Source organism: Peromyscus eremicus, chromosome 4, assembly GCF_949786415.1.
Source record: "Peromyscus eremicus chromosome 4, PerEre_H2_v1, whole genome shotgun sequence".
Lineage (NCBI taxonomy): Eukaryota > Metazoa > Chordata > Mammalia > Rodentia > Cricetidae > Peromyscus > Peromyscus eremicus.
The window spans coordinates 141134925-141205283 of record NC_081419.1 but is presented as its reverse complement, the minus strand read 5'-3'; the positions used below and the strand labels follow the sequence as shown (position 1 = coordinate 141205283).

At 51.5% G+C, this 70359-nt stretch overlaps 2 protein-coding genes and 1 non-coding gene across 4 annotated transcripts; 1 reads left to right on the top strand and 2 right to left on the bottom strand.

Moving 5' to 3' along the window:
• Positions 1 to 8791: 8791 nt before the first annotated feature.
• Positions 8792 to 9759, bottom strand: Cebpb (CCAAT enhancer binding protein beta). Its single transcript, XM_059259777.1, has one exon. The coding sequence runs from the start codon at positions 9720 to 9722 to the stop codon at positions 8826 to 8828; it is 897 nt and encodes a 298-aa protein (XP_059115760.1). The 5' UTR covers positions 9723 to 9759; the 3' UTR covers positions 8792 to 8825.
• Positions 9760 to 39041: 29282 nt separating this feature from the next.
• On the top strand, positions 39042 to 60599 carry Peds1 (plasmanylethanolamine desaturase 1). 2 transcript variants are annotated; one of them, XM_059261950.1, is made up of 6 exons: positions 39042 to 39203; positions 46625 to 46744; positions 57712 to 57803; positions 58391 to 58535; positions 59619 to 59831; positions 60334 to 60599. In XM_059261950.1, the coding sequence occupies exons 1-6, from the start codon at positions 39080 to 39082 to the stop codon at positions 60453 to 60455; spliced, it is 816 nt and encodes a 271-aa protein (XP_059117933.1). In that variant the 5' UTR covers positions 39042 to 39079; the 3' UTR covers positions 60456 to 60599. The 2 variants fall into 2 exon arrangements, with proteins under 2 accessions (XP_059117933.1, XP_059117934.1); XM_059261951.1 differs by lacking the exon at positions 39042 to 39203 and adding an exon at positions 42360 to 42539.
• LOC131910185 (small nucleolar RNA U109) lies at positions 44975 to 45105 on the bottom strand. Its single transcript, XR_009379042.1, has one exon. It is a non-coding gene; the product is annotated as a small nucleolar RNA U109 (small nucleolar RNA).
• Positions 60600 to 70359: the final 9760 nt, after the last annotated feature.

Sequence of the window (70359 nt, the reverse complement as noted above, 5' to 3'; positions counted from 1 at the left end):
ACCTTAAGGGCCTGTGTTCAGACCCCCAGCACTCACATAAAGCCATGTGTGACAGTGTGAGCTTATACTCCCAGTGTTGGGGAGATGGGGACAAGCAGACCCTAAGCCCAACGGCCAGTCTAACACAGTCCATGAGCTCCAGGTTCAGTGAAAAAGCCTGTCTTTTAAAATAAGGTAGAGAGTGACTGTCACCCGCAGCCTCCACAGATGCGCATGCACACTCACCTCAGATGAACACCACAGGAATACACACTCACACGTACATGCACAACAGTCAAATCAATCAATAGATAAGTAAGTACAGGCCACCAACATGACTCAGTGTGTAAATCTGCTTGCTGTCAAGCCTGATGACCTGAGCTAATCCTCTGGACACACACGGAGGGGAGAATCAACTCCAAAAGTTGGCCTCTGACTTCCACACACAGATAGATAGATAATAGACAGAGTGATTGATAGATAGATAGATAGATAGATAGATAGATAGATAGATAGATAGATAGATGATAGATGATAGACAGAGTGGTTGATAGATAGATGATAGATAGATAGATAGATAGATAGATAGATAGATAGATTGATAGATATGTAATAAAAAGGTTATTTAATAAGCAAATAAATGAATTGAAAGCCAGAGGCCATCTAAGATAGTTACATTGTTTCAAATTCCCTCCCCTCAAATATCTATTAAGTACAAAGAGGCAGAAGCTACCTTACAAATCTGAGCCCCTGACCTCCTGTGGTGGCTGCTGGTGAGCAGAGCTCAGAAGGTGGGGACTGACTGAGTCTGAGTCCCGCCAGGGCTGTTTGTCAGGCCAGATGGGTCTCAGAAACCCTAAACCAAAACCGAAAGTAAAGCCCTGCAGGACTTGCTCTGATCAGGTGACCAGAATGTGACTGTCTGCACTGGGACAGAGTCAAGCTCAGCCCTCGGGTCCTACAGAAACTCGGAGCCTGAGTCACATGCAAGGAAATGACCTGTGGAGCTGCTGAGAGGACCCCGTGTGACAATGTGTGCCACGAAACAGCCTTCCGGAGTCCTACGGCCTGCCAGTTACAAAGGCATGCTGAGGCACAGGACAGTGAGGAGATGAGACGACCAAGTCTAGCCTGGTCTACATAGTGAGTTCCAGACCAGCCAGAGCTACATAGTGAGACTGTCTTGAAAACAAATAAAGAAACAAAAGTTTAAAAATAAACAAATCATAAAGGATTAATGATAACTCAGTGATTTATTCTCAGTTCAGACGAAGTACGGTGTTCAGAGCTTGTCATTTTCCTATAAATCTTAGATCTTTTTCAAAAGGAAAAGTGGTTTTTTTTTTAAATGCACACACACATGCACGCACCCACACACATGCACGCACCCACACACACACACACACACACACACACACACACACACACTCACTGAGGGTGTCATTACCACGAGCAGGAATTCAGACAAAGCCATCATTTCCCATGTTTCCCATGGATGTGACCCTGAAGTCCACACTCTGGACCACTTAAAGACCTGCCTGCTTAGTGTCCGCCTCAGCTACCCCTAAAGAGCACAGACAGGAACCCATGTGTCCTGAGCTATTAAATTAGGGAGCAACCATATGTTTGCACCATCAGCAATAGAAAGCACTAGCGAGCCTCACACCTCCACTTGGAGAGATGTCAGGTTGGACGTGGGGCCCCTGTGTGGGGATCCTTTAACACAATTCACAGAAACGGGTGTGCCAGTTCTTGCTATCCGATATCAAGGTACTGGGGCTAGGGATGTGGTTCAGTGGGTACAGTGGGCTCATATAACATGCACCAGGTCTGGAGTTCAATCCCCGGCATCTCGAAATCTGGCATAGTGCAGGCCTGTAGTTCCAGTAGAGGCAAGGGAATCAGAATTTCAAGGCCAGCCTGGGCTACATGAGACAACAAAATCAGGGTGCTGATAACCTAGATGTGGGGAGGGTCTCTTGGGCGTTGTCATGGCCCTTAGGGGTCCCAGACTGGGAAAGCTATGTGCCTTTGAAGCTGTGGAGAGGACGTTAGGGAAGAGAGACCCACAGCAGGAGATGGCCATGCAGGCCAGACCGGATGAGGCTATAAAACAAGGAAGAAATGGCCTTGGAGTAGACATAAGGGGACTCAGAGCAGACTCAGTGTAGTCCTTGAAACGGCCTAGGACAATCTCTCGCATGGACCTGGGCTCAGAGATGAAAGCAAGGAATGCCGCTTCTGTCTATCAGTCCGCCATCCCACGGAGCAGGAGACCTGGGGCCCAGCAGGCCCTGACCCGCCCCAGTGCTCTCTCCTCCACAGCCCCTCCCCTGGCTACCAGGCCTCTGAGGAGTCTTCCTCCTCCCTGGCTGCCTCCGTCCCTGCCAGGGCTGCAGGGCTGGCCCAGGGATCTGGTGACGGCTATAAAAATAATAACCGACCCGGCCAGCTCCCTGGCCTCCTCACTGGCCTCGCAGCGATCTCAGTGGGGCTGGCCCTGGCGGCAGGCGAAGGTGCCTTCCAGCCCTGGCAGGCTGTCATCTCCAGGGAGCAGGTGCTGATGGCTGGGGCTTGGGGCAGAGAGGTCATTCCGGGTGACATCTGGGCCCTACACAGTTGACAACATGCTCTATGCATCACCACAGAGCCTGGGCCTCTCACACTAAGCGGGAGATGGGGGAGGGGGCGCACCTCTGGACTCAGGTGAGAAAGCAGGGTCTGAAGCCTGCTGAAGCCAGCTTGGAAGTTTCTACCCAGTCCAAGGACCTGAGTCAAGCCTTACCTGAAGCATGCTGGACTCCAGAGTCATCTGGAGACACCAGACGCCTTCACACATGACTTCCCTAATTCAAAGGAATTAAATCAACCCTTTCACCCGATCTAACAGAGACCTTTTCTCCTCTCGGGGCAATGGTGGCATCAGATCAGCCCAGACAAGGAAGCGTTAGGCCACCACTAAGATGCACAGGTGACAAAGAGACCTAGTCAGCTCTGTGCCATTTGGGCAAATGTATCAGAAACGAATTCAGCTGCCAGGAACAGGAAACCAAATGACAAAGGTCTCAATGAACAGTTCTTTTCTCCACGTAAACAAGCACAGAGCAAGGCTGGTGAAGACCGGTGCGCTTTCTCTGCCACCAACAGGACTCAAATGCCTTTTGTCTTTTGGGTTTCCCACCATGCATGAAGGGTCACCCATGGGTTCCAGAGGGCCTCTGCTGTCACCTCTGAATTTCAGGCAGAGGATAGAAAGAAGTGAGGGATTTGGTGCAGCAGGAAAGGAAGTCAAGGGCACGTGCCTCACTGCTGAGTCTTGCGGAGACGTTCCCGGCAGCCCCTCCTATAGTTCTGTTCACAGCTCATGGGTCATTCCTAGCTGCAAGAGAAGCTGGGGAAATGTGGTCTCTCCATAAGGCGGCTCTTCCCAGAAACAGGGCAGTCCACTGCTAAGGGAGACGGGGAGGTGCGTGCACGGGACTGGCAACATTAGCTACGATGAAAGGGGATGGAATGAAAGTCTGTGGAAGAAAATTCTAGAAGTTAACAAATGCCATCTCCAGAGGTCTCTACATGAACTAACCTGTCAAATCTTTTCAAAACACTCTGAGGAATGTTGCTATCTTCTTGTCACAGCCAGGGAAGAGGACTGTGTGTCCTGCCCAATTCATGTCCAGGACACAGTGGATTCAGCTGCATTATACAAGGCTAACCCCCACCCTGTACCAGGATGGGATCATTTTCAATATAGCATGTGAACCAACTCAGTCCTCACTACATCCTTATCCTTATGAAGCCAGCTCATTATTACCCACTTAATAAGCAAAGAATGGGAGGCACAGAGAGGCAAAGCAACATACTTAAGGCCACACAGCAATAGTTAACAGGTTTATTTCTGGGTCTTAAAATCATGGGTGCTTTTGACTTCCTTCTTTTATTAGTACTCCACATTAGTAATTCTCTGAAAATTAAATAAAAACAAAATGCCTCTTGGAAGTCCAGCCTCCTGCCTGTCCCCCAGTCCTGAGGCCACAGGAGGCCTGACTTCCCTCTGCAGTCTTGCCCATCTCTGCCCTCTGTCCCGCTGTCACTGCCCCCCCCTCCCTCTTGGCTCTCAGCCTTCGTTCCTCCAGTCCCTCCTGGCCAGCCTGGCCCCTCTTCCTGCCTGGCACAAGGCTCAGCTCGAATGGCTCCAGGCCCTGGGTCACAGGCTCGAATCCCTCAGGTCTCCTGGGCCAGGCAGGAGCTCTGCCCCTTCACCCACTGCTCTTTACCTAGCCCCCAGGGCCAAGGGGCCTGTTTCATTCGTCAACAGACTTATCAAGGACTATGTGGGTGCCAGGCTCTGGCAGGGACACCCAGTCATCCTCAAACAGCCTCTGCTGGCCTCAGAGGCCCTGCAGAAAGAACCCACCACCCTCCTCTACCAGTTCCAGCCCTCGCTGCCACCCCTCAGGGTCTTTGCACCTGCTGACTACCCCCCTCAGGTCCCTCCTCGATTACCTTCTACCACTCACTCCCCAGGCTTATTTTCTCAAGGCTGTTATCACTGCTTGAATGAATGTACCAATTTGTTACTGCTTCCTTTTGAGGGTTCAGGAGTTTGAGACAGGGTCTTATGTAGCCCAGGCTAGCCTCAAACTTACGTAGCCGAGGATAATCTTGAACTCCTGACCTTCTTGACTCCACCTCCCACGTGTTGGGGTAACAGGCACGTGCCACCCCACCAGGGATCACTCAACGTTCTGTTTCTATTAGCATGTAGCTCCCCTCACTGGGGCCCTGCAGCAGCATTTGTTTGACCCTGGTTGACCAGATGGACTCTTTGTCCGTGGAGAAAAAGGCCAAGCACAGAGAGGCCAAAGTCTTCCTTGATGTCTCCAGCCATCAGGAGACAAGCTCAGAGCCATGGATCCTGGCACACACCTCACCCCTCAGAGGTTGTACACACCTGTGGTCAGCCCCATGGCAGGGCCAGGCCAGTTGACCTACCTACCAATTGACCTGGGTTCAAATGCAGCTCCAATCAGCTCTGGTCCTCCGGCAAGGAACTTTGCAGGTGTTTTCCAACACGTACTCACTGCCCACCTTTTTATCGACAGCAAAGGCACCCTCCACCTACCACAGCTCCCAGCTTGGTTTAAATCCCATTCAAATCCTGCACCTCTAAATTACCCCATAATCTTGGATTAAAAAAAAAAAAAAAAAAAAGCCAAACTGCTCCTTGAGAAAAGAATGTTCCTGTGAAAGGCCTTGGGTCCCCACACATCACAAAATGGGGCTCCTGGCTACTGCCTCAGAGGACGCAAGAAGGGCTTGGTCACCAGCTCTTGGCCCACCCTGGCCTCCCCTGCTTTGCCCAGCCCCAAGCAAGCCACATCTGAAACCCCACAGCAGGAGTGGCTGGTGGGACACCACCGGGGTCTCTATGAGGGAGGGAGGGGACAGTTAGAGGTCACAGCAGGGCAGGTGGTGAGCTTTGGGGGTGAAATCTCACTTTATCGGCTCAGCAGCTCTGGGGACAGTGACTCTGCCTGTGCCCGGCTTTCCCCGTGATGGGAAAGGAGGTGGGAACCAGGGCTGGTCTCATGGGGGATTGTTGATAAACGAAGCACACAGTATCCTGGGCTCCCCACTTAGCTGAGGCTAGCCCAGGAGAGACACCTCCTCTCGGAAGCCCTCAGGAACCTCCCGCTCCTCCCTGCCCTTTCCTCCTTTCCTGCCCCACTTTTCTTCCTTCGGAGTCTTCACCCCGACCTGTCATTATCTTGTTCCAGTGGCTGAGTATTTAAGTGTCCTTCTCTCCTTGTTAATGGTCACTCTGTGTCACCACCCAACTCCAGCACCAGCAATGGGAGCTGGCATACAGCTGGTGCTCAATAAATGCTTGTCACATAAATGAAAAAGAACCGGGCAAACAAATATCTAAGAGGAGAAGAGCAAACAAGTCTGAACCGGATGTGGGGGAGGGGAACATTCCTCAGATGGCTGGAAGAGGCGATCCCCCCAACGCCAGCTCCCATGCCAGCTTTTACCCTTCCCAGCTGTGCCAACTTAGACAAAGTCACTTCTCCTGTCGGAGCTTCTCTGCCAGGCAGAAGAATCCTGCAGCCAAAGCCACGACCAAGGCTGAGCCGATCACAGCAGCGAGTGGGGTCTCCACGCAGGGCCGGCACCCACGCCTCCAGCTTCCCTTTCTGACACCCACTTTCCTCCTGGGTAAAGTCACCGGGTTGTGGGTTGGCTGCATTAGACAATGAGCTGAGAGTACATTTTGTGAACGCCCCCATCCCGAGCAGGCGTGAGGAGGGCTCTGGTCGCCCCCACCTGCAGGCAAGCCTCAGCAGTGACGACCACTCCATGGGGCTGTGGGCAACATGGCCGACGAGCCCTGGCAGCGGGAGGACCCAGCAGCCCACCCGTGACAAGGGCCTGGAGAGACACTTCAGCTCTGTGAGCCGCCCTTCCCCCCCACACCGTAATTATCCTTCAAGCCCCTGCTCTCTCCCCATCTTGCGCTTCTGCCCCCAGGCTTTTGGTCCAGCTGGTCCCTCTTCTGGGCAATCCCTGACCCCTGGCGGCCTGGTGACCTGATCTGTGGGGTGTGTCACCTCATCAGTGACATCTACTATCCACAGGGCTCCTTCACTGGGCCACATGGATGGCAGGCAAAGCCTTTGACCCACTTACTGTTTTTCCCAATCCCAGAGGTATCAGATGAGCCTTGGGTCACACCCCCTTCCCGCTCTGTTCCAGTCTGTTCCAAGCTACAACTTGGGGCTGGGTACCTGATCTTGGGGCCAGGAAATGAAACTTCCATAAAGGGCATGGGGGTTGGGGTAGGGACGGGACTACAAACCAACCCCAAACTCCACGGAGACCGCCCTTCTACCTGAGTGGGATTCCACTTCTGTGACTTATGCTGAGAAATGGATGCAAAGCCAGCCTGGCCGCATAGGTACATTAAAGTTTTCCATTCCTGGAAAGATGGAGCCCTTCCCCCTGCCCCACCTCTTAGGTCTGGTCCAGGCTCTGAGTCTAAGAGGTTAAATCCTGGAGCAATGGAGCTGACCGACAGCCACTGGCGTGGAGAAAAGTCATCAAGACACTGGGCCATGGGGCTGCACTCACCTTGGCTCCAGGGCCCACCAGGTCAAGTGTCTATCTAGGCCTAGAAGGGAGCGGACTGGAAGCCAAGTGTCTGAGGGTCTGTACAGGCCTCCAGCTACTTTAGCATTAGGGGGCGGGGAAAGCGTCACCCTCAGCCCTGTAACAGTGGAAGACCACGGGTCACCAGTCCCAACACTCCAGGTTCCCATGGAGAAAGGGAAGAAAAAGGCTTCCCTATTCCCAAGCCACAGTGTCACTGGTCATTCCCAAGACCCCAGGCTCCTCTAGGCCTCTGGCAAACTGTTACCCGCTACCCAGAATTCCTCAGGGCAGGGTGCTCACAGGGACCTGACAACCACAAGCCATTCACATCCATAAAGCAAAGGACACAGGAGTGCCCACCTTCCACGAGGCTTGAAGGAGATAGGGACAGGCCCAGGGCTTGCAGGACGCCGGCCCTGGGCTTGCAGGACGCCGGCCCTGGGCAGGCGCTCCACACTCACACAGCCAAATGCCAGGAGCCTCCCATCAAAAATAATAACAAGAACAAATGCTTATGTAACAGTTCTGGCGTGCCGGGCACGGCAGGACACGGCAGGACACGGCATATCCACTACTCCTTGGACACTCTCAGCTCTCACTAATGCAGCCCGGCTGTGGCAATCAGCGCTGCCCCAGCGCATCTGAGCGGTGGACCTGAGTTCAAGTCCTGGCTCAGCCACCATGTCCCATCTGGGTCGGAAGGGAAAGCAGAGTAGGCACGGTCCCCCTCACCCTCCACTCAGACCCGCCTCTCTTCCAAATCAGACAGACATGCAAGCTCCCTTCTGCAGCACCAAACACACAGTACTTTGTACATGGTACTTACCAAAACACCTGCCTGACCGGGGCTGTCTGGACCAGCCCTTCCTACAGTCACTCCCTGCCCGGTCCCCAACACAAGCCTGGCACCCAGAGGCAACCCGGCCCAAGCAGGGTTTCTAGCAAGGTCCCCAGCACCCATGGGTGCTGAGTCACCCTGATTTCCTGACCCAGCACTCTGCTCCTTCTCCTGGGGGGAGGGGCTGGCACTCCATCTGCCAGGGGAAGAGAAAAACCCAGATGCGACACCCCCACCCACCACCACACACAACCCAAAAATAACCGCAGCCCCCTACACACCAGAAACACAAAAACAAAATCTCGCATAAATCCAAAGTCAGAAGGGAAGAAAAAAAATTTTTTCAAAAGCCAACTACTGCCCCCAAAAGGCTTTTAAACATTCTCCAAAAAAGTTTATTAAAATGTCTTCACTTTAATGCTCGAAACGGAAAAGGTTCTCAAAATATACATACGCCTCTTTTCTCATAGAAATAGAACTTTTTTATAATACAAAAAAATAATAAGACCAAAAAGAAAAAAACAAGAACAAAACAAAAAACCAAAAACGTCAACAGCAACAACCCCGCAGGAACATCTTTAAGTGATTACTCAGGGCCCGGCTGACAGTTACACGTGTGTTGCGTCAGTCCCGTGTCCACACGCGCTCAGCCACGTTTGATCCGGATTGCATCAAGTCCTGAAACCGGGTGCGCGGTGCAGGTGCGTGCGCGCGGTGCCCACGGTGCCCCCTCGGTGCAGGTGCAGGTGCGCGCGGGGCACGCACGGTGGCCTCGGTGCGCGCGGAGCAGGTGCGCGCGGGGCAGGGCGCACGGTGCCCACGGTGGCCGCGGCGCCCCCACGGCACCCCCGGCGCGCTAGCAGTGACCCGCCGAGGCCAGCAGCGGCTCGGGCAGCTGCTTGAACAAGTTCCGCAGGGTGCTGAGCTCTCGCGACAGCTGCTCCACCTTCTTCTGCAGCCGCTCGTTCTCGGCCGTCAGCTCCAGCACCTTGTGCTGCGTCTCCAGGTTGCGCATCTTGGCCTTGTCGCGGCTCTTGCGCACCGCGATGTTGTTGCGCTCGCGCCGCATCTTGTACTCGTCGCTCAGCTTGTCCACCGCCTTCTTGGCCTTGGCCTTGGCGGGCGCGGCCGGCGGCCCCGCGAAGCAGGCGGCGGGCGCGGCCTTGGCGTCGGCGGGGCTCGGCGTGCCGGGCGGGCTGGACGACGACGACGTGGACAGGCTGCCGCTGCTGCCGCTCGGCGTCGCCTGGTAGCCCAGGTAAGCGCGCAGGGCGAACGGGAAACCGGCCGCCATGGCGGGCGCGTCGTCCGCGCGCTTGCAGTCCGCGGGTTCGAAGCCCGGCTCCGCCTTGAGCGCGGCGGGCGGCGGCGGCGGGAAGCAGGCGGGCGGCACGGCCTTGGCGCCCGCGCGGCCGAGGCTCACGTAACCGTAGTCGGCCGGCTTCTTGGCCGGCTTGGCGCCGTAGTCGTCGGCGAAGAGGTCGGAAAGGAAGTCGTGGTGCGCGGGCGCGGGCGCGGGCGCGGCGAAGTCCGCGGCGGGCGCGAGCGGCTCCAGGTAGGGGCTGAAGTCGATGGCGCGCTCGTGCTCGCCGATGGCCGGCTCGGCGGCGGGGGCGCGCGGCGCGGCGCGGGCCGCCTTGGCCCCGTAGGCCAGGCAGTCGGGCTCGTAGTAGAAGTTGGCCACTTCCATGGATCTAAAGGCGGCGGGCGGCGGCGGGAGGCATGCTGCGTCCCAGGCCAGCAGGCGGTGCATGAACGCGGGGCCCGCGGGCTCCGCTGCGTCCCGGTCCCGTGCGCGGCTCGGACTCGGCGCGGCGGCGGCCGAGAGGGAGGTTTATAAGGCGGCGCTTGGCAACGGGGCTGCGTCACGCCGGGGCCGCCCCGGCCCCTCCCGCCGCCCGGCCGGTGCGCGTCATTGCCTGGCCGCGGGAGCGCGAGAGGGCGCGGCGGGGAGTGGGGCGCGGCGGGGTTCCGCGCGCGGAGTACCGAGCGGTGTCCCGGGCGCCCCGCCAGCCCCGCGATCGCCACGGACGCGGGAGTCGCCGGCCCGCCCCCTTCCCGCCCCCTCGGGAACTCGGAGGAGAGCGGCTGCTGCCCGCCCTCTGCTGGAGGACGCGGTGGCCAGTCCCCGCTCCGGTCCGCTGTCCCGGGACCCCGACTCCTGGGAAGCAGAGCGTTCCACCCGGTGCACGACCCCAACCCCCTCCCCGATCCTGCCCGCTGTCCCTGGCGCCCAACTCCCTGGAAGCAGTCTTCCGCCCGGTGCATGTCGTCCCCCCCCGACCACCCAGGTGCTGCCCACCTCTCGGCCCCCGACTCCTGGGAAGTATAGCCCTCCACCCGGTGCACGCCCACCCCCAGGATGCCTGCTGCCCCCGGATCCCAACCCTCCATCCTATGCATGGCCCGCCCTCCGCACCTGCCTACGCCACTCCCCGCGCTTCTACGCGAAGGTGGCAGGGGTGGGGGTTCTGCCACACTGTGTGTCTGTGGGTGAGTCACTTCGCCTCTCTGAGCTTCCTCCGTGGAGGCTGTTGGTGTTGTTAAAAGCAGCGGTGTCCCAGTGTCAGAGAGAAATGGACCCCCCAGTAGCGTACCAGGGACAGGGGTGCCTTCCTAAGACCTGTGCGCACAGCCCTGCACAGAGGCTGCAGGCTTCTCAGGGGTTGGGGTCGGAGCTAGACCCCACTCCAGCCCTAAGAACCCCGCGCTCACCCTGCAGGCTGGGGGAGCAGCCCTCCACGCACATGAACAGGCCCCAGGCGTGGACCACCAGCCTCCTCCTTGGCGGGACCCTTTCAAAGAAGCCCAGCTCTTGGGGCCCCCTCTTGTGCCACCCCCAGCCGGCCCATCAGGCAGAGGCTGCCAGCCTGCCTGGGGCTGACCCCCGACCCATTGACCCCAGCCCTGGCCTCAGCAGGCTGGCGGGGCGTTGCTCAACCTTCGGTGTTATCTGCTGAGCTGGGGTGACCTCCGCCCCCAAGAGCTGGAGAAATGACATCTCCCTGTGCCCTTGGGGGTGGGGGGCAGGGAGAGGAGGGATAAGACACTTGCCGTGCCTGCGGCTTTCTGGCCTTCCCAGCAGCCTCTGGGCCAGGAAGGGATCAGGGCCCAGAGAGGCGTGGTGACATCCCTGGGGCCACCCAGCCGGGCCTGGCTGTAAAGTGGGACACTGGGGCTCCGCTAAGGGCCCTCCCTTATCCACCACTGGTGACTTTTTCCCCAGCCTCTCAGCCACTGTCCGCCTACTTGTCTTCCTTCCCTCAGTCTCCCCCAGCCTGGCCTTCAGGAGGGCTGGCCTCAGCAGCGTGGAAGTCCTGAGCCCACCTCGCTGGCCACTGGCTAGCAGATGAGCACACTTCCTGTTCCCTCTGGACCCTGAAGGCTGTCCCTCAGCCCTGCCACTGACACCCCTGACCTAAAAGCCCATCTCACCTGCCCCCTCCCCATGCCAGCCCCTCCAGGGGGGACTTCTTTTATTATTTCATTTGATTGGCTTGCTGTGTGGATGTGTGCCGAGACATGCACGTGAGGCCAGAGAACTTAGGGCAGTCAGTTCTCTCCTTCCATCATGTGGGTCCTGGGGACTGAACTCGGGTCTTCAAGCAGTAAGTACCTCAAACCACTGAGCCATCCCGCTGGCCCAACTTCTCTTTGCTCACTGTTTCAGCTGGGTGTGGCCTCGGGCAAACTGGCTCCCCGATCCGAGCCTTAGCTTCCTGCCCAGCATTTCTGGGTTCTGGGAAGACGCAGCCAGAACCTGGGGAGGGTTATCCAGTAGTTCAGGCATCTGCTGTGTGTGTGAGCCAGTCCTGCACCCTCTCTGAGCCACATTTCATCCTCCTGGTCATTTGTAGGTGGGTCCTACTGTCTGTGCTTTACAGGGAAGGAAACTGGGGTCGTCACAGGAAAGCAATGGCAATAGACAAAGTCTTCTCTTGGGGTAAAGTCCTGACGGCAAACTGAGGTCTAGACCGAGGTGACTCGGGACCCAGAGAACACACGCCACCTCATCAGAGCTTGGCTCTCTGGCCTCCAGATCGGGTTAGCTGACCTCTTCACAGCCTCGTGTGTCACAGGGAGGCCAGAGGAGTGTGCCCTTCTTTCCCCAGGCTCCCTGCTCAGCTGGCCCAGCCTCTGCCATCACAACCACTGCCAGCCCTTCCCCAGGGCCCCGAGACCCCACCAGGCCTGAGCAGCTGGCACACAGCTGGCCTTCCCCACCCATGGCCAGCTCCTTCCCTCTCCCTGGCCCACCTGCATGTTCGGAGGAACCCAGGCTGTAAAGGTCGCCAATGTGGCCAAATCAGCCCAGAAATGCGTTAGCCCGACACCATCGCGGTGTGCTTGGGATCTCAGTTCTTTCATGTTATTGTCACAGTGCTGGAGTTGGAAACTTAGGTCTTGCACATGTCCTGCCAGTGAGCTACACTCCTTTTCCTTTTGAGACAGGGCCTTGATAAGTTGCCCAGGCTGGCCTTGAACTTGGGATCCTTCTACTTCACCCTCCAGAGTAGCTGGGATGACAGGCCTTCGCTCTCAGGCCCAGCGGTCGCTCTAAGTGAATTCATTCCTAACACGTAAAAGCGAGAGACTCCACACCACAGCTGCGACATCCAGGTCTTTGAAACCTGGAGCCCTGAGCTGGTCTCTCTGGTGTGGTGGCCGTGGCCATGGTGGTGGCTAAGGCAATGGGCATTTCCAGCATGGGATGCACACCCTCTGCTCTCCCCAGACTCTCAGCCATCTGCAGGAGGAGAGACTGACCCCCCCTCTCCGCAGCCTGCAGGCAGCAGCCGTGACTCAGTACAGGTGCGACATCAGGTGGGTCTCTAGTGGGGGGGTCAGGGAACCCCTTTTGTTCCCATGGGGGCCCTCCTTGCAATGGGTCCCTGGCATATAGCATGGGGATGTGAGATGTCCTATCTCTGGGCCCCTTTGGCCTTCTCCTGACAGGTGGGGGTGACGCACACCTCCCCACAGCCCCATACAGACCTTGATGGTGGCAAGCCATGAAAACACCACACAGCAGGCCGATGAGGAAACAGGCCTCAGGACCTCATGACTTCTCCCACGTAACAGGAGATGGCCAGAGCCTGCCCCACATCGGAGCTTGGCTGGGGTAGAGCACTCTCCCCACATGTACCAGGGCCTGGGTTTCATTCCCAACCAAGAAAAGTAAGCAGAGGAGGAAACACCAGGTCTCCTCTCCTGAGGCCTCAGTTTCCCCACTGTGCTCCGCAATCAGTCCCAGGTTGACATCCTCAGCATAACCGCCCTCTGTGAAACTTGCCTGTGTGTATGCTGCCACCATGTGGCAGGCCTTGGAACTGCAGGAGTGACTTGGTATCTTCTGGGTGAGAATCCAGCTGGGTTCAGTGATTTGCTAGGGGGTGCTGGTGCTGTGGGTGTGGGTTTCACACCCACAGGACATGAGCGCACCACTAAGAGAAATACAAATGTCCAAGAGTTGGGCAAAAGGCGTTCAACCTTCGTGTAGTTACTCATCAAACTTTTTAAACTATAGGTCAAATCCTAGAGACACACAAAGCATCCCGTCAGGCTCTGGGAAGACACTGAGGGAATGGGGGTCAATGCCAGGGGATCTGAATGTCACAGGGTACAGTGGGGGGGTGACATGAGTACAGAAGCCTATAGGTCTGTGCCAGGCAGAGAAACGGCCAGGCAAAGTCCACCTCTGCAGCGCTGTACACATTACAAACAGCCTTGCTGGCCGGCGTCCTCGAGACTGGATGTTGTGGGAGCTAGGAGATGGAACAGAACCTGTAACAGACCCCTTGGCTCCCACACGGTCTGTGGTACAAACCGGTGAGGGAAAGACATCCACCAGGCAGGAAGTGGGGGTGGAGCTGGTGGGCCCGGGTCACCTTCAGGACCTCCACTGCGGATGCAACCACTGAGATGTGCTGATGAAGTGGGCACGGGGGCACTGTGCCTCCGGGGTCTGAACCACAGCCAGACAGGGTTTGACTACACAAAGGTCGAACTGCTTTGTCTGTCTCTTGACTATTCTTGTTCCTCTCTGTGCCTGACTTATAACCACAGCCCTTGAGCTGAAGGCTGAGCAGGAGGGGCTGCTTTGGGTTTTCCAGGCCAGTCTTGGCTACATATGAGACTCTGGTCAAAAGACAAAGAGAGAGACTACGCATCCTTCTGTTGAACTCAGTAGTCAGCCATGGCAGTGAGGAAGCCATCTTGAGCGCATGGCCCAGACTGTCTCTCACGTCCTTGGGTCTCTGAGACCTGGGGTCCACCTCCCCTGTGCAGAGCCCACAGCCACACCTTCGAACGTCACCATCCCTATAATGGCGAGTATCTTTTCTAAAGCACTGCCACTGGAGGATGACTAAATCCGGATGTCTACGTCATAGCAGGCTTGTGGCCTTTACAAGGGAACCACGAACCGTGAGAGAAAAAGGATTTCATTAAGTAACTCCGCAAGTACCAGGCATGGTGACGCAGGCCTGTGACCCTGCACCCAGGAGGTGGAGGCAGAAGGAGCAAGGGTTCACGGTTCATGGTGGCACACACCTTTAATACCAGCACCACCACCACCCCCCTCCAAAGCAGCAGCAGGTGGATCTCTCTGAGTTCAAGGTCAACCTGAGCTACATAGTGGGACCCTGACTTTAAAAAAAATTTTTTTGATATTTCTGACCTAGAAATACCAGTTAATTTACAAGACTCAGACAGGTGGACATACACCAGTGCTTGTGACGTCACACGGGTGTTGTCCCTCCAGAGAATGTAAAGGGATGAGGTGGCTTTGTGAGGGAAGAACGGGATAGTGCCGTCCAACAGAACTCTCTGGTATTTCCAGGAACGGCCTCTCCCATGTCGTTTCAGCCACATGTGGCTCCCAAGCACCTGGAGCCTGGGTGATGCCCTTGAAGAGAAGTTTTTTTACTGCATTTTTTGTATAGTTGTTTGACTTTGAAACAGTCCCAAGTAGCCCAGGCCAAGCTGATCCCCTTTGCCTGCACTGCGAGTAAAAGTGTGAGCCCCCACACTGGCCTTGAACTTTAATAGTTAAGTTCTCTCCTGTGGCTGGTGACCATTGTCCTGAGTGGTAATCCTCTCTACAGTCTATTGTTTTGAAATCTATTGTTTTGATTTTGTTTGTTTGTTTTTAACGTATGTGGGTGTTTTGCCTGTGTGTGTGTGTGTGTGTGTGTGTGTGTGTGTGTGCGCGCGCGCGCCTGGTGTCTGTAGAGGCCAGAAGAAGGTGTCGAATCCCCTGGAGCCCGAGTTATGGATGGTTGTGAACCACCATATGGGTGCTGGGAATAGAAGCTGGATCTTCTGGAAAAGCAGTCAGTGCTCTTAACCACTGAGCCGTCTGTCCGGCCCCCTCTACGGGGTTTTGTTAAATGGGTAAACCACTGTGGAGTGGGACTCTGCTGTGTTGGAGAGGGTGAAAGCTCCTGCTTGAAGTGAGACGTGAGAAAGCGGAAGCATTCAGACTGGGGCCAGGCAGTGCACCCCAAAACCCACTGGCTTAACCTTTATTTTAGCTTGGCTCATCGGCTATAAACCTAGCACTCATTAGACTGAGTTGAAGAGAGTGCCAGCCTCTGCTACATGAGGTTGGGACCAGCCTGAGCTACATAGTGAGGCCTTGTGAGGGAAGGAGCATAATAAAAACCCTCATCACTTACCGTTCTAGGTTCCCAGGAGTTTAAGAACACGGGCATGGCAGGCCAGCTGTCCACTGGACATCTACCAGTGGCTTCCTCATCCCTGAGTGTGGCCCTCAGCTAGGGTGGCGCGCATGGCTGATGGATGGCTGTGGTGTGTCTGTGACAGCAGCCTTCTGGTCCTCAGTTGTCCTCCAGGGAGCTGTTGCAACAGCTCCCCATGTGGTCTCCCACATGGTTTTCATGTCACCTTAGTACATGGTCCACGTGGGCTCTCCAGTGTCCTCCTCATGTGGCCCGTTCTCCGTGCCTCCCAGGACAGAGGTCACAGCCTTCGTCCACCCTGCACACCAGGATGAGGATGAAGTGGAAGACCTCCACCCTTCCTGCCAGGTTTTCATCACTGACAGAATGCCTGAGAGAAAAGACCTAAAGGAAGAAGGGTAGTGATCACGTGACCCAGCTGGTCACCAATACTGAGCCTGAGGGCCACAGTTCAATCCCTGAAACTCATGTGGAAGGAGAGACGACTTCCAAGGTAATCGAAGCACTCAGGAGGCGAAGGTAGAAAGACCAGGAGTTCAGGGCCAGCCTGTGCTATGTAGAGACTTTGAGGCCAACCTGTGCTACATGAGACTCAACAATAAAGAGAGCTCCAGAGAGGCTGGAGAGACACTCTCAGTGGTCAAGAGCACTAGCCGCCCTTTACAGGACCTGGCTCAGTTCCCAGCACCCAATGGTGGCTCACAACCATCTGTAACTCCAGTTCCAGGTCATCCAATGCCCTCTTCTGGCCCTGCAAGTACTGCATGCATGTGGTATACCGATATACACATAAAAAAAAAATCAAATTTTAAAAAATGAATCTTTAGCCAGGCAGTGGTGGTGCACGCCTTTAATCCCAGCACTCAGGAGGCAGAGGCAGGCTGATCTCTATGAGTTCGAGGCCAGCCTGGTCTACAAAGAGAGTTTCAGCACAGCCTGGGCTGTTACACAGAAACCCTATATCAAAAAAATTTAAATAAAAATAAATCTTAAAATATATATAGAGAGAAAGAGACAGACAGACAGACATAAATGAATTTAAGAGGATAAAGAACCTCTATGTTGGCTCGCAGTCCAGAGGTCTTGTTCCCAGTCAGCAGTGCCACTGCTGTGGGCCTGAGGCCAGACTGAAGCATTATGGCAGAAAGACCTGAGGAGGAGAGAGGTAAACAAGGCTGTAGGCATGCAGAGGCACAGAAGGCATGCCCTCGGTGCCCACTTCCCCTAACAGCCTAAGAGGCCACTCAGCCTGAACTCCATGAGTTAGCCCTAGTGATGTCCAGCCCCCCAATAATGCTGCCCCCTACCCCCGCCCCCACCCCAGACCAAGCCTTCATGACCACCATCTGGAAGACACTTCAAATACAGACCACAACAGGAGTAAGAAAGCCTGCCACCAATCTTTGCCTGTTCTCTTCCCCCCGTCACCCTTTCCTGTCCTTGGCTAGCCAAGGCAAACTACCCCACACCCCTTCTCTGTGGTCCCTCAAGGTCAGCCCAACCACTGTCCCCACCTGTGGGGTCAGCGACAGTGGTGGGCCACCACCCTGGGTGCACCTGCAGGTGCCGTGCAAACAGCTGCCACTAGGGGGAGCTTCCGCCCGCTGCCGCCTGACATCAGATCACACCCAGTTGACGGCCCTGAGGATGCTCACCAGGTCCGAATACTCCGCCCCGCCCCAGGAGCCAGCGCCCACCCAGCTGGGCGTCTCTGTGCACACCATCTGCATGGGCAAGCATCCTGCAAGGGGGTGGCTTTCCATGCACTAACCCTCTGCCCTCCACCGCCCACCCGGATGATATCTTGGTTTTGGAGATGGAACCTAGGACCCACTCCAACCCACTTTTTTGAACTTTCTAAAAGTTGCATTTATTTATTTGTGTAGGGGACAGGTGAAGGTCAGAGTACAACTTGTGAGAATCAGCTCTCTCCATCATATGGGTCTTGGGGATTCAATTCAGGTCCTCAAGTTTAGCAACAAATAAGTGTACCCACTGAGCAATGTTCTCAGCCCCAACGTTTTTTTGTTTTGTTTTGTTTTGTTTTTTTAAACAAAGTTTGTTGTTGTTTAATTTATTATGTATACAGTGTTCTATCTGCAGGCCAGAAGAAGGCACCAGATCTCATTACAGATGGTTGTGAGCCACCATGTGGTTGCTGGGAATTGAACTCAGGACCTCAGGAAGAGCAGCCAGTGCTCTTGTGTTTTTTTTTTTGTTTGTTTGTTTGTTTGTTTTTCTTTCTTTTTTCCCCTTTTCTATTTTAATAAAAAGAAAAAAAGGAAAAAAGTTATAATATAAGAAAAACTATATACAAAAGTACAACTATATACCACATATACAAGCAATAAATACCTAAACAATGTCTAGTCCATTTGTATTTGAAAAATTCAGAGAAAATAATTCCATTATCTATCCTATTTTGGTGAGTCCAAAATGTACCTGATTCACTTTCTATCCTAACTTATATTACTAACAGAACTATCTTATAACGTCTTTCAAATTTATACACTTACACCTCTTTAGTGAGTTTCTTTTCTGAAATTCCTTTTTTGTTGTTGTTGTTGTTTTGTTTTTTCAAGACAGGGTTTCTCTGTAGCTTTGGAGCCTGTTCTGGACTAGCTCTGTAGACCAGGCTGGCCTCGAACTCACAGAGATCCACCTGGCTCTGCCTTCTGAGTGCTGGGATTACAGGTGTGCGCCACCACCGCCCGGCTCTTTTCTGAAATTCTTAACAAAGAAAACTATAACTATCTAATCTTCAACTATAACTAACTAATCTTCAACTCCCTCAAAGACTCAAGAAGGAAATAATATTACCTAATAAACAATAAAAACAGGAAGTGCATGCAAACAGCTTCCAGAAACAATGTGAGTTGACAGAAACAGCCAGCTGCCTGGACAGTCACCTGAGGTTTCTCCGCAGTGTTGGGGCATTATCTTCAGCCTATAGGCTTAGCGTATATGACAGACTCATTTATGAAGTAGGATGTACACAAGGTCAACAGTTCAACCTCACATCTGGTGAGAGCAGGCAACCAGTGCTCTTAACCACTGAGCCATCTCTCCAGCCCCAATCCTAACGTTTTTTAAATATTTATTTTTAGGTTTATTTATTGTATGTGTGTGGGTGTTTTGTCTGCATGTGTGTATACCATGTGGCATGTCTGGTACCTGAAAAGTTCAGAAAGGGCGTTGTGTACTCTAGAACTGGAGTTATGGATGGTTGTGAGCCAACTTGTAAGCACTGGGAATCGAACCAGGATCCTCTGCAAAAACAGCAAGCTCTCTTTAACTGCTGAGCCTCCTCTCCAGCCCTCTAACTGTCCAGGCTGTCTCTGAACTCCATTCTTCCTACCTCAGCTTACCCTATAGCTGGGATTACAGGCCTGGCCACAAGGTCTGGTGTAGCCCAGGCTGGCCTCAAACTCACTATATAGCTGAAGATGACCCTGAACTTCTGATCCTCCTGCCTCCACCTCCACAGTGCTGGGATCACAGGTCTGCCTCAGCACACCCAGTTTATGTGGTGCTGGGGATGGACCCATCCACCTTTTAAATGTTTTAATTAGGAAACAATTAGAGGCTTAGAGAAGAGTTTCTGTGTCATTACCTGCCGTGTTTAATTTCACACCATTCTTTATTCTTTTTTCTGAGCCTCGGGGCTGGGTCAGCACCTCTGAATGCCTCGGTAGGTTTGCTGAGAACAGAGCTAACACAGACCAAGGCTTCCCAGTGCCTTCCGCTCCCTCGGACGGCACCGCTGCCCCAGCAATGTCCTCTAAGGTGTGGTGTGGCCTGCCTGTCCCCATTGCCTCTTTGCTGTCCTATGTCTGAAACAGTTGCTCCCTCTTTTTCTTTTTTGACAGGTCTTGCTGTCCTCCTGGCTCACCCTCCTGGCTCACCCTCCCAAGAGCCTGGCCTCTGCCATATTTTGGAAACCCATGCTTTTTGTCTCAAGTCAGGAAGTTGAGGAAGAGGCCAGCCATCTTGGAAATCCACCACCTTCATTACCTAGCCGTGGCGCCTCTCCCTGTCTGGAGGCCTACCATGGAGTCTAACTCCTCAGTACCCTGACAAAGGCCGCTCACAATCCCAGGTTACAGTCCATCGTTTGGGGAAGTCACAGGGGGACAGGAGCTTGAAGCAGCTGAACATCACATCCACAGTCAGCAGAGCAGTGAATGCTTGCCTGTGTGCACTGACTGGGCCCTCTCCACATTCACACAGTGCAGGACCCCCATGTCCAGGGAATGGTGCCGCCCACAGTGGGTAGGTCTTTAACATCAATCATTCGATCAAGACATCCCTCACAAACATTCTCGGATGATTCTAGATCAGCATTTCTCAACCTATGGGTTGTGACCCCTGTGGAGGTCACCTAAGACCGTGGGAAGACACAGATTTACATTCACAGTAGCAACATTAGTTATGAAGTAGCAACAAAATAATTGTATGATGGGGGGGGGCGGTCACCACAACATGTGGAACTGTATTAAAGGGTCACAGCATTAAGAAGGTTGACAATTTGTCACCCACCTCCAGTGTCCCACTAGGCACATTCATCGGTTTGTTCTCTAGGGGCAGGACCCAGGCCTGCATCCTTAGCACCTTGGTAAGACCCTCCAGTCCCGAGTGCTCGTTATTACCCCAGTAAAGTATCAATGAATGAATACTTTCTTGCAGCCCAGAGCAGAGGCATGTCTCAGAAACCCCGGTTCCTGTTAAGAAGTAGGCTAAGCTTGGTTCGCTCACGCGCGCCCAGTGTGGAGGCTAGAATTCTATCTCAGATCCCTGGTTTTAATCTCGACTCCCCGGCTCCTTCCTCAGTTGCCCCTAAGGAACCAAAGCTGGGTCTGAAAACCCCTTACAACCACGCAGATGGCAGTACCCAAATCTGCCAGCAGGTGTCGCCAGAATTCCCTGACCACAGTCAGACAAGAGTGCCTGGACGCAAATACTCGGGTGTTTGTAGTGTGTGTGTTTGGGGAGGGGGGATTTTACCTCCCAGGCAGTTTGCAAGATGTTGCACCTCAAATGAAGCTGCAGCTGCATCTTTGCACCTTTGTTCACAGGCTAGAAACAGAATCTCAAAGAGTAAAAGCCACCCTTAAGGTTCTTAGATAGGACCCAGAGAGGGCATGAGATTAGCCAAGGACACACAGCAAGGTAATGGGCAGGACGCCCAAGAACTGCCCCTCTAGCTGTGAATTTCTCCTGCATGTGGATTTTGCTCCCCACTAAGTCGCGGTAGTCTGCAGCAGGGAGGGATGGCGCCTCCACTCCTGTCCATTCGTTCAATAGACAAAAGAAAGTGTCCTAGAATGCAATGGTGTATTTCTGCTTTCAGGGACCCCCTCTCTTTCTGTCTGTGCAATTGGAAATTTCCATCTTCTGGTCCAAAGTGGCTGCTCTAGCACCTACCATCATAATTACCTTTGAGGGTATGAGAAGCAAAAGAAATTAGCTTCTTAATAAGCCCATGTGTGCACAAACCATTCCAAAATCAAGACTGGGAATGAGAGCCAGGTGGTGGTGGTGGTGGCGGCGGCGGTGGTGGCACATGCCTTTAATCCCAGCATTCCACAGGTGGATCTCTGTGAGTTCCAGGACAGCCAGGGCAACACAGAGAAACCCTGTCTCCGAAAAAATAAAAGAGAGAGTGGGAATAAGCTAAGCCAGGTATCATAGTCAACTTCCAAAGCAGGGTAGGCTACCATAGAGTGTCCCTTCACCAGAGAAGATGGCTGTAGTATATGGAATTTTCTTCGGGTCACCAACCAGCTCCCAAATAAAGACACAGAGACTTATTATTAATTATGAATGCTCAGCCTTATCTTATGCTTGTCTCACTAGCTCTTTTAACTTAATTTTAACCTGTTTCTCTTCATCTACGTTTTGCCTTGGGGCTTTTTACCTTTCTTTCATTCTGTATGTCCTACTTTCCTGCTTCTTCCGTGTCTGGCTGGCTCCTGGTGTCTCCTTGGCATCTTTTTCTTCCTTCCAGCCAAAATTCCTCCTCCTACTTACTCTCCTGCCTGGAAGTCCCACCTATACCTCCTCCTCACTATTGGCCATTCAGCTTTTTATTAGACCAGTCAGGTGCCTTAGGCAGGCAACGTAAAACAGCAACACATCTTTACATAAAGTTCCGAAACAGATGGCACCCCCTCTCCACCAATCACATGCTGCAGGGAGGGTCTACCATGTGGGTCAGTGCCCTAGGAATAGTGCAGCCAGGAGTTTGGGGTGAGTCCTGATACTACCTTCCCCAGCTGTGTGTCAGGACTCTCTCTGGGCCTCAGTTTCCTTGTTTGTAACATGGAGACAGTGTCTGCATGGGCCCGTGTCTGCACCACACACCCTCAACAGGAAAGGAATGGGAGTGATCAGAAGTAAAAGTATGTCAGACAGGAGTTTTGGGATAGCCTAAGCTACAGAGTGAGACCATGAAAGTGGAGACATTAACTACTGACTCACAGAGACAGAGACAGAGACAGAGACAGAGACAGAGACAGAGAGACCCCAGAAGCACAAGGAGCAGCTGCCTGGACTGACCTGAGACCCTGCTGTTCCACCGAAGTAACTTTCTTTTTCTTCTTTTTTTCAGAAATAGAAAAGCTGTCCTCAAGGTCATATGGAATATCAAGGGATACCATACAGCCTCATCAACCTTGAAAAAGAAGAGAAAAGCTGGGCAGGGGAGTGTTGTCCTTTTTTAAAGTGTTGCTGCCTTTTAAGCCACAGCTGTCCAAATCAGCTACTGCAGTTCTGCAGTTACAAGCCGCGGTTAGGCCGCAAGGGCCATGGGGGGGAGGGGGGATCTGTTCCCTCCGCTCCAACTCTCGCAACGCTACGTAGGGGACTTAACTAAACCTCTCTCCCTCTAAAGAACTCAAGATTCTTGAGTTAAGGTTAAGGTGGAATTCTGCTCTTCAGACGGGCTGAATAGCAAGTAGCTCACCTCTTTATAAACCCTTTCTCACCTGGCTCCTCCCTTCCACTTCCTGTCAGCTAGTTGCTGACAGCCTCCTGACCACAGGTGAATTTTACTTAATCAAATACATCTTTGCATCATTAAATAAACGTTCCAGAGCATAAGCAAAAGTAACACACCTTGAAATAATATTCTACAATATTTCTCCCTTTTGTCTAAACAAAAAAAGAAAGGTTTTAACTTTAACATAACAAGACTGTACACAATAAGAACAATCCTCAAAGTAAAGATTACATTCACAGTGTAATGAATTCAGTTCATCTGAGTCTGGCAACTTAAAATACTCCATTATAGATGCTATCCTAATGAATCTAAAGTTTTATACCTAACTTGTAACTAGGGAAAACTGCAGCTGTAACTATCTAGTCTCCAACTCCATCAAAGACCCAGAAGGATGATATTATTTAAGTAAACAAAAAGTGCATTGCCGGCTGGAGAGATGGCTCAGAGGTTAAGAGCACTGACTGCTCTTCCAGAGGTCCTGAGTTCAACTCCCAGCAACCACATGGTGGCTCACAACCATCTATAATGAGATCTGGTGCCCTCTTCTGGTGTGCAGACATACATACATACAAACAGAACACTGTATACATAATAAATAAATAAATATAAAAAAAATTTTTTGAAAAATAAAAAAAAAAAAAAGTGCATTGCAAACAACTTCCAAAACTCCGGCAATGACAGAGACATCTGACTGCCTGGACAGTCACCCAAAGTTCTTCTGTGACATTGGGGCATCCATCTTCAGCCTACAGGTCCATAGCATCTGGCAGACTTCTCGGTGAAGCAGGAAATTTAAAGGACTGTCCTGCCTTGTTTTGGCAAAGTTCAACGGTCTTTTTCCTGTGGATCCTGCATGTCCAGTCTGCACAGCACATTGTCAGCAGTCAAAGGCAAGAACAGTTTCTTTGCATAGTGGCTAACCTTGCCACAATGAAAGCAAACTCCATGAGGAGTTTCTTTAATGCCCATCATCTTCTCTGAAGTAAATTGGTGCTGCCAGGAGCAAATGTGTCTCACTGTCATGAAAAACCCTAAGTTAACAAAACATTTTAAATGCTATATTCTGTGGGTCTTTGAAAGGTTTGAAGACCATCTGTCTATCTAACATATATCTCCATATGATCTGGAAAGCACACCTAACATATCTACAAATTTAATTGTTATAAATGACTAACCACTGACCTATGTTTATGATTATCCTATATAGTTTATAGTAATAGATTTCAAAAATTAGAATTTTACCTTACATTTTTAAATGAATTACATGGGCACAAACTTTTTTTTTAAAGATGTATTTACTTATTATGTATACAGTGTTCTGTTTGCATGTGTCCCTGCAGGCCAGAAGAGGGAGCCAGATCTCATTACAGATGGTTTTGAGCCACCATGTGGATGCTGGGAATTGAACTCAGGACCTCTGGAAGAACAGTCAGTGTTCTTAACCTCTGAACCATCTCTCCAGCCCCCCATAGGTACAAATTTAAACAAGAGTAGAAACATATATACAATATGTTGTAACAAAAGTAACCTTAATTTTTTGTCAGCATACAAAAATCCTTTTAACAAGAGTAGAAACATATACACAGTGTAACAAAAATAACTTTAAATTTATATCATTATACAAAAATCCTTTAAACAAATGTAGAAATATACATACGGTGTGACAAAAATAACTTGAAATTTGTATCAATATTCTATATTCCCCTAAATGATAACAAACATTCATAACCCACCAAATAACCAATAGCCTCCCACACACCTCTTGGCAATATGAACGTGTTCCCCAAACTTCTTCCTGCTGTCTGTGGACAAAGTATCTTTAGGGTCTCAGAGAGAAAATTTTGAGATAATGACCAAGTCCTGGGAAGACCAGCAGTAACCTTTGCTTATAGCTATCATCTGTCAAGTTTCAGGAGGTCTCGCCTGATCAAACCTGATCCATATTAACCCTGATGGAATCTACAGCCTCTCATCTCCTGTGGGGACAAAACTCCAAAGCATATTTGATTTCCATTTGACAAATATATTTTTTGACTTTTTAAAAGTTAAGGCATTCCTAAGTACATAGGCTGATTTATTTCAACAGTCCCTCTTTCAATTCCAGGTCTCTTTGCAGCTGTCCTTTGCTTTTCAACACAAAATTCAAAGTCAACACAATAACATACAGGATCTAGATGACCTATGTATTTCTCATCTTAAATGGCTTTTTCTTTTCTTTTCTTTTCTTTCTTTCGGGAGCTGAGGACCGAACCCAGGGCCTTACGCTTGCTAGGCAAGTGCTCTACCACTGAGCTAAATCCCCAACCCCATGGCTTCTTCTTTTACTCTCTCTTTAAAGACTTTATAAACTATTCATTTTTTTTCTATGACTATACCCTTTTCCTTTTCTTAAGCCTACACACATTGTTAAACACACTGTAACCTGTTTAGAAGTTTTTCCGTCTGGACCTCTTTTATCAGTATCTTCAGCCTTTTTGACCATATGGGCAAACCTTTAGACTCCAGGATTCTCCGCCCACAGCTCTCACCTGGCTCCTCCCACTTCTCGGGCTAGGAAAGCCAAGCCTAAAGCTCACATCCTGGTCAGAGGTTTGTGACTAAAACAGCATTCGACCTTCCTAGCTGTGGAAGCCCGTACCTGTGCTGCCATGGGCGGTTTTTACTTGGCTTGGTTTTTTATTTATCACTGCCAGCTGAACAGCAACGCCTCTTCTTAAAGGAGCCTTTATCTTTGTTTTTTCCCAAAGCTTTCTCAGGCCCTATGGAAATATGGCCCATGTTAAAACCCCGAAATGTTGTTGGGGAGTTTTACTCTTTTGAGGGGGTCCTCCACCCAACTCCCAAATAAATCACACACACGGAGGCTTATTCTACTTATGAATGCCCGGCCTTGGCTTAGCTTAGTTTCTTGCCAGCTTTCCTTAACTTAAATTATCCCATCTACCTTTTGCCTCTGAGCTTTTCCCATTCTCTCTTTTTTTTTTTTTTTTTTTTTTTTTTTTGGTTTTTTTCAGACAGGGTTTCTCTGTGTAGCTTTGCACCTTTCCTGGATCTCGCTCTGTAGACCAGGCTGGCCTCGAACTCACAGAGATCCACCTGCCTCTGCCTCCCGAGTGCTGGGATTAAAGGCGTGCGCCACCACCGCCCGGCTTTTCCCGTTCTCTCATTTCTGTAAATCTTACTCTTACTCTGTGGCTTGCTGTGTAGCTGGGTGGCCAGCCCCTGGAGTCCTCCTCCTCCTCTGGCTACTTCTCCTTCCTCCCAGATTTCTCCCTCTATATATTCTCTCTGCCTGCCAGCCCCACCTATCCTTTCTTCTGCCTCACTATTGACCATTCAGTTTTTTATTAGACATCAGGTGTTTTAGACAGGCACAGTAACACAGCTTCACAGAGTTAAACAAATGTAACATAAACAAAAGTAACACACTTTAAAAGAATATTCTACAACAGGGAAGTAACACACTGTGGTCCCGTCGCTTGGGAGGCAGGGGCGGGAAGATCACTAGACATTTCAAGTCAGCTAGGTCTACACAGCGATTGGTAGGCCGGCTGGGGCTGGAGTGAGACCCCGCTGAATAAAGGAGGAGGGGGAAGCCAGGCGGTGGTGCACGCCTTTAATCCCAGCACTTGGGAGGCAGAGGCAGGTGTATCTCTGTGAGTTCAAGGCCAGCCTGGGCTACAGGAGTTCTATAGCACAGCCAGGGCTCCACAGAGAGACCCTGCTTCAAAAGGGGGGAGGGGGAGGAGGGAGGGGGAGAAGGAGGGAATGGCTGCAGAATTAAAGCATCCTGAATTCAAAACTCACAACAAGAAAGAGGCAGGTGTAATGTCCCCAGGCTGAAGAAGGCTCGGAGTTCAAGGTCACTCTCTACTACATGGTAAGTGTGAAGACAGCCTGGGTTAAGTGAGATCCTATCTCAAACCAAAACAAGTGTTGATGTGATGTGAGCATTGAGCTGTGAGAGGAAGTGGGAGGGAGGTATGGCTTCCTGAGCAGGAAGCACAGGGTGGGTGTTCCTCAAACACTGAAACCAGGCATCCCCCTAGACTGAGCGTTTCCCCTTCTGGTCCCCCAAAGAGTTGAACACTGGAGTTGAACTTTACACACCCACATTCACGACAGCAAAGCTTGGAAGCTCCCAGCATTCTCTGACAGGTGATCTGAGCAGCCTTCACCTGTGGGAAGAGTGGGACCAAGCTGCAGTGTGTAAGGACCCCAGCGCAGGACCCCAGAGACGCGGGCCAGGCACAGCAGGCCAGGCTGTGACTCCCTCAGAGGCAGGACAGGGTCAGTATCACAGAGGGGCAGGATGGGAAGTTGCTCAATGGGGATCAAGGTGTAAACAGTTGTAGAAACAGGTTTGGTGGTGCCTGGTAACAGAAGGGTCATGAGTTCAAGACCAGCCTTGCTTTTATAACCAGACCCTGTCTCAATAAAAATAAATTTTTGGAAATGGGTGGTGAGGCCCATCCCAGATGTGTTTAATAACTGTATATTCCTAATGGAAAAGGGCTAGGGACTCCACTCAGTTGATAGAGAGCTCACTTAACATGCAGAAGACAGAAGGATCAGAAATTCAAGGTCATCCTCAGATACATAGAATTCAAGGCCAGCCAGGCCTACATGAGATGTCTCTCGTAAAAAAAAAAAAAAAAAAAAAAAAAAAAAAAAATCCATTCCTACATGGTGGTTAGTTCCAGGGGACCCAGCACCCTCTCTGGCCTCCTCAGTCACCAGACCCACCCAAAATGCACTTTAAATACATGCAGACAAGGCTCATTTGTACATAGCATAAAAATAAATCTTTAAAAAAACAAAAATTTTAAAATGCTGAATTTTCCGTGTATTTTATCATAGATTTAGTATTTATTGTTGTTGTGATGGTGGTTGTTGTTGACGGGATCTTATGTAGTCCAGGCTACCCCCCAACCTCATTACTAGCTGAGGATGACCTTGAACTCCTGATCTTCAGGCCTCTCCCTTGCTGGGGTGATAGGTGAGCATTACCACAGTTGTGGGGATGGAACCCAGGACTAAAACTCTACCAACTGAGCCACATCCCCAGCCCCATATCACCACAGTTTTAAAGCCCTAGGGGAAAAGAAATGGGTGTTGTTTTCACGGGAGCCTATTTAACGTGGTGACTCAGCAGAGGCCCTGCCCTCCCCAGACCAGGACCTTCTGGGACAGCTCTGTAGATAAAGCTGGTACCCAGCCTAGTGCCTCCAGCTTGACTCAGGCTAACACAGTCTCTTCTCTCCCGTTCCCTCTCTTTCAGCTGCCAGTTTAGACAGCTGCCAGCTGCCCAGGGCCCCCAAGGGACTCTTCCCCAGCTGCTGTTTTGTGTTGTTTTGAGATCCTCCTTTGCATTTTGAGTTGGGGGTGGGGCACACCAGACCAGAGTTGCTGCGTCATTGGGCTCTGGATGATCACTTTTTCTCTGGGAAAAAAATAAAACTCCTGAGCCATCCATGGCTGGAGAATCAGAGGGAGCATGCTTGGTGACATGCAGCCCCATTTCCTTCCTTCCCTCTCCCCTTCCTTCTTTCCTCATTATTATTGGGAGGTGTGAGTGTGGAGTCAGGACAATTTTGGGGAGTCTGCTCCTTCCACTGTGGGTTCAATCAATGCAATTGGAATAGGGAGTGGATAGAAGTTGGTGCCAAGGTTCAATTTGTTGGTTTGAAAACCAGATGATGTGGGCCATGGAGAGGAATTATCAGTGACATCTAGTGCCTGTGAGGCCAGGGCCATTAGAAATAACCCACAGAGCATGTGGTGGCACCGGACACTGGCCAGCCCGAACACCAAGAGTGTCCAGGTTCACGTGAAAACTGAGGCCAGCTGGGCATGGTGGCACAGGCCTGTCATCCCTGTACGGGGAAGGCAGAGGCCAGAGGATTGCCTCAAGTTAGGATAGGACAAGGGAAGAGGAGACTTTGCAATGGTCGTTGGTAAAGCTGCCGGCTGCCAAGCCCGAGGACCTATGTCTGCTCCCGAGGACCAACAAGATGGAATGAGAGAGCCAGCTCAACTCCCAAGAGCCCACCAACTCCAGGCAGGTTGTCCTCAGACATTAATAAATGGAAGGAAATCTTTAAAAGAAAGGAGGGGAGTGGTAGGGAGGGGACAAGAAAACAGACAGTTCCATGGACCAGTGGTCATGCTGGCTCCTGTGGCTCCAGCAGCCAGCCCCTCCCCCAGCAGCTCAGTGCCTCTAGGCTGAGATCCGTCCGTCCCCAGCTCCCGGGAGGGCCCAAGGGTCAAAGGGCAACCTCCACTGCACTGTCTCAGCTGAGGAGAAATAAGGAGCAGTTCCTGGAAGCTCCTGGGCTGTTTGGCTTGCCTGGGTCAACACAGGGAGGAAGTGAGCCTTCGAGACAGCTCAGTCGGGTCAAAGGCTGCGGACAAGTAGCGGGTGCAGCCCTGGGTCCAGCACCAGCCCCTGGGACAGAGACCGCATATAGACCTGAGAACCTCAGCCATCCGAACTCCACCTCGGCCTCAGGAGGGGAAGTCGGAGGATGTCCGGTGCTGGGATCACAGCTATGTACCACTTCACTTGGTCTCTGTGGTACCTGGGACCAAATCCAGGGTACATATTAGGCAAGGACTCCACCCACTGAAACACACCCCAGTCCTGTGCTAGCAGGTCCTCTTGAGACCTTCACATCCCAGGATCCTGAAGTTCACTGTGACTGGACCATCTGAAGTCACATAGTCACTTCTTACCCAATCCCCATGACCCCAGGGACCAGAGGAGGATGTCCCTTAGCTTATGCTAAGGGAGGGTCAATCCCATGCTAATCACAAGCTACAAAGGAACAAGAACGATGCTTCTAATTACTCCAGGGAACCGTTTCCACCAAGGTGGATGTCTCAGTCAGAGTTTCTATTGCTATAGTAACCACCATGGTCAGAAAAGCATGCAGAGGAAGGGTTGATCTTGGCTTACAACTCTCAGGTCCCACTCCATCACTGAGGGAAGCCAGGGCAGGAACCTGGAGGCAGGAACTGAAGCAGAAGCCATCGAGGAACACTGCTTACTGGCTTGCTCCCCAGGGCTTGCTCAACCTGCTTTTTTTTATACAACTCAGGACCACCTGCCCAGAGGGCACCACCCACAGTCAACTGGACCTTCCACATTAATCATTGATCAAGGAAATGTCCCCACAGGCTTGCCTACAGGCCAGGCCAATCTTTATAGACCAGGCTGGCCTCAGACTCACAGAGATCCACCTGCCTCTGCCTCACCACCCGGCTGAGGTTCACCCTTTCCAGATAACTCTAACTTGTGTCAAGTGGACAGAAGAACTAGCCAGGACAGAGGAGGAATGGGGGTGGCGGCCCCTGGGGACCTAAGACATTTTTGCAGTGAATGATGGGAAACAGAAGAAGGCTGCCATGGTCCAGACAAGCAGCACCCCCACCCCGGTCCCTTGGGCACGTTGTGGCATATTTCCACAGAGAGACACACAGCATACAAGTAAATTAGAAATGTTGAAAAAGAACTCTGACTGGTACTCTGTCATCGTACATTGGTCCAGGTCTCCCCAGTGAGGAATGCCAAGTGCCTGGTGTCAGCAGGGGCCTCTGAGTGTTAATAGTGTCCCTGTAGGCTCATCAGGTGTGACACACGGGCCACCCTAGCAATGGGAGTAAAGATAACATGCTGAGTGTGTGTGTTGGGAGGGCCTGCAGGTATCTTGGGACTTTGTCTCAAGTGCGCCATGAATCTAAAACTGCCCGATAAACACATAGTCTGGGGATCGTGAAATGGCTCAGTAGGTAAAGGTGCTTGCTGCCAAGCCCGACGACCTGAGTTCGATCCCCAGAACCCATGTGGTAGGAGAGAGTCAGTTCTTCCGAAATGTCCTCTTTCCTCCATGTGGTGTGGCTTAAGTGTTAAAAGTATCTTTTAGAAGTAGGAGGTGTCTGGAGGTAGGCTAGAGGGTTGTGGAGGCCTTGAATGCCAGGGGAGAGTGTGGGTCCGTGGGTCAAGTGTAACAGATGTAGGTGGTGAGAGGCACCCACAGTGCCTCTGCAGCTGGAAGGTTCTTCCAAAAGCTCATCCAACCTTTCCTACAAGGTTCCTTTGCTGAGTCCGGATCCCTGTGTGTGTCACCAAATTCACTCACAGTTGTTACCCACCTCTCAGTGTGCAGCCTGAGGAGCTACATCGCTCCTTTTCATGAGGGGGCAGGGAGAGCACCTGCTTCAAGACGCCAAAGCCTCCACAGCGGTACCTTCCGCCAGCCTCCCTACCCCTGGCCTTTGCTCTCACAGTAGGTGCATGATTCCACCAGAGCTGGTCACTTGTTACTAACTGGACACAACCCAGAGTCACCTGGGAAAGGAGAGTGAGCCTTCTTCTGTGGCTCCTGCCTGACCTCCTCAGAGGTGGGCTGCGACCTGGAAGTATAAGATAAGCTAAACCCTGTCTTGCCCAAGTTGCTTTTGGTCAGAGTGTATTATCACATCAACAAATACCAATCAGAGCAAGCAGGGGGTTGCTGTAGTGGACCGGACTTAACTGTGCAAAGATTCTGGAGGTTTGGAGTGGAAACACTACCGAGCACTCAGCGTTTAACGAGCTGCTCTGTGGCAGTCTAGAAGAACACTTGAGAGCAATGCAGACAATGAAGTCTGGCTTGTGAAGGTCCAGGAAATGTGAAGGTCAAAGGTCGTCAGAGTCGTTCATAAGATTAAGAATCCTGTGGGCATAAAAACCTTTGCTTCGCTGGGACAATCGATACTGGTCAGATGGGGCATGAGATCAGCCGTGATTAGGAAGAGACCAGCATCATTGAGGAAACACTTCCCAAAAGATTTCACCTTAGAGTCAGCACACAGAGGCTGTGGTCCAGAGGGGGCCAAGGCTGCATCTCAAGATGACAGCCAAACATGGCAATGTGTAGGAGTCTCCCACTAGTGCTGGTTTTGAAGGCATGAAGAAATCCTGGAGAGCAGCGGGGACTTGGCACTATGACAGAATGGGAGCCTCACAGAGGAAAGGCCAGGAGGCCACTGGGGAAGGTGTGACCTCAGTTGCAGTGGGAGCCCCAGGATTGAAGGATTCATGACGAAAAGCTCAGGCTTGGCACCATGTAGCACAGATGGAGTCCCTGTAGATGGACCCAGGGGCCATTGGTATTGACAAAGCCTCAGTGGCAGTGAAGATCCCAGGACATTAGTGGAGCCAGGACTATGGAACAACCATGACAGGCAGTGGTGAGTGTGGAGTGGAACAGACCCAAGCCTGGGAGACGGAGTGTGTGCTGTGGATGGCAAAGCCAGAGCAGTAAGTGGTCCGAGCCTTTAAGAACACAGGAGATCATGATGTCATGAGTCCCAGATGTCAGACACTGAGCTACAGATTTGAATTTTCACTGTTGTCATTTGGTTTGGTTTTGATCTGATTGATCCTATGTCCTGGTTGTTTGAGAGAAGAAAATATGTCATTTGTTTTTCCCTTTTTACAGGAGCCCACAGTTAGGAGGCTTTGGGATTTTAAAGAAACATGGGACTTTTAAAGTACTGGAATGTTATATCTAATATATATATATATATATATATATATATATATATATTTATTTATTTATTGGTTTTTTGAGACAGGGTTTCTCTGTGTAGCTTTGCGCCTCTCCTGGAACTCACTTGGTAGTCCAGGCTGGCCTCGAACTCACAGAGATCTGCCTGGCTCTGCCTCCCGAGTGCTGAGATTAAAGGCGTGCGCCACCACCGCCCGGCTATATCTAATATTTTAATTGAAAATTTCATACAGTGTTGTTTGTTTTTGAGACAGGCTCTCACTGTGTGACTCTGACTGTCCTTGAACTTGCTCTGTAGACCAGGGTGGCTTCACACTCATAGAGATCTGCCTGCCTCTGCCTCCCGGGTGCTGGACTTATCCCTGGATCATACAATGGGCATGAGCTCTCTAACGCCTCACAGACCCACTCCCATCAACGGAATTTTTTGATACTGGGAATTTTTAAAAGTTGGATTGTTGGGCTGGAGAAATGGCTCAGAGGTTAAGAGCAATGGCTGCTTTTCCAGAGGTCCTGAATTCAATTCCCAGCAACCACATGGTGGCTCACAACCATCTGTAATGAGATCTGGTGTGAAGGCACACATACAGGCAGAATACTGCATACATAATAAATAAATAAATCTTTAAAAAAAAAGTTGGATTGTTTTATATTATATTTACATGAGACCTTGAGGACAATCAAGGAAAGGTTATGTTTGACAGTGATGTGTTTATGTGTCAAGTTGACAAGGAGTGAGTTGATCCTGGTCAGTTTTTAATAGTTAACATAACCCAAAGTGACCTGGGAAAGGGGACAAGCCAGTGACCAGCATTCCTCCATGGTTCCTGTCTCCAGATTCTCACCTTGAATGCCTGCCTGTTTGCCTTTAAAGATGGACTGTGACCTGGAAGTATAAGATGAAATAAACCTTTTCTTCCCCAGGTTGCTTTTAGTCATGGTGTTTTATCACAGCAACAGAGAAGCAAACCAGGACATTCTCCCTCCCCTCCTTCCTGCCTTTGCTCTTCTGTGGTCACCGCAGTCCCATGTCATTCTGCCCCAAGGTTCTTTCTGTCCTGAAGGACATGTTCCAGATCTTCAGCCACCAGCCTCAGGCCACCACTGAGCACATGACGTGAGCCTAGCATAACAGAAGGATTAAATTCTGAACATCTGTAATTCATTTACTAGCCAGCTCTACTGTCAGCAAGGCCCTGGCTGGTGCGAGAGTAAACCAGTATCCCCATCCAGGGGCGATGTCTTACTTGCTACCAGTTTGATTGACAGCATCTGTCAAACAACAACAACAACAAAAAAAAGGCAAGGCATTTAACATTTGTCTGAATAATGCCATGTCCCATGTGTGTCCCGTGGATCTACCTGTGCATGCAAAAATGACATTATACAGGAGGCTTATAATGTGCAAAGAGGAAGCAACACACAGTGATGTCTAAAACACAGCAAACAAAAGGAAAAATATAGACAAACCTGAGTCCATCAAAAGTCAAATTTTCTGTATATAAAAGGGTGCTGTCAATAAAGAGAGAGGCTGGAGAGATGGCTCAGTGGTTAAGAGCACTGGCTGCTCTCTTCCAGAGGACCTGAATTCAATTTCCAGCAACCACATGGTGGCTCACAACCGTCTATAATGGGATCTGATGCCCTCTTCTGGCCTGCCAACATACATGCAAATAGAGCACTCATATACATAAATAAATCTTTTTTTTTTTTTTAAATGCATGGCCTCTTTAAAAGAAAGAGAGGAAGGAAGAAAGAAAGTGAAAAGGGGTAGGTGTGTTGGTGAATTGTCTTTAATCCCAGAGGCAGGAGGATCTGTCTGAGTCCAAGGCCAGCGTGGTCTACATAGTGAGTTCCAGGACAGCCAGGGCTACACAGTAAAACCCATTCTCAAAAACAACAAACAGACTCCTACTCTTTACATGGTAAAAACAAGTGTTTATGTGAAAAGTTACATGAGTGGCCAATGAACACAAGGAGCCACTAGGGAATTGTGAGCCATGGGCACACTGTGATGGGCACAAGCCTGTGACCCCAGCATCGGGCAGGCTGAGACAGGCAGAGGCCCAGCCCCCAGCAGGTCAGAGAAACTGGAGATGGGATGTGGAGTGGGCGAACTAATGGACAGACACACAGACACACACTGGAACTTTTATCTGAGGGTCAAAGCTTAATCCTTCATTGAGTTTTTCTCTGCTGGTTGTTCTTACTCTGTTCTTTTTCTGTTCTGTCCTTCTACCCCAATGCTTTCTTCTTCCCAGTTGTTCTAGATCTTTCCTGATGTTCTTCTACTTCTTCTCTAATGGTTCCATTCTATTTCTTTCTTTCCTGATGCTTTTCCTTCTACATCTTTTTCCTTCTCTCTCTTATTTTTCTCTTATGCCTAATACAAAGATGTCTACACAAGAAAAGATTACCTCACAAGTTACATATTTTCCAAAAACAATTAAAATCTTTACATAAGAAATCACATTATGATCACAAGTTACATGTTTTCCTTAGAAGCCCACAAGTAGTTAAACATTTTCCTTTGTATTAATTTTACCACCATACCATCTTCACCCCAAAGCAATGATTCTTTTGTGATTGATTAACAAAGTTTTAAGCAAGCCAAGTCTATTTCGGCCAGTTCCTTTGTCCTGGCAGGCAGCTGTTTGTGCTTTCAGTATGGCAGACTTTTATTTTATAAATAACTTTAAACCAGTGGTCAGCTAATCATCTATTTTTCTTTACACACAATAGGGTCATTTAATTTCCTTTCACAACTTTGTTTTTGCAAGGTGCATGCCAGGGCCTCTGATTAGTTCTGTAAGTTACATGACCAAGGAACTAAGGCCTAACCTTGGGTGTAGGAGCATAATTGCTTTCTTTAATTATCAGCCTGTTTTTCCACAGGCAGAATTCATGGGTCTATAATGCATGACACTTCCATGTTCTTATTTTCCATCTTCTGCAAATCTCACATCTAATGAAAAGGAAGGTGACTTCTTGCCTTTTTTTGTGTGTGTCTTCTATTCTAACCTGAGCCATTCCCTTAATCATCTTCTCTAACTATCCCAATCACTGTATCTTTTAGGCTAACCCAGAAAGTCCAATTAAATCATAGTTCTCACTAATCATTGCTCTTATAAAAATCATCATTATGATCTGCAAGTAAAGTGCCCAGTGAGGAGTGGGATTTTCCTAAGAAACAATCACACTGTACTAGATACAGTGGGATCCTTCATATAGTGTACCAGAATCACACTATACTAGATACAGTGGGATCCTTCATATAGTGTACCAGAATCACACTATACTAAATACAGTGGGATCCTTCATATAGTGTACCAGAATCACACTATACTAAATACAGTGGGATCCTTCATATAGTGTACCAGAATCACACTATACTAAATACAGTGGGATCCTTCATATAGTGTACCAGAATCACACTATACTAAATACAGTGGGATCCTTCATATAGTGTACCAGAATCACACTATACTAGATACAGTGGGATCCTTCATATAGTGTACTAGAATCATACTATACTAGATAGAGTGGATTTTTCATATAGCAATCACACCATGCCAACTACAGCAGGAACACAGCAGCAGGAAACAGGGGGATGCACGGCAGAAGCAAAGGAGCATTCTGGAGACAATCCTGCTGGGGCTTTGCCTCTCCAGGATGGACCCAGAGTAGCTCTGCTATCCCCTGGGCTGTACTCCATAAGCTCCATTGCTGCCTGCAGCTCCTCTGACATGGCCACCAGCAGATTACCATGAGTTAGAGGCAACTGGGCTACACAGTGAGATCCCGTCTCACAAACCAAAAAGGCTGGGAAGGTGCTATATGCCTGTTGTCCTAACACTTGGAAATAGAGACAGCAGTGTCAAGAGTTCAGGATCATCTTCAGCTAAATAGCGAGGAGTTTGAGGCTGTCCTGGAATACATGGACCCCGTTTCGAAAAACAAATGAATAAATACATGGTATGTAATTCATTGTTATTCCAGGCTATCTGTCTGCCTGTCTGTCAGGAAGCCTTCTCCTGCCAATAGAACAGGTTAAAACCAAAGACCCAAGAACAGAATACTCCATTTCTTTATGTTAAAAAGGGAAGGACAGTAAGACTATGTGCTCATGGGGCTGGAGAGATGGCTCAGAGGAAAAAATACTTGCTGCAAAAGCGTGAGGACCCGAGTTCAGATCCAGCACCCGCCTAGAAACAGAAAACTGGGTGGGAGGGAGAACGTGGGGGCAGAGGCAGGAGATCACAGGCTTGCTAAAGGCCAGACTAGCTTCAGGTTATACCTGTCTCAGGGAAATAAGGTGGCAAGGACTGACTGTTCTCTACATGAGTATGCATGGATAGGTATACAACACACACATACACAACATCCATGCACATGCATACAACACACAGACCGTGTGCTCACTCTGCGTCTGCACAGAAGCACAGAAAGAGTGTGGAAGAATCGGGTAAGACGTGTGTATGTAGGTGGAGCTGGAGCAATGGCTCAGCTGTCAAGAGCATGTGTTTGCTCTTACAGAGGACATGGTTTTGTTCCCAGATCAGTGTCCTGAGTGGCTCACAGCCACCTGTAACTCCAGCTCCAGGAGATTCCAGACCTTCTGGCTTCCAAGGGCACCAGCACATATGTGTCATATACACACAGAGACACATACACAAAAATAAAAATAAAATCTGTAATAAACAGAAAGAAAAGAGAGGCAAACGGGCAGGGCAGGGCAGGGGTAGGATTTCTTTCGGGGAAGGTTATACAGCTTTGATTTTCAAAGCATGTGATTGACTTACTTTAAAAATTAAAAAGCCAGGAGGCTGGAGAGATGGCTCAATGGTTAAGAGCACTGTCTGCTCTTTCAGAGGGCCCAAGTTCAATTCCCAGCACCCACACGGCGGCTCAAAACTGTAACTCCAGTCCCGGGGATCCAGCACCCTCACACAGGCATACATGCAGGCAGAACACTAATGCACATAAAATAAAAACAAATAATTAAAAAAATAAAAAAGCCAGAGCCAGGCAGTGGTGGCTCACGCCTTTAATCCCAGTACTCAGGAGGCAGAGACAGGAGGATCTCTGTGAGTTCAAGGCCAGGCTGGTCTAAAGATAGATAAAGCTACACGGAGAAACACTGCCTCAAACAACCAATAAATAAATAAATAAATAAAAGCCAGGTGTGGTGCAGGCTGTCATCTCTGTAAGTTCAAGAGTGAGTTCAGGTAGACCAGACTGCCCTCGAACTCAGAGATCTAACTGCTGGGATTAAAGGTGCCACCACTGCCTCCCTGAAAAATTAATGTAAATCAGATCTTGTCATTCTGCTGTGCAAAACCCAACAGGATGCCATTTCTCACAACACCTGCTGCTACATCTGAGGATCTGAATTCAATCCCCGGGACCCACATGGTTGAAGGAGTAACCCAAGTATTGTCCTGACTCCACGTGGGCACCGTGGTAAAATGGAACACACTCCCACCCGTGCACACAAAACAAACTACAGGAAGGAACTTCCCCCAGCCATTTCTAGCAAAACATCAGAGACTCTGTGTAGGTCCAGGCTGGTGCTTCATGAGTTGAAAGAACAGTGACACAGTTCAGGGTTCCTTGGCCTTGCAGGTCACAGAGATCACCTGAATCAGCGGTAATCTGCACCGTCAGCCTGCTTGCTAATAGGCACTGGGATACCGTGTAGTTTGGGAGGGTCTGAGACCCAGCACCTACCTAAACAAGTCAGCATAAAACCCTGACACCTCAAATCTAATTGTGCGGTTAATACAAGGTGCCAGGCCACCAGCTTCATCGGAACCGGCAGCAACTTGGGCGGCAGCCTGTCTCTTCCTTTGAGGGAGGAGGCATATGAAGGAGGCAAGAAGGAACTGACTAGGGACAGAGACCACCCAGGGAAGGAGCACGGGGGGCGGGGGGCGGGGGGGGGGAGATAGCCTGGGGAGGCTTAAGTCTATGAAGATGGAGCCTTTGGAAAGATCCTTCAGATCTTATGTCCCCTCTGCCGGGCACCTCAGTCCTGCAGCCCCGGGGGCAAACGCTGTTTATCTTCCTCTAAGGACTTTACATAAGCCTGCAGCTCTCTTAATGTTGATGTGCTAAAGACAGGACAGTCTGCTGAGCCCAAATTCGTTCAATCTGTTTAGCTTCTAACATCTGCCAGCTGTTGGCCCAGGCAGAGCCCTCCAGATCCTTTCCTGGTAGGGAGACGTTACCCATGACAAGCGCTGACAAGCGTCAGGGTGATGTCACAGTGACCGGAGGAGGGGGCACCCCAGCAAGTGGTCATGGCGGGGGCGGGGGCGGGGGCCGCTTCTCAGCAGGCAGTATCACTAGTTATGTTTTACGACTGAGTCTTGCAATGTAGCCCAGGCTGGCCTCGAACGCGAGACCCTCCTGAGTAGTGAAATGAAACCTAGTGCGTGCAGCGAGCAGCTTCCCCGCGAATGCGCGTCCCGCGGCCGCCGTGAACTCAGTGGGCGCTTCGCGGGGCGCAGAAGCCAAGTCGTAGACCATTGCACGAGCGCGTACTCCCTGGCTCGCGGGGGCGCAGCGGGAACACGCACACCCACCCTCCCTTCCGCGCCCAGCTGAGTCCAGCTGCGACCCCGCCCCACGGCGCCGCGGTTGGCTGCGGCTCAGCGGCCTGCGATTGGCCGGGAGCGGCGCGGGCGCAGGTCTCGATTGGCTGTGACGCGCGGCCCCGCCGAGGTCCCGCCCCGGTCGCCGCGCCCAGCGCCGGCTGGTCATTGGGCGGCGTAATCTCGCCGCGGTTCCGCGGCCGCCGCCGCCGCCGCCGCCGCAGGCAGAGCGCAGCGGGCGTGCCGGGCGACGGGCCATGGCGGGCGCCGAGGACGCGCCGGGCCGGCAGCCGGAGCTGGATGAGGACGAGACGGCGGAGAGCCGGCGCTGGGGCGCACAGCACGCCGGTGCCCGTGAGCTGGCGGCGCTCTACTCGCCAGGTAGGACGGGCGGCGGGCCTGCGGGCTGATGGGTGCTCGGCGCCGGGCCCGCCCTGACCGAACCCCAGGCGGTCTGAACGCCCGGACCCCAACCCATCGGATCCGAACTCCAACCCATTCGAAGGCTCGGATTCGAACCCAAACCCATCCGGAGCCTGTGGATCAGAACTTGAGCCTATTCGAACCTCACCCTGACCTGAACCCCAACTCATCCGAGCCCCTTACCCCGGATCCGAACCCCAGCCCACCAGAATTCCCAAGATCCTAATTCCACCCAGATACAAACTCCAGCCCATTTGGACGCCCTTGGATCCGAACCCCACGCCATCCGAACCCTGCCCCCATCCCAACCCCAGCTTCCACCTTCAAAGCGGAACTCCAGGGCTTCCAACTTGCAAAGAGCAACCCCAGGTCTAGGGACCCCACCCAGACCCCTTCTTACCCAGAACCGTGAGGCTTGGGGCTGCAGAGACACCCCCTAGATTGAGGAACAGCCTCATTGCAACTGCACATCCGGAGTCCTAGCCCCAGGGCACCTTGGCGGTTTAGGAACCTCACCGTGGCCTTCCTTGTGTCCCCAGGACCCTTTCCAAGGCTTCCGGTTCTCAGGCAGCCAAGCTTCAGACAGCTCCTCAACCACTAGGCCCTGTCCTTAGCGACCTAAACTCACATGATGTCCTAGGTCCTCCCCCCAGCCCCCAACACACGTTGTGATTCTGCACCTTGTGCATTTTAGCTAGGGCCCTGGGTTGCCCTGGCCACCCCCAATCTGGGACTATCAGCCCTCCAGCAGTGAGGCCCCCAGTTTGGATCTCAACTGCAGAGTATGCCAGGAGCTCTTCCCCCAAACCCTACCATGGTCCCTGCTTCAGTAGCTGCCGTAAACTTTGCCTTTCCCACTCCCATTGGACCGTCAGCCTTCACCTCTTCCTGGGAGATTCTGGGCAGCTACTCAGACCCTCTTGAGTCCCGGTCTGGCTCTGTCCTCTCTCACATCCACACACTAGCCACTTAGGACTTTGTGGGATACCCTCGTTCCCCATCCCTTATCACAACCCAGAGCCCCTTGCCCTGGCTCTATCCATTTCCTCAAGGCCAGGCTCTCTGGTTTCTTTGCTCCTAGCCATGCTCTTAACCTAACACACTCTGGCTCCATCCTGTTCTCCAGCTCCCAGCGAGCCTCAGGAATTCCACTCTCCGACTGGGTGTCCCCAGGGGTTGAGGAAATGCCTGTGCACTCCAGAGTTACAGCCTGAGGCACCTCTGCTGGGGTGTCTCCATGAATCTGCTTGGTCGTCCGACATTCTGCCCTCCCTCCTTTGGGCAGCTACAGGGCAGAGCCCTGGTCAGGGTGGGGCTGAGGCCACTACTCCCTTGGCTTCCTGCCCTGGCTGGCATGAGTTTGGTGCTTTTTTAACTATAAGTAGCATGTGACGTAGGGCCATTTGCCTCTCCTCTCTGGGTCCTAGGTCCCTAAGGGCTGCCCTAGTCTTGGATTTCCAGTCTGTATGTATGGTTTTCCAGCTTGTCTTGGGTGCTTGGTCTGTTCTGCTGGGTTCTTGGCCCACACAAACAGCCAGCCTCTGGACCTGCTCTCCTTAGGGAGTCTGGTGGCATTCATAGTGGTTAGCTGCATGGCCTGGGCCAAGCCTCTTCACTCCCCAGCCTGGGTTTCCTTTCTTCTCCCACAGGCAAGGTACAGTCCCTCTTCTTCAGTGTCGCAATGATCACCCACTGTAATGACACCCACTGGGTGGCACTAGGCCTTGGTGTACAATAGGCGGTCCCTGTGATTCGCCTGGCCCTCTGCCCTTCTCTGAGCTTGGAGCAAGCCTTGTCTTGCTGGTCCTCACTCAGGCCTCTGGCCTGGGACCTAAGAATGGAGAGGAGGGATCCAGAGTGCCTCCGGCTGGGCTGTCCCCACAGCCTACTTTCTGCTGGTCCCAATTGTTTCCTCTTGCTTTTCCCTGCAGGCCGCCTCTCACCCCTCCTTCATGATTCTGTATCAGTCCCTGGTTGCTGTTCTCAGAATAGCTGTACAGAAGCCCAAGGCTTCAGACAGCCCCTGGGGGCCCCAAACCCTCAGTCAAGGCCTCTTCTCCCCTGACCTGGAGAGAGGGAAAGACTAGTCAAACTGGTTCCTCCAACTTCAGTAGGTCTCCCTCTGTCTGTCTCTGTCCACTGAGCCCTGTGGCTTCAGAGGTACCTTGACCCTCTGGACCTGACCTGTAAACAGAACAGGCTTGATGTATATTGAGCACCTATTGGTATTAATTCATTCCAGTCTCTGTTCTCAGCCCTGAAGGCAGAGCAGCAGGCAGGACTTGAACCGTCGTTTGGGTTGGGGAGACAGGCGATGAGCCCCCACAGAAGGGAAATAGGGCCACAAGTGCCATGAAACAGAAGCGGCAGGGCAAGTATTAGGGAGAGGGTGGCATGTAGAGCGCCCACATCGGGCTTCACTGAAAGGACAGCATTGGACCGGCTGAAGGGGGGAAGAGCAGGAGGGGTCTTGAGAGTGTGTGAGGTCCAGAGAACAAGTGCAAGGCCCTGAGGTGGGAGTGTGCCTGGCACAGCCGAGGAGCACGAGGAACCCGTGGGCTGGAACACAAGAAGAAGCCCCAGTGTCCCGGGACCGAGTTATTGAGATTCCTGGGGCCGAAGGTGGTTTGTCGTCTTTTGGCAGCTGGCAGTGGTAAATTAACAAAGATGGCATTTATTGGAGACTGACTTGTGTGGGCGTTTCCCTCACAGGCTCTCATGTCTTGAAATGCCAGTCCTGTTTGGGGCTAGGCTGCTGTCACCACAGTAGAAAGGCTGGCTTTCAGGGAACCCGTGACACCCCAGGACCACCTTGTCCATGTCTGTGGCGAGGCTTAGCACAGGATGGTGACCCTCCCTGCTCTTGTGTGGGTTACCGGCGGCACGGGGACAGAGGTGAAGTTGGTGTGTCTCCTGTTTGCTGGTTTTCTTTCACCTTGGCTGTATAAGTGAGCCAGAAGTACCAGGACAGCAATAGAGCCTGTTTGTGGTGTTGGTGGCAGACACCTGGCCTAGTGTGGACAGGGTGGGTGGGATAGAAGGGGGTGGTCAGGAGTGAGGCAATAGTGATCACAGTGAGGTCACTATTGAGGGCTCAGGCATTGGGCTGAGCTCTTACCTGTGCGGTGTTGCAGCCACTGAAGGTCTTGAGCAGTGCGCCGCTATGGGTTTGGATTTCCCAGCAATGAGCTAAAAGCCGGCCTTTGAAAGGAGCCTAGTGGGCTTGGTGGATCCTCCCTCCCACCTACTTGGCCAAGATGGCAACTCTCAGAGGCGCTGGCTGCAACCTGCCACGTAAGCCGCTTCACAGGTGCCGAACTGGAAAAATGACAGAGCCTGAGGGGCGCTGGATCCAACTGTCTGTCCACCAGCCGGGGCAGCTGGGAGTGCCCTCTGCCCTGGAAGTGCTTATGACCACAGGACAGCGGTCTGGCCTGTAGGCCTGAGGTTGGACCCGGCTTTACTCCAGAATGGGTCTGCCTTAAGCCACAGCTCTGGGGCATGGGGCCACTGTACGATGTCGCTGGCCAGGCCTGGCCCCACCGCACTGGGCTGAGCTCTCTCTGTTCTCACTTGGTCTGGCTTTCTCCCTAGTCTTTCTCCCTCTGGGTCTTATCTTTATATGTCCCTGGTGTCTGCTTCCTCAACCCGTTTGTCCCTGTGTCTGGTCCTGTCTTCTCTGTCCCTCTTGTCCGCTCTCTGTGGTGCACAGGATCTCCTGATGGCCAGAGGCCAGCACAAGTGTAGGTTATTTGGGGCAGGAAGAGGCAGGGGTGCTCAGCTTGCCCTGTGAAATAGGTGGGCCTTCCTCCTCTCCCAGGCTCTATCCCCACCTCATATAGGCACCTAGGCTAACAGGTGGGCACCCAGGCCAGTGGGCAGTCACTGTTGCACCTTGGCCTAGATTATCTGCACCTACCACTCCAGGCCAGGGACAGGCTCTAAGGTGGAGGTTGGGACACCTGAGTCCTGAGTAAAGCACCCCCAGGACCCCCTGATTCCTGAGTAAAGGTCTCCCCAACTCCCTAGCCTGACTATTTGTAAAGTTGACCGTTTTATGTGCCTGCCAGGCTGATGGCCTAGCCATGACTTTAGACACTTATCTGGTTTCCCTGGCACTGGGAAGACCGTCCTGGCTCTCCCAGGTGCGGTGTGAGGTGCTGGCAGCATGTTAACATGTTGTACTTGCTTTTTTAGATCAGAACTGAGGTCCATCTGCAGCTGGACCCAGGTCCAAAGTGAGATAAGTTTAAAGAGAAATACTCAGATTTCAGGGCCATTCTGCCCAATGAGGTGAGAAATGGACCAGCTCAGGAGCTGTGAGCCCAGATCCGCTTCCAGGCAAGGACCCACATCCAACTCTGTACCTCAGTTTACTTAGCTGAGTCTCACTTTGGGTTCCAAAACTCATCACCACAGAGGCTAGCCAGACAGCCCTGAAAGCAGCTGGGGGACCTGGAACCCATGACTGGAGTGACAGTCCTGTGTCCTCAGGGCTGACAAGAACTAGGATGTATGTGGTTTTAAGTTTAGATCACTTTTTCTTTTTTTTTTCTTTTCTTTTTTTTTTGGTTTTTTGAGACAAGGTTTCTCCATGTAGTTTTGGTGCCTGTCCTGGATCTCACTCTGTAGACCAGGCTGGCCTTGAACTCACAGAGATATCCCCCCCCCCTTCTCTACCTCCCGAGTGCTGGGATTAAAGGCGTGTGCCTCCACCGCCCGGCTAGATCACGTTTTTAAAACTTAAGAGCAAACCTGACCAGAGGCTCCTGTTTGCAGCCACACCTGGTTCCCATCAGTGGACACCGGCCATTGTCATCATTTTCGTTAATGTTTTAGTGCATTGTTTGAGTCTAATCCTTGGCTGTGACGCTGCCCGTCTTTCGTCTCTCAATCCCTACAGGTAACCAAACAGGTTGGCAAGGAGAGTCACCTGTCCTTTGTCTCCTCCTGTGTTCATTCCCCCACCCTTGGGCTTCCTGCTTCTCAGTCCTGGGCCTACCCACAGGCAGGAACCGGAAGACACAGGCAGGCCATGACTCTAAGCAGAGCTCAGAGATAGCACAGTTGAGAAGGATTGGAATCCCTGGACCCAGATCTGCTCCTGTGACCTCTGGGGGCCTTGCCCTTCCTTGGCCTTGGTGTCCTCTCCTGTATATGAGCAAAGGGTGTGTGACCCTTGAGGTCCCTTCCCCCAATGTCAGCCTTTTCTGGGGACAGCTGCTTTAGCTCCAGCAGTCGGGAGCAGCCGGCTGCTGCGTGGACACCGATGGAGCCTAATCTTTGCATCCTATGTAGTGCTAAGCGTAGGACTTGGAGACATGGTCTACGGTTTGCAGTTAGACTGTTCACTCCATGACCATTCATTGAACACCAACTGAGTGCAGGGCCCTGGTGAGGGCGCTTGACATAACCTGAGTTCACATTCAGGTAGGGCTGTAGCCCTGGGGGTGGAGGGATGCCAGGATCACTGAGCAGGAGGAGGCATGCTAGAGGTGTCTAGGCTCTGGTCTGCAGGAGCAGGGAGGGGCAGCCGGCCTGGCATGGGCCTTCATTAACCCCATCAGGAGCCTCCATCAGGACGATGGTGTGGTAGAGAAAAGGGGAAGACAGAACACAGGAGCATCGGAGCAGGGCAGTGGGTAGATGAGAAGAGACACAGCGTCCCTCTGGCTGGCCCGGTGAGCTGCCTTGGGCTGCCTCCTTGACTTCTCTGACCCTCCATCTTTTTTTTTTTAATATACTATTACTCAACCTCTTCTGTAAGGTTGGTAGCCCTGATAACCCCTTAATCAGTGTAGCATGTTACAGATACATTCCTACTCCCAAAGAAAAGAGGGGATGACATGTCCACATGCAAGACCCTCCATCTTTTTGTCCACACCTCTGCTTCTGGGCAGGTTCTTAGTGCCTGGCAATTGCTCGGTTGATGCTGAGCACCGACAGTAATCACATTGTCAACATAAGGGTCTCCAGCCTCTGGGATCAGCTGCCAGGGAAACAGGCATAAGGCTTGCCGCTCACATGTTGTTTTTATTTCTTTTTTAAAAAAAATTTCAAAATTAGTTGTCAAAAGAAAGTAACTCAATGTGGTATATCAAAGGGAATACATGGAAAGGCTCTCAGGTGGTCTAGAGGCTTTCTTTACATTTTTTCTGACATTTATTGTGTGTGTGTGTGTGTGTGTGTGTGTGTGTGTGTGTGTGTTGTGAAGGTCAGAGGACAACTTGTGGGAGTTGGTTCTCCCCTTTCATTATGTAGGTCCCAGGGACTGAACTGAGGTCATCGGGCTTGGCAGCAAACGCCTTTACCTACTGAACCATCTTGCTGTCCCCTCTTTGTGTTTTTGTACGATGCCAAACATAAGCCTAGCGACTCAAACATCCTAGTGCTCGGCTCCTGAGCGATGCTCATGTCCCTCATGTTTTCTTCTCTTTTAAAAACGTTTACGAATATTTCCTTGTTTACTGGGTGTGTGCGTGTGGTACATGTCGTAGTGCAGAGGACAATTCTCAGGAGTCAGTTCCCTCCTGCCGTGTGGGGCCCAGGGACTGATCTCAGGTGATCACACTTGGTGGCAAGCTCCGTTTCCGGCCGAGACATCTCACCAGCCTCTTTTCTTTATTGATCCAGCCAGCAACACATTGCTTTCTGTACCTGGGCAACAGAAGGCCATGAATGGGCCGATTCTGGCTCATCCCCAGGCCGTGGATGCTCTGATGATGTCCAGGGTTTTAACACCTCCAATAAAGCCACAAGAATGACAAGCTTGTCTAAGCTTGCGTTTCTATAAACTGTGACTGCATTTAAAGAGGAATGTTCACACACAAGTCCTCAGGTCTGGTGCCTTCTCAGTCACCTACTGCAGCCTTGTTGGGTGGGGAAGGTCATGCTCCTGCCTGGCTGCAGGCATCCAGGTGCCAACCCTGGAACTCTGGGACCTAATGTCCCCAATACCTATTCTCTGACTCAACACCCTATTCTTCTTTGACCCTGAGGCCAACGGCCTGTGTCCTATTTCGTGGAGACTGAGCAGGCTTCGGGCGTCCCTGGGTTGAGGGATCAGAGGCTGGCCATGGCCTCTACCTAGTCACCAACCTGGAAACATGGTGCCAGGAAACTTCTGTTAAAATGCAAGGAGGTCATTCCAAGTTCCTGAAGGAGTCCCCAGAAAGCCCGGTCCTGTCTGTAAAGAATTGACACTTGCAGGCCCAGACTCAGGGGCATGCACCCTGTGCCCAGTGTCCTGCTTTTGCTTTTTTTATGGGCCTCTGATGCTGTTGGTGAAATGGATGGATGGGAGTGCTTGGCACAGTGCACGCCAACACCCCTGAGGATCCCCACAGCCTGTGCCTCACTCGGTCCTCCTCGCCCCACAGGCAAGCGCCTCCAGGAGTGGTGTTCTGTGATCCTGTGTTTCAGCCTCATCGCCCACAACTCAGTTCACCTCCTGCTGCTGGCCTGCTGGGAGCACACACCCCTCGTCATCCTCGGTGTTGGTGAGTGCCAGGGTCCCTCTGGAGTTTGTTGGTCTTTGTGAACATGAACGTGTGTGTGCACTGTGTGTGCTGTGAGTGCTCAGGGTGGTCCTGTGTTAAGGACAAGCTGTGAGAGACCCACCTGCTCATCTTAGAGCACCCAGTCCCAGCACCGTGACAGCACCCCACTTCCTGTCTGTTGCATCCCGCCCTCAGCAGTCTTCTTTCAGCATACTTCTAGAACTCGGCCACCCCTCCCCCACTCTCTTCTCCCAGCTGTTTTCCAGGTCCCGCTGCCCTGTTCCGTGTACTGATACGATGGTGGCCATTTGACAGCCCCAACCTCAGCATCCCCTACTTGTCACTCTTCAGCCACACTGGCCACACACTCTTAGCACCCCCGCCCCCCACTATTACCTCAGGGCCCTTGTACAAGCTGTTCAGTGTGCCTGGAACCCTTCTCAGAACACCACACATTTGATCCCCAAGATCTACCTAGAGGCCACGTGCTTAGGCCCTCTGTGATGGCCCCTCAAAACAGCCCTCTTTGAGTGTGGTGGTGCAGGCCTTTAATCTCAGTACTTGGGAGGCTGAGGAAGACCTCTGTGAACCCAGGCCAGCCAGGGTTACGTAGTGAGACCCTGTCTCAAACACACTGATTCCCCGACCCTGCCGGATCTCCCTCAGTTCAGAAGTCAGATTGTTTTCTCTGTGTCATCCACTGCTGTATCCCCAACCTCAGGCACAAGGGCTGGTTCGTGGCAGCTGCCCAGAATTCAGTGAGTGAATTCCAAGTATTGAGCATGGAATGGGCCACTGTGCTGGGAAGTACTGGGTGTTTCTCTGGGCAGGCGTAGGGACTGAGGCTCATCCTCTTGATGAGAACCTGGAGGCTCCGAGGAGGGACCTGCAAAGTGTCTGGAATGTCCTTTTGCAGAAGAATGCCTGGCTGTGATGTCCATCTGTATCCCTGGCTCCAGCTGGCTCAGTATCCCCCGTTTCCAGCCCTCTGGCTCAGATGTGCCTTCTCCCCCTTTGCTAAGCTCCGGGACTGGTCAGGGGCCATGGCACCCTTGGTTCTACCTGGGCTCCGTCTGGTTTTGCTTCCACAATCTCATTATAAGCATTCTGTCTGCCTAAGCCAATAGTGTGCAGGCCGCTAATCAAGCCACCTCTCAGTCTAGGGCAGAGCTATCACAGGGGAGAGGTTAGTCCACTCTGTGCTGGGGGGCCCAGACCCCACCTGCAGGAGTCTCCTAATCCCTCCTCACAGGAGCCCTTACCCCAGAGTTGGGCGGCTCCTCCAGCCTTGGCTGGCCTGGCTGGTCATGAACATGGAGGCTGTGGCACTGTGGCCTCCTGGGACTGGGCTGAGAGGGTTGGTGACTGGGGAGAAGTGTGGGGGCAGCATTGCCTGCTAAACCACTGGCCAAGGCTCCCTCAGCCCCTGCTCAGGCTGACAGTAGACGTTCTGCTGGGTCACTCCCTGAGCTGGCCACTTCCCTGGGAGCAATATTGTGCAGAGCCATGGCCTCCACTCCTGGGAGCAGTACTGAACAGAAGATTCCAGCATTGGCCTCTGCCCACTGGCCCTCACCTAGGCTCTCTAGCCACACCCTGGCCAGTGGTGGGTGGACACCCTGTAGTAGGCCCAGCTGTGTGTTGTCAGGCAGGCCACCCGCCCCCTTCCCTGCCAGGGACCTGGGTTCCCCAGCGCCCGGCCTCATCTTCACAGCCGGTGTGGCCAGCTCTCCCATCGCACCGGCTTCTGGGCTGATAAGGGCGAGTGATCCCTGATAGTGGTGTTTGTACAATCCTCAATCGATTTAAATAGCCGTCCTGATTTGTCTGTTAACACTGGGTAGCCGCCGCCTAGGGCACGGTGCCAGCTTCTTCCTGTCTCTTCAGCGGTTCCCAATGCCCCAGGCAGCCCCGGAAATCAGAACTCAAGCTGAAAGGTTTCCAGTTGGTGAAGCCGGGCCTGTGTGATGCAATGCTTATCAAGATAAGGTCGTGGTTGCTACAGCCGGGGGGGAAGGAGATGCAAGAGGAGGCTTGTACCTGGGGGAGAACGCAAGTGCAAGGGCCCTGAGGCTGGTGCCAGAGCGGCCTGGCAGCTGTTCGTTGATGTGGATGGGCAAGTGGTACAGGACCTTGGGAGCCATGGTCTGGACTGGGTTTATCCGTGGGGAGTCACTGGTGAATTTCCCCTGGTGCTGGGAGCCAGGGAGAAGATGGTGATGGGTTTCCTAAGCTCAGAGGAGCTGTGCAGTTGAGCTCCATGCACAGTCACGCTGCTGTGGGGTCGGTGGTGGGGTCAGGGATTAATTCCAGGTTCCGCCCAAGACATGAGCGGGTGGCAGAGGAGAGCAGCCTGGGGGAGACCTTGGCTGGAGAGCAGGAATAGGTACAGGGTAGAGCATGGGAATGGGGACAACTGAGGACAGCAGGGCCCAGAGAAGGCTGCCACCAGAGTGGGCAGTACACCAGCCTACAGGTACAGCGAAGAGACCTGACTCTGAAGGCCCCTGGTGCCTGGGACAAGGACAGTGTGTGGTGACTGAAGAACAAGCTGCTTGTCCTTTGGGGGAGAGTTCAGCACACTTGGAGCTGCGGTGGGTCCTAGGAGGAGCAGCTTGGCGATGGAGGAAGGTACGGATCAGTACCAAGGTCAGGAGGTCATGCTGCCTAAGCCTTCTGGATTTAACTGAGCCTAGATGATGTACACGCTCAGGGTCTGTGTCTACGCAGTGTGTTGGCCTCACCTCCACCCAGCCTTCACGCTGCTGTCACTGGGTAAAGCCATCCTTGTCCCCTTCCCAGTGTCTACAGGGAAGGGTGGTGGACCAGGCCAAAGCCGCTCCCTGGGTGATCCAGCCGCCAGCCATCACCAAGACTGGAACAAAGAGGCTTCTGTATGCCTGTGTTCGCCACCCTGCCCCCATTAAAGGAGCCTCATGGGCAACTGGGTGGCCTGGAATGGGTACCGTAGAAACAGCTCCCAGGCCCCAGGACTTGAGAGCCATTTCCTCATGTGGTGGGAAGGAATATTCTCCCTCAGATTATTCCTGACATCAGTCCAGAGCATGTCCCCCTGAGTGCCAGATGCCAGCCATCTGACAGATGGTAAGACCGAGGCTCCCGGGGACGAAAGACTCAGACTACAGGCAGCTGCCACTTGTGCCGGAGCCCAGTGCTCTGTACCCTTGGGCCTGTTTGGCTAACTTCTGCTAGTCAAGGGACAGGAGTCCAGTGTGACTCCCCACTTCCCAGTCCCTCCCTGCCAGCTTCAGCCTCCATCACCCTCTGGCAGGTCAGGGGTGATTGGGGCCTATCACTGGACGTGAAGGGAGATTACACTCTTTTAGTGGATGGTTCTCTTTGTTTTTGAGACAGGGTCATGTAGCCCAGGCTAGTCTTGCTCTATGTGGTCGGAGATGACCTTGAACTCCTGATCTCCCTGCTTTATCTTCTAGGATTACTTGGTGGCTGCTTCTGCAGTATTGGGATCAACCCAGGGGAATCCAGGGCTTTGTGCATGTGACATAAATACGCTGCCAGCTGAGCTACATGCGGCAGTCATTTTTTTAGGCCAGTTTAGGTTTACCAGAATGGTGGAAAGAAGCAGGCTAGTGCCCAGTGGGGCTGCTATGCGGGTACTCTCCCCGTGGCCACGTGCCTTTGGTTTCTTAGCCAGTGTCCCTTTCCTGTCCTAGGGTCCCATCTCAGGCTACCACAGTCTAGTTACTTGTCACAGCCCTAATTTAGGACCACTGATAGTTCCTCAGCCGTGACCCTGCCTAGCTCTGAATTCATTGTGTAGCCAGGACTGGACTGGAACTCGTGGCCCTCCAGCCTCCGCCTCCTGGATGCTGGGGTTCCAGAGGTGCACCGGCACACCTGGCCTCTTGCTTTGCGTTTGAGCGACGCTGGGGGTGGAACTTGGGCCCTTGCACAGGCAAGGGCCTTCCTCTGGCTCCACACCAGCGGTCTTGGCTGATTGGGGGCCACTGGTCGGAATGACCTAGACGCAGGCTCTGAGGTGGCGGTGCTCTGGAGGGTCCTTTCAGCATCAGCAGAACAGGTCAGTGTGACTTGCCACTGTGAGGTCACTTTGTCCTGCTCTAGGGAACACTTTCTGGGCAGTCTCACAGCCTGAACTTAAGTGTGAGTGAGGCCGCACAGCGCACGTTCCCTTGACAGCGCTGGTTCCATGAGAGAGGCCCCCGAAGACCGCCCCGTCCTGACTTTTTAATACTCTTCCACCATGTTCTGATCACAGGGGATTAACTGCCGAGGACAGTTAGGGAGAAGGAGCTTAACCACAGAGCCTGGCCTTGGCCCACAGGATCAACGGAGGTGAACATGGACGTCTGGTGTGCTCCGGTTTAAAACCACAAGTGTCAACCACAAAAACAAAAGACAAAAGGGGGAGAAATCATTTTTGAGATATGTCACACCTTTAATCCCAACACTTGGAAGGCAGAGGCAGGAGGATCTCTGAGTTTGAGGCCAGCTTGGTCTACATAGCAAGCTCCAGGCTAGCTAAGTGGTGAGGCCCTGTCTCAGAAAAAGAAAGAAAATAAAGTGTCAGTCTGGAGGCTGGATAGATGGTTCAGTGGATAAAGTGCTTGCTGTGTAAGTGTGAGGATCCGAGTTCAAATCCCAGCACCAGCCTGCCTGTAATCCCAGCCCTTACAAAGTGGAAATGGGATCCCGAGGGCAAGGTAGCCTGCTAGACTAGCCAAAGGTGCACGCTTTGTGTTCATGCAGAGGTCCAGCTTCAGTACGTAGAGAGCCACATAGGAATCCCAGCATCAGTGCCTGTCTGGGTGTGGTTGCACCCAGTACTTGACAGGTTGAGACTGGAGGATCAGAAGGCCAAGGGCTGGAGAGATGGCTCAGTGGTTAAGAGCACTGTCTGCTCTTCCAGAGGACCCAGGTTCAATTCCCAGCACTGATGTGGCAGCTCACAACTGTCTATGACTCCAGCTCCAGAGTATTTGATACCCTCACACAGATACACATATAGGCACAATACCAATGAACATAAAAGTAAATAAATCATTAAAAAAAGAAGAAGTTCAAGGCCAGCCAGGGCTAGATGAGTCTCTGTCTCAAAAATACAATGTCTCTGCCATCTTCAGCTGAAGAAATGGAGGAATCTGAGCACACAGGCTTCTCCATGAATGAGCAATGCAGCTAGAGTTCAGTAATAGTCTAGTGGAGGGATCTGTGCATTCTACCCGATGAGAGAGCAGTACTCAGCTGCAAGAGGGGAAGTGGTCAGTGCACATGACACATGAATGACACTGGATGAGCTACCCCATTGAAGCAAGGGAAACCCCAGACACTTGCAAACAAGGTATTGTGGGAATACCATTACCACCCCCCATGTGCTGACACATTGCCTGTGGCTGCCCTGTGATGCTGGCAGGGTTGAGCCGTAGCAGCAGAGACTGTGGCCACAGAACCTGACAGCCTTCATGTCTAGCTCTGTATAGAAAGTTTGCTGGCCCCTTAGACTCCACATGGAGCAGAGGCCATGCGGTGACCTTGAATGGTCAGAGGTGCAGCCTTATGTGAGGAGGCCTTGGGCCACATAAGCCTGAACTGCAGTGTGTGCAGGTTGGTGCAGTTATAACTAGATGTGAGCCACAACTGGGGAGGGAAGAAGTTGTCGTATCCACACCCTGATCCCAACATTCAGGACGAGAAGCCTGCACTCTGGCTCCCTACCATGCTACACCCACAAGCATCCAGTGTTCTCCATAACAGTTTGTCATGAAGACAGTGTTTAAATCTTTGACTAATGACACTGGGACAGGCCTCTGGAGAGACGCCACAGTTGCTGTCATGAAGCAAGTAAGGATGCTGAGCCCAAAGGAGGCAAGAGGCACAGCAAACCGGTTAGAGGTAGAACACCCCACCCCCACTCCCGCCAACCTTCTCTTGCTCAGAGGCAATGTGTCTACACCATTTGTGGTGGTTTGAATAAAAATGCCCCCCTCCCCCGTAGGTCCATAGGGAGTGGCACTTTTAGGAGGTGTGGCCTTGTTGGAGTAGGTGTGTCTTTGTTGGAGGAGGTTTGTTACCAGGGGCCGGTTTTGATGTCTCAACTGCTCAAGCCACACCCAGTATGGCAGTCTCTTCCTGTTGCCTGTGGATCCAGATGTAGACGTCTCAGCTAACTCTCCAGCACCATCTCTGCCTCCATGCTTCCCGCCATGGTGATAGTGGACTAAACCTCTGTACTGTAAGCCAGCCCCAATTAAATGTTTCCCTTTATAAGAGTTGCCATGGTCATGATGTCTTCACAGTGATAGAAAACCGTAACTAAGACAGAAGTTGGTACCAGGGACTCAGGTGTTGCTGTGATAGGCCAGACCATGTTTTTGTTTGAAGGAATATGGACTTTGGGACTTTAGGTTAGGAAAGCAGTGGACTGCTTTAAGCGCTGCTTAATGGGCCATACTAGTAGGAGCCTACAAGACAGTGGTGCTGAGGGTGATCTGAACTGTGAGGACCTGGCTCGAGAGGTTTTATGTGGCCCAGAGACCACATATTTTAGTGAAGAATGTGGCTGCTTTTTGCCATTATCTAAAAAGTCTGCCTGAGGCTAAAATGAAGAGTTTTGGATTAATTCCCTTGGCAGAGGAAATCTCAAAACAGCCTAGTATAGACTCTGTGGTGTGGTTACTAGTGTTAACTCTAATGAAGATTTATAATGAAAAGAATCAAGCTGAGCAAGGAAAAACACGAAATGTATGGTTCAAGGAGAAAGGAGCATCAGGAAGTGGAATGGAGCTAAATCCTGTGTTCAAGGAGATAAACAGATTACTAAATGAAATAAAGGGAGTGGTGACCCAGGACAAGATTCCACCCAGCTGAGCTTCCACTTGTGAAAAGGGGTTAAAGAAAAGCTTAGGGCTGGGTGTGGTAGTGCACATCTTTTATCCCAGTACTCTAGTGACAGAGGCAGGTGCATCTCTGAGCTTGAGGCCAGTCTGGTCTACAGAGCAAGTTCCTGAACAGCCAAGCTTAGCCAGTAAAGGAAACCATCGAAAACAGAAAGCTGGTGAACATGTAGTTGAACAAGGAGGCCATGTTCCAGCCCCGGCAAGCTGCAGAACTTGGCAGCTTCGGCCACGTGGTTCTGACTTTAGAGTCAAGGACACAATAAAGGGGTTGTGGAATCTTCCTCTGAGACAAAGGAAAGCTGCTGAGGCCAGGCAACATCAGGGGTGTCCCTGAATGGAGGCCTAGAGAGGCCATTGTGTGAAGCTATAAAGGTGAAGCCTGGATTGCCTTGGAGACCCCAAGATGTTAGAGATGGAAGAATCTGCTGAGGAGAGCTGCTAACAGGGAGTGGAACAGCCCGAGAAAGAAGTGCGTTGCAGTCAGCAGAGCTGAAAGGTGTTGGAGGTCTGACCTTGAAGTCAGCCGTGGAGATGTAGTTTGGAGTTTGCCCAGCTGGTTTTTGGTCTTCCTTTTGTCCAGTATTTCCTCACTATGCTCCCTTTCCACCCTTGTGGAATGGTAATGTATATCCTGTGCCATTGTATGTTGGAAGTATGTGATCTGCCTTTTTAATTAATTTTACAGGGGATTACAGTTAAGAGATTGATTGCATGAATCTCAGAAGAGACTTTGAACTTTTGACTTTAAAACAGGGTTGAGACAGACTATGGGGACTTTTGAAGTTGGACTAAATGCATTTTGCATTATGATATTGTCACAAGCTTATGGGGGGGGATGGGGTAGAATATGGTGGTTTGAATAAAAATGGCCTCCATAAGCCCGTAGGAAGTGGCACTATTAGGTGTAGCTTTGTTGGAGAAAGTATGTCACTAGGGAGTGGGCTTTGAGGTCTCAGATGTTCAAGCCACGCCCATTGTGGCACCCTCTTCCTGTGGGTCCTGATGTGGAACTCTAAGACACCATTCATAGTACACAGTAGGTGCTTCAGTATTGCCCCAGGCCGACAGGTATGCAGGAGAGCAGCAAGTCCTCCGCCTGCCACCATGCCTCCACTGAGCAGCAAGACCGCCCAGCACTAGGCAATGGCGCCTTTCTTTCCTCTGGCTTCTCCATGCCAGCCCATACAGCTGCTCTGAACATCCTTGGCCTCCCATACACTCTGCCTCAGGAACTTGCAAATGCCTGTGTGACTTTGTGCTAACGCGCGCGCGCACACACACAAACACACACACACACACACACACACACACACACACACACGCACACACACACTTCCCCCCCTCCCCCGCCCTGTGCTTAGATGGGTGAGTAGATAGATGGGCAATAGATGGGTAAATAGGGTGATAATGGACAGTGAATAGATATTAGGCAGGTGGTGGATGGATACATGGGTGGGTAGACGGGTAGGTGGATTTGTGGATAGAGTGATAGGTAGATGGACAGATACCCCTAGCTTCTGAAGACCGACCTACCCTTAGCTGCTGCCTTTAAACAGATTCAGATATTAGAATTCCATTCCCACAGTGACCTGCACCCTTACTCCTGTCCCCTGGGTCATGGCCTCACTCTCCATGGAGGTATACAGTCTGCACAGTACCCCAAGGCCTTGGTCCTTGTTAAGAAGAAAGAGTCTGAGGACACCGTTGTAACCGTGCCTCAGACAAGCAAGCAGTCCACAGTGAGAAACTGAGGCGGAGGGCACAAGCCTGCACAGATCCGCATTCCCAGCTGCCATTGTGGGTCAGGGCAGCTCTGGCCTTTGAGCTTGGTGCACGGTGGGTTTTCAAAGAATGTCTCAGTAGGCTGTGTGTGAATCACAGTGTGTACCTCAGCCAAAGCACTGCACCTCATGCATCCTTGAGCCCTTTGCTGTCACAGAACCAAGATCCAGCCCTAACCAGAGCCCACAATGCCAAGCCCAGAGCTGACTGTAAAGAATGGCAGAGGACAGGTGTGCTTGGAGGAGCGTGCTGAGAGGTGGATGGAGGCAGGAGATGATGTCCCAGTTAGTTTGGGTCTTAGGGAGGGGACGGAGGGGGGACCCTAAGCAGTGAGGAGAAGAGCTACATTGCGTCCTAGAAAAGGAGAATGTTCCAGGCAGAGAGGAGCAATGGAGCAGCTGGTCACTCTGCCTCAGTTTCCCCATATGTACATGGATCCAGATTTGGCTCTCAAGGCAGGCTAAGAGCTGTACCACTTGCTGTGTGTTTGACCTGGGCCCATTACTTCTCCAGCCTGCGATTCGGTTCACCTCTGTCAAGTGCGCTCAGTGCTACTAACGGAGGGAAAGGATTCACTGAGACCCGCAGCCAAAGTGTCCTGCTGTGACTGTGCTCGGTAAACAGTTACCACTGCATTCTCTACCACCCTCCCCACTCCCGCCTTACAAGAGGAAGCTGGAACACAGATGTTAAGCAACATGTATGATGTCACACAGCTCATGTGTGATGGAGGTGGGAGTGTGTTCCAGATCTAAGGCCTGTGGTGACTGTTGTTGGTCTCACCGGGATACCCCAGGCTGGTTCTGAGCAGATTGAGAGCAAACAGAGGAAAACACCAAAGGATGGAGTCCACTACTGATAAAAGCTAGGTGGGGAAGGTGGGACAGATACTTGTTTGCCAATGAGGTATTACTTTTGTTTGTTGTAGCCCAGGCTAGCCTTAAACTCTGGATCCTCCTGCCTCAGCCTCCCAAGCGCTAGGATTCTAGGCAGCTCAGCTGGTGCCCTTCCTAACACCAAGGCCAGGAAGGTGTTTATGCAACTCATCACAGCGGCATGGGCTGCAGTGGGTGGAGAGAAGGACCCACCTCCCACCTCCCCTACAGAAATACACCTGCTCTGAGCATGCCCAGTGTATTCTCTGTAGACTCTGAGCGGGTGAGTCTGCTCTGTGTGACCAGGGCCAGGAGTGTTAATGCTGAGCCTCTCTGTCCACTGGGAAGGAGTGTGGATGCTTCCCTGTTGTTAGTATTTTCCTCTTTGGTTGGGGGACCTGCCACCCAGCTCCCAAATAAATCACACACGGGGGCTTATTCTTAATTGTGAATGCCTGGCCTTAGCTTGGCTTAGTTTAGTGCCAACTTTCTTTAACTTTAAATTATCCCATCTATCTTTTCGCCTCTAGGCTTTTCCTGTTCTCTTCTATAATCTTACTCTTACTCTGTGGCTTGCTGTGTAACTGGGTGACTGGCCCCTAGAGTCCTCCTCCTTTTCAGTCCCCCCTTCCCAGATTTCTCCTTCTATTTCTTCTCTCTGTCTGCCTTGCTATTGGCCGTTCAGTTCATGATTAGACCAGTCAGGTGTTTTACACAGGCACAGTAACACAGCTTCACAGTTAAACAAATGCAACGTAAACAAAAGTAACACACCTTAAAGCAATATTCTACAATGTCCCTCCCGTATAAATGAATGAATGAGTAGGCAAGAGAGTGAGTGGAGGAATGGATAAATGAATGAATGAATGAATGAATGAATGAGTAGGCAAGAGAGTGAGTGGAGGAATGGATAAATGAATGAATGAATGAATGAATGAATGAGTAGGCAAGAGAGTGAGTGGAGGAATGGATGAATGAATGAATGAATGAATGAGTAGGCAAGAGAGTGAGTAGAGGAATGGATAAATGAATGAATGAATGAGTAGGCAAGAGAGTGAGTGGAGGAATGGATAAATGAATGAATGAATGAATGAGTAGGCAAGAGAGTGAGTGGAGGAATGGATAAATGAATGAATGAATGAGTAAGCAAGAGAGCGAGTGGAGGAATGGATAAATGAATGAATGAATGAATGAGTAGGCAAGAGAGTGAGTGGAGGAATGGATAAATGAATGAATGAATGAGTAAGAAAGAGAGCGAGTAAAAAAAAAAAGAAAGAGAGCGAGTGGAGGAATGGATAAATGAATGAATGAATGAGTAAGAAAGAGAGCGAGTGGAGGAATGGCCTCTGATGGGAGGGTCCGGGATGTCTCCGCATGTCCCTGCACTGGCTCACACTCTTGTTGCCCACAGTTGCCGGGGCTCTCGTTGCTGACTTCCTGTCCGGCCTGGTACATTGGGGTGCCGATACATGGGGCTCTGTGGATCTGCCCATTGTGGGGAAGGTGAGTATGCCAGGTTGTGTGACCATGAGTTAGTCCCATTTCCTGTCAGAGCCTGGGTTGCCTGACCCAGTGCTTCATGCCCTCTTAGACTGGTCTGAGGGTCCCTGTGGTTGGTGGCAGCACAGATGTCAGATGGGTGGTCAGAGAGCTCAGGGAGTCTGCCCCGAGCCGGGACCTGGCTTAGTCTCCTGTGTTCAGATTTTAAGCTGTCAATTGGGCTATCCGTGCTCACTCAAAGCAGGCTCCATTTAGCAGCATGAACTGAGAGACGAAAGGCTGCTTCCAGAAGCAGAGGCTTGAGCAACAGGTAGACAGGGTCCCCTTTGTTTATGTAAGGCCTCTTCACCTGCTTCAGGGTGTATATTGTCTCCAAGGCCCTTACAGTATGGGTGGGGAGACTGAGGCCCAGAAGGATTGGGGAAGGTCCCCACCAGTGTTGGAAGCCATCTTGCACTACAGCCTGCCAGACCTCGGCCCAGGCAGGGTCTGTGCCAGTGACAAGCCAGCCCAGCAGTGTGTCTGGGGTCTTCGGGGCACCAGCTGCCTTTGACTGACAGGAGATACCACCTATCCTCTGTCCACCCCAGGCCTTCATCCGGCCATTCCGGGAGCACCACATCGACCCCACAGCCATCACGAGGCATGACTTCATTGAGACCAATGGTGACAACTGCCTAGTGACGCTCCTGCCGCTGCTGAACATGGCCTACAAGTTCCAAACCCAGAGCCCAGGTGAGACTTGGAGCCTGGGTTTCTTAGAGGAGGCATCAGGGACAGAGGCTCCTGGGAGCCTCCAGGGGATGTGTGGGTCACTTGCATCATTGAAAGCATTCTCTATTAGTAGGGTGCCTGTAAAAGTTGGGTGTTTAGCATAAGACCACATTCCCAACTTCTCAGAGCCCTCTCTGGTAATGTGGCCCCCCAGGGCCTCCTTCCCACCTCCTCATTGGACAGACTCCTCGTGAGTCACTGCTAGTCCGCCCCTCCTCCTGTTGTATTGTTTAAAGGAAAGTGTGCACTGTGAGCACTGGGGTGGGACCAACAGCTGAGAGTTAGCCTGCCATGCCCAGACCCTGGGTTCGAGCCCGGCACCGAAATAAAAAGACAAAAGTAGGGACCGGGAGCTGAGGCCAAGCGATGCCCGTTTCTGAAGGAATCCCAAAGCTGGCCAGCTCACCGCTGGGCATCAGGAAAGGTAAGGCCACATCTGAGAGCTGGTGACACTCCCCTTTTAGAGGAACGGAGAGTCTGCCCACAGGCAGGGCTGAGGTGCTGCTGGGCCACATCCCTGCTGACAGTCTCCCGGCAGCCCCTTCTCCAGAGAACCACCTCCTGCCTCCCCCCATCCCACGAGCCAGAAGCCAGCCAGTGAAGGCCTTCAGAAGGTCCTCGACTTTGCTTCTTTCCAAAGTGAACTTTGTGGAGCCGTTGACGCCCTAGAAGCCCACAGGGCCCAATGGAGACGAAATCCCTGTTCCAGACTCTGCCCTGCGTCCCTGGCTCTGTAGAAGTCTTTCCTCAAGAGACACTCCCTTGAATACATGAGTGTCCTCAGGTCCTGCTTCAGGGAACCTGACCCAGAGCCCTGCCCCAAGCTCACACAACCCACAAGTGTCAGCAGGCATCAGAACCCAGCCCCAGCTGGCTGCAGAGCCCACACTCTTAGCCAGTCCCTGGGCTGCTTCCAAATCTGAAGACTTCACAGTGCAGTCTGGGGGTGGGGGCTGGGTGCCACCTGGTACAGGAGCTGGTTGGCCGGTGGGACAGCTGCACAGGGCCCATGCCCGTGCCCATGCCCGTGACCTCACCCTGCAGAGACCCTGGAGCAGCTGTACCCCTGGGAATGCTTCGTTTTCTGCCTGATCATCTTTGGCACCTTCACCAACCAGATCCACAAATGGTCACACACGTATTTGGGGCTGCCCTACTGGGTCACCGTCCTGCAGGACTGGCACGTGATTCTGCCACGGAAACACCATCGCATCCACCATGTGGCGCCCCACGAGACATACTTCTGTATCACCACAGGTTCGTGGTACCATCCCCAGAGTCAGGAGGGTAGGGGGCATGTGGCCTTGTCCTGACCTGTATTCTGAGAATGCACATTTATTGAGTACCTGCTGTGTCCCGGGAGCTCTAGGTGCTAAGGATAGGGCCGTGAACACACCAAAGCCCCTCCCTGCTTCAGGCTGTTGTGACAGCAGATTCTCACCCAGCCGGCAGACAATTTCCTTATTTTCTGCCCCGGGCTTAGGCTCTAGCAGCAGTGAACAAAGCAGGCTGCCTTTGGCGCACACCTTTAATCCCAGCACAGAGGCAGGTGAATCTGTGAGTTTGAGGCCATCCTGGTCTACAGAATGACGTCCAGGGCTACACAGAGAAACCCTGTCTCAGAAAACAACAACAGTGGTTGAGGGAGTGCCCTAGCCCCTCTTGTGGGAGGTCCTTGTACCTCACCTGTCTCCCGAGGACCCCAACCCAGGCAGGCTGGCTCTCTCCTCACTTAACCCCCTGACTGTGTCTGCTGCAGGCTGGCTCAACTACCCCCTGGAGGTGATAGGCTTCTGGCGTCGCTTGGAGGACCTCATCCAGGGCCTGACGGGTGAGAAGCCTCGGGCGGACGACATGAAGTGGGCCCAGAAGGTCAAGTAGTGTGTCCAGCTGCCTGGTCGCCAGCCTTTCCCAGCCTGAACTGAAGCCATCTGCCAAATTCCAGCCTCTTTGCGCTGCCCCTCCAGTGAAGAAGAGTCCCCTGGGCTGGGCCCAGGCACCCCACAGAATACTTGAGACACCGAGTTTTAATTTCCTCCTCTTTTCTTTCCTTGGGCCTTCCTGGCCATTGAGCTGCTCCAAGGCCAAGCCTGACTGCAGAAGGGGAGCCCCAACCTGGTGGCCAGCCCCGCCCTGTGCACCTGCCCTGCACGCCCACCCCCTGCCATGGTCCTCACTGGTATGGGGGGTCGCTGACTCCCTTGGTCTGTCCCTGGTAATCGAGAGAGCCTCCAGGACATTTAAATGTCCCTGCATCATGGTCCTCCCTCAGCCCTGCAGACCGACCCCTGGGGGCCTAGGTGGGCAGACCACTCCAGCTGCCATCCAAGGGAGGCAGAGCTGGGCACTGGTCAGAGGGCTGCTGGCAGGGAGAGGCCAGAATCCCCTGCCTACATATGGATACTCCCCACACACACTCCAGTTCTTCTGTCCACATGTCCAGCCACATCCAAGGTCTTCAGTGCGAAGACATCTTCACAAGGGCGCACCTCTTGTGAAGGGCTTGGTTGTTTGGAGAGGGGACACTGTCCCTCTGGCCAGTGTCTCAGAGGAGGAAGGAAGATTAGGGCTTTTTTATTTTGGGTTTTTTTTTTTTTTAAAGGTGCTTGCTTGTCGATGTAAATAATAGAAAGCCTTAATACCTTTCTGTAACATGGAGTAATATTTTAATGTCATGTTTTGGATGTATATAATATATTTATAACAAAGGAAGAGTCTCCTTAACCCTGGCTGCCTCGTGATGTTTCCAAATGGCTGCATAGAGGGGGTTAGCTCTGGCCTCAGGGAGGGGTCTTTATCCCCTGTCACAGTGACGTTTTGTTTAGGTTTATATATTTTATGTGTCTTGCCTGCATGATGTATGTGTACCACATGTGTGCCTGGTGCCCACAGAGGTCACAGAGGGCATTGGATTCCTGGAACTGGAGGTAGTGACGGTTGTGAGGCATCCGTGGGTGCTGGGAACTGAACCAGGTCCTCTGAATGTTCTCAACCATGGAGCCACCGGTGGATCCAGCCTGAATTTTTTTTTTTAAGGTAATGTGTCATATACTCAAGGTGACCTCAGACTTCTTATGCAACCAAGGTGGCCTTGAATTCTTGATCCCCCTACCCTCACCTCACAAGTGCTGGGGTTACAGGTGTGTGCCACCATTCACAAGGCAGTGACCTTTCACCAAGGTCATGCTAGAGCAGTGCTGGCTAACCCATCCCAGAACTCCTTTAGGGGTCATTGCAGCCTAATGTATGTCTTGACGATGGCCTGGACCCAGACCAACAAGGACTGGACCCTTGGGTGGGAGCTGACCTCCTGGAAAAAGAGAATAAATGCAAAGGAACACAGTGCAGTTTCTTTATTATTTATTTATTTTGGTTTTTTAAGGCAGTTTCTCTGTGTAACAGCTCTGGCTGTCCTGGAACTCTCTGTAGACTGAGCTGGCCTCGAACTCACAGAGATCCACCTGCCTCTGCCTCCCGAGTGCTGGGATTAAAGGCGTGTGCCACCACCACCCGGCTTTTATTTTATTTTTAATTTTTATTTGTTTGGTTTTTTTGTTTCTTTGAGAGGCAGGATCTCACTATGGAGCCCTGGCTGTTGTGGAGCCCAGGCTGGCACTCAGAAATCCGCCTGTGTCTGTGCCTCAGTGCTGGCATCAAAGGTGTGCGCCAACATTCCCTGCTCACAGTGAAGTGTCCTGTCGTCATCTGTGAAAAGCAACTAGCTGAAGCTGCCTTGGAGAGGCAGAGTGGAGGCTGCTGGGGTAGGAGGCCTCTGAAGGAGGCCATTGTGAGAGCTGGAGGAGGGGCAGAGACAACCTGGGTTGAACAGAAAAGTCCTCGGGGACAGCAAGTGCGAAGGCCCTGAGGCAGGGGCGAGCTTGAGGTCAGGAGATGCTGAGGCTGGCCCTTGGACAAGGGAGAGGGGAGAGCAGGCCGTCATACAGCCTCACGCCACCGGTGGACATGTCAGCCCTTCGTCCTTTGAACAAGCACTCCCCAGCCTCGGAATACAGGAGTGAATGTATATTATGGTCTGTCGTAGTCGGTCGGTCTTTGTACCGCTAGTTCTCAGATAACACGGAGACTTCTTGTTATGAATGCTTGACTTGAGCTTAGGCTTGTTCCCAACTAGCTCTTACAATTTAAACTAGCCCATTTATATTAATCTACTTTCTACCTCGAGGCTCATTACCTCTCCTCCATACTGTATGTCCGACCTCCTCTCGCTGGCTTAATCCTGCAGGCTTCAGATTCTCCCCAGAGTCCTCTCTCCCCGGAAGTTCTGCCTATCCTCTATGCCTAACTATTGGCCATTCTGCTCTTTATTAAAACAATCAAAAGGTGTCTTAAGAGACACATCTTCACAGTGTACAAAAAGATTATCCCACAACAGTGTGTATGTAGTCGGGCTGCTGTGTGGCTCCAGGCATGGTGGTCCAAGCCTGTAATTCCAGAATTCAGGAGGTGAAGGCAGGAAAATCATCTTTGGCTACATAGCAAGTTTGAGGTCAGCCTGGCCTATATAAGAACCTGTCTTTAAAAAAAATGCCCCTGGGTAATTTCTGCAATATTAACGAGGAGAGAGGGGGCCTGTTGAGGACACAAAATGACAATATTCTGAAAAATGTTTAAAATGTGTGTCTGTGTTTGTACACGTGGGAAGGTGCACCTGTAGGCCAGAAGAGGGCACTAGGTGTCCACCTAGGCCTTTGAGGCAGGGTATTTCCTGAATCTAGGATTAATGTTCTTGGCTGGGCTGTATTCCAACAGGCCCCAACAATCTTTTGTGTCTTCCCTGTCTCGGACCTGGGGTTATAGGCATTCGTGGGACACCCAGTTTGTTAGTGGGTGCCACGTGTCAGTTTTGCTTAATGACTGCTCAGTGAGTGATTTTAACTGCTGGGCCAGCGTTTATTTGTCAGAGGTGACCCATCTCGCCATTGTCCCTAACGTTTGCCCACCACTGGCCACTACACCCACAGGAAGGGGTGTTAGTATTTGTCAGTGCATGAACGATAGTAAATGGTGGCATGAACCTGACTAGCTATTCTAGAGGCCAAGGCAGAGGGTTTCAAGTCCTGGACAGAAGGAGTTCAAGGCTAGCCTGGTAATTTATCAGATGTCTCAAAAGTAAAAAGTGGCTGGAAATACGCTCAGCTGAAATGAAATAGCACAGGCCTAGGTGGTGGGTAGAGGGCAGCCTGGGTTTAGGTGGCTTGTGCTGCCCTCTGGTGGCAGAGCTGGGTTGGTGACATGCAGGTCAAGCATGACTTAGGAGGGTAGGCATCTTCCGTGCCCACCTCTTGAGGAAGATCTAGGTATGTATGTGCTGCTTCCCACCGGTAACTCGCACCACCTTAGGTGGAACCCAGACTTCCCAGGCCTCCCTTAGGATGGCAAAGACCATGAGCTGAAGGTAGGAAGCCTAGCAGGGTCAGCTAACCTCAGCTGAGGGCCCCATCCATCCCACCTGGTTTCTAAGGCTCAAGAGCACTCTAAATGGCAGCGGGTGAGGAGGGGGCGTATTTCACAACACCGTGTTCACACGTCACTAGCCATTGTGAAGTGCAGCTGTCGCCCACCGTGCTGTTCATTCCCACACCCTCCCAGCTTCAAGTGGGTGCGTGCGGCAGAGACCAGAAGGCCAGATGCCTATGCTGCTCTGTGGCCCTTTCAGAAAAGACTTTGAACCCTCGTGTAGCCTGAGATTTGAGTTTCCCAAGTCCTCAGTTTCTCTCCCAAGGCACACATGCCCAGGGTGTGTGTGTGTGTGTGTGTGTGTGTGTGTGTGTGTGTGTGTGTGTGCCTGGAACTTGCTCTGTAGACCAGACTAGCCTCAGACTCAGATCCACCTACCTCTGCATCCCGAATGTTGAGATTAAAGGTGTGTGCTGCCGCCGCCCAGCTTGGTTTTGTTTTGACATAGGGTCCCATTCTGCAGCCCTGGCTGGCCTCAAATTTAGAGAAATCTGCCCGACTTTGCAAAGTGCTGGGTTAAAGGTGTGCACTACCATACCTGGTCAGTGTGTGTGTGTGTGTGTGTGTGTGTGTGTGTGTGTGTGTGTGTGTGTGGCAGGGCAGGCGGGGTGGGGTGGAGTGGGTGACTACAGTCCCCGGTATGGGTGCTGGTTCCTCTGAAAGGAAGGGCAATCACTTTGACAAGATTTTGGAGTCTGGTATATGAGCAGAGAAGTCTGCCTACCCCCACACCTTCCCCCGTCTCTAGGAAGACATTACAAATGAACAACTTGCCAGGCAGTGGTGGCCTTTAATCCCAGCACTTGGGAGGCAGAAGCAGGCAAATCCCCAAGTTCAAGGCTAGCCTGGTCTACATAGTGAGTTCCCAGGACAGCCAGGGATACACAGAGAAACCCTGTCTACAACAACAACAACAAAACAAAAAAACAAAAAAGTGAATTTCTACCTTCTTTCTCACAGAACCTGTTTTAGAAAATATTATGTTTGGTGATCAGAAAGGTTTCTTTCTTCTATTTAGAGCTGTATAATATTCCACTTATAGAAAGGACCTATCTTGGGGGCTGGGGAGATGGCTCAGCAGTTAAAAGCACTGGCTGCTCTTCCTGCCTTTGATTCCCAGCACCACATGATGGCTCCCAGGGAATCTGGCACCCTCTCTGCCCTCTCTCAGCAGTGATCCTGTGCCTCTCCTGGCCTCCACAGGCACTGTATGCACATGATGCGTAAACATACATGTAGGCGAACACCAACGCATACAGAATAAAAATAAAGTGTATGGGGGGGGGCAGTTAGAGAATGGACCAATCTTGCTTTTGAGACAGTCCAGGCTGGTCTCGAATTCATAGCAACCCTTATTCATCTGCCTCCCAAGTGCTGGGATGACAGGATATGTTACCACACAGGCAGGCCATCTTTATAGTTCTATGTGTATGTCAGGAGGGTACTCGTGTGTGTGTGTGTGTGTGTGTGTGTGTGTGTGTGTGTGTGTGTGGTCAATGTCAGATGTCTTCCTGTCTGATTTTGTTTGTTTGTTTGTTTGTTTGAGTCAGGGTTTCTCTGTGTAGCTTTGGCTGTCCTGGAACTCATTCTGTAGACCAGGCTGGCCCCAAACTCACAGAGATCCACCTGCTTCTGCCTGCGAGTGCTGAGATTAAATGTGTGAGCCATTACCGCCCGACATTGTATTATTTTTTGAGATAGGATCTCTCACTGAACATGGCGGACTGACTGCCCAGCTAGCCCCAGGGATGCCCCTCTCTCTGTCCCCCAGGGCTGGAATTACAGGCATGCTGGCTTTGTGTGGGGGTGCTGGGGACCTTCCCCACTCAGGTCCTTGTTTGCACAGCCAGCACTTTCTGAACGAGCCATCTCCCCAGATCCCACCCCATTCTTCAGACCCAGCTGTCTTGGGATGAGATCATTTTCAGGGACTACAAACTATATTCCAGTGCAGCAAAGGACCTTGGCTTTGCTCCTGAGTGCCGTGGACATGAAGGATCGGTTCCCAGAAAAGGGCATGCAGGATCAGTTCCCAGGAAAAAAGGTCAAGGGTGTCTGTGCTTTCCATTTTAATTGCTGTCAGCAAAAAGTCCTTCTCCCAGGCTGTGCGGTATCTCAGCTGCCTGTCTCCCCACACCTCTGCCAGCTCAGAGTGTTATCAGCTGTTCAGTTCTCTGCCCATCTGATAGGTGCTCAAATTTGCATTTCCCCTGCTGTTTCTCTGAATCTGGTATGTCCTGGGTCCTAAGAGATGTCCTGATCTCCCAGATGCTCCCGTGTAAAATATGCGTTTTAGAGTCCCACAAATAGATGCATGGGTCTCTGAATTTATGAAGTGTTCCAATTCCTTGTGACCGTTTCTGTTTTCCCGGAAGACAGTGCACCAGTAGTGTGGTAGTGGTTAATCCTTTTAGGCGGTGGGGGAGGTCTTGAGAAAGTCTTACTTTGTAGCTACATAGCCCAGGCTGGCCTGGAACTCACTGTGTAGGTCAGGTTAGCCTCAGATTCATTATGATCCTCCTGCCTCAGCCTCCTGAGTGTTGGGATGTGAGCAACTACACCCTGTGTAATTGATTGTCAACTTGACCATATCCTGGAAGCACATCGGATATTAGTAAAGAGAACCTCTGAGTGTGTGAGAAAGCATTTCTAGGGATGGCTAGCTAAGGGCTGCCACCCTGAGTACAGCAGCGCCATCCCATGGGCTGCAGCCCGAGTGGAACAGAAGAGGGAAGGGAGATGGCCAGCAGTGAGACCAGGACGCCGACCGAGTTTGAGGTTTGTTGGGCACGAACCATGCTTTCTGCCATGAGTTCGAGACCAGTTTGGGCTCTTTAGCAGATGAGAGAGAGAGAGAAAGAGAGATGGGGGAGGGAAAGACAGAGGAGGGGAGGGGATAGGGACTGGGAGAGAGGGAAGAGAGAAGAGGGGGTTGGGGGTTCAAGTCATGGCTCTGCTGCTTACAGGCTTGTGACTCGGGTCTCAGTCACTGAGTGATGGCTTAAGGGAGTTGGTCTTCTCCGTTCCACCACAGCTTCAGGGGTAGAATTCAGATCCCATTTGTCAGGCAAAGGCTTTTACCTGCTGAGCCATCTTACCAGCCCAGGAGTGGACCAGGCTGACCTCACACTCGAGATCCTCTTGCCCTGTCTCTTCAGTGAACCCTACTGGAAAATGCAGCCACCCAGCCCACTTTCTTGCCTCTTATCTCTCTCACTGTGCGGCAAGGGCGCTTTCCCGACCTGCACCTCAGACACCAGACTTTCTTCTTTCTTTTTCTGCTTTCCTTCCTCTTTCCTTTCTTTTTAAATTTTGTTTTATGTTATGAGTGTTCTGTCTGCACATATGTCGACCATGTGCATATCCCATGCCCACAGAGGCCTTAAGAGGGCATTGGAGCTCCTTGAGCCAGAGTTACAGACAGTTGTGAGCCACCATCTGGGTGCTGGGAAGTGAACCAGGGTTGCCTGGAAAACCAGCCAGTGCTCTTAACTGCCAAGCCACCTCTCCAACTCTTCACACACACACACACACACACACACACACACACACACTAATAGTGGAAATTGAACTTTGGACCTAATACGTATGAGACAAAGGCTCTGCAGTGCTCTACAGCCACAGCTCTAGACCCCTTGACTGCCATTCCTTATCCTTCAACTACAAAAATAACACATACAAAATCCAGACACTGCACAGAACAATTTACACCATTTCGTAATTGCTTACGCTAGCACAGTGGAGAACCTAGCAGAAAAAGTAGCTACCACAGTTAGTTAATCTTTCATTCTATTGGGCATGATAAATTTAATCCAATAGTTATATACATTTCAATTGGCTTTGAAAATTATAAATTTATAAACTCAAGTTCCATTTGCTTTTGGGATACCATCTTACAAGGACTCCAGTTTGCAGTAAAGCTCGTTAAGGAAGGAAATGGCTCAGTTACCTTTAGCCTACTGGCTATGGGTGGGTTAGGACTTCTGTTGGTCTTTTCTGTGTCGAACACACAGATTGCAAGCCCAGTGCCACTTTGAGATCTTTGGCAGCAGTTAACTCTGCAGCTCACACACGATTGAGCCTGTATGATAATGAGTATTCAGAGACGGGTAATGCCTGGGGGGCGCTCACCAACCTAAGACAGAACGCCTGTGTGTCCTGGGCAGGTGTCTCCATGACGGGTAAGGTGACCTGCTGATGTCCCACACAACCTAAATCAGAAGCTCATTTTTTAGTAAAAGGGGGACCTGTAGGGTCCTGGCCCCCGTTTTGGGTAACTGTTGCTTTGCTTGCTGACCTTGACCTTGATATCCTCCCTGTGCTAATTCCCTGCCGGGTTCCACCCTCCTGAATGCTTAAGGGAAGTTCCTTGTCTGTGTATCCTGCATAATGGGTGTTAACAGCTTAGATGCAAGATTGTAAAACATCGGTAGTGAACTGCCCTCCGGGGTTCTCCCATTGTGCTGTAAGCCTGTATTTAAGACCTCTTCCTTCCTTCAATAAACAGCATTCGGCATGAAAGAAAGAAAGAAAGAAAGAAAGAAAGAAAGAAAGAAAGAAAGAAAGAAAGAAAGAAAGAAAGAAAGAAAGAAAGAAAGAAAGAAAGAAAGAAAAGAAAAAGGAACTAAAAAAAAAAACAAACAAACAAAAATCCAGACACTTCACAGAACGATTTACACCAAGAATCACAGGCTGGGCCTTGGGGTATGGCTCTGCAGCAGAGTGTTAAGCTGGGGCTCAATCCCGGCACCAGGAAACAACTAGGAAAAGCCCCAAATGCGCATCAGTGGAGATGTGGATGGATGGTTCCATGACCCACCCCACCCACCCTCTCCCACTCCTGCTGGGCTGTGTAGCAATGACATCACTTATTAAAATGTCTTCCAGATACACTCAGCCAGCCCCTGGGGAGGATCTGAAGTCATTAAGGAGCTGTCACATGCGCTGTTAACCACAAACCTCTTGCAGGGTCCCGTTCCTTCTCCTTAGTGTCCATGGCCTTTCTGTAAATAGCCTGCTCGATTTCCTGTCTGGAGTTTGTGTGCACAAGCTGGGGCATGAGGTGGTGGCTATCGACATAAACTTTGTTATCACTTTTTGAGTTGATTTTAAGTGACATGTGTCTTTCCTGTCCAGAGAGTCCCCTGGACTCCCATGTTTTCCCACCTCGGTAGAACAGAATTTATTTTATTTTTCCCCTTTTTAAGACAAGGTCTCACTATGTGGCTTTGGCTGGTCTCCGGCTAGATATGGAGACCAGACTGGCCTGGAGCTTGCTATGTAGACCAGGCTGGGCCTGAACTCAGAGAGCTCCGCCTGCCTTGGCCTCCCGAGCATTAGTATTAAAGGCATGTGACATATGCCCAACCTGTTTTTCCTTTATTAAAAAAATTCTTTTTTATTTATGTCTGTGTGAATGTTGTCTGCCATATGTGTGCTGGTGCCCACGACCAGGTAAGTCAGTTTTCCTGGATCTTGAGTCTCCTAACTTAGTGAGTGCATGCTGGGAATGAATATTGGGTCCTCTGGAAGAGTGGGAAGCTTTCTTAACCACTGAGCCATCTCTCCAGCCTCTCATTTAAAATGCAACCTTTTCTTTAGTAGTATTATTGTAGGGCGTTAAACCATCTTGGTGGTCTTCCTTTGTTTGTTTTTTTACATTTTTTAATGAGTTTTTGTTTGCATGCATATATGTGTACCACGTGAGTGCCTGGTGCCCATGGAAGCCAGAAGAAGGCCTTGTGTCCCCTGGAACTGGAGCTGTGGATAACTGTGAGCTGCCGTGAGGATAGTGGGACTTGAATCCAGGTCCTCTGTCATATGTGCTCTCAACAGCTGAGCCGTCTCTCCCCGTTTGGTTGGTTTCTGTTCTTTCTTTCTTTGGGTTTTTTAAAATATTTTTTAAAGATTTATTTACTTATGTATACTGTATTCTGCCCGCATGTATACCTACATGCCAGAAGAAGGCACCAGATCTCATTACAGATAGTTGTGAGCCACCATGTGGTTGCTGGGAATTGAACTCAGGACCTCTGGAAGAGCAGCCAGTGCTCTTAACCTCTGAGCCATCTCTCCAGCCTGTGGTTTTGTTTTTTTTTTCCGAGACAGGATTTCCCTGTGTAGCCTTGGCTGGCCTGGAACTCGGAGATCCACCTGCCTCTGTCTCCTGAGTGCTAGGATTAAAGGCATGTGCCACCACTGCCCAGCTTTCTTTCTCTTTTTTCTTTTTCTTTTTTTTCTTTTTTCTTTTTTCTTTTTTTCTTTTTTGAGACAGGTGTTTCCTATTTCTCGGCTGGTCTTGAACTCC

Bases quoted from the DNA above. Each gene is read 5' to 3' on its own strand.
- Peds1 (XM_059261950.1), top strand. From the start codon at position 39,080: ATGGCGGGCGCCGAGGACGCGCCGGGCCGGCAGCCGGAGCTGGATGAG. The intron at 46,745-57,711 runs GTGAGTGCCAGG...TGTTGCCCACAG, and splicing joins CCTCGTCATCCTCGGTGTTG to TTGCCGGGGCTCTCGTTGCT. The intron at 57,804-58,390 runs GTGAGTATGCCA...TGTCCACCCCAG, and splicing joins ATCTGCCCATTGTGGGGAAG to GCCTTCATCCGGCCATTCCG.
- Cebpb (XM_059259777.1), bottom strand. From the start codon at position 9,722: ATGCACCGCCTGCTGGCCTGGGACGCAGCATGCCTCCCGCCGCCGCCC.